Raw genomic sequence first — 72,089 nt, forward strand, 5'->3', positions numbered from 1 at the left:
ATTTTTGGCAGAAGCAATGGTTACAGAAGGATGAAGAAAACTAGTAATTTTATTTTGTGTAGGTTAGATTTGAATAACCTAATCATGTTTAAATCATCATCATATAGATGCGATCACCTGGAGAGATTCTGCATCTTGAGAGGAGCGATGTGTCCTAGAATATTTCAACATTAAAGGGTAGAACAGGGGCAGAAGAGCCAGAAAACGATGAGAAGGGTCACCAAAGGTGGTAGGCAGATAACCAAATAAGTACGGTTCCATTTACTTACTAAGATAAAGCAGGTTTAGGGAAGAAGATTTGGATCTTGGGTGTGGATATGTACAATTTGTAAAGCCCATTAGACACCCAGGTAGATATGTAAAGTATGTAGTTAGACTTACGAGCCTGGAATTCATGGGAGAAATTTGGCCTAGAGATAATAATTTGAGAGCCATCAATATTTAAGTCGGTGGTTCTCAATCATGGCTATACATTAAAATCACATAGTGATTTATAAAATTTATGTGTGTGCAGGCCTTACCCTAGACCATTAAATTAGAACCTCTGAAAGTGGTCCCGGGCATTAGCAGAGTTTTAACTTGCCTCCGGATTCCAGTTTCAAGTCAGAGCTGAGGACCACTCTTATAGATCTTTGCCTTTCAAACGTTAATGCACTTGGGAATCTAGCTAAAATGCAGATTATGATTCAGTGGGTCTGGGGTGAAAACCAAGATTCTAAATTTCTAATGAACTCCTATGTTTTTGAACTATGCCTCACACTTTGAGTAGCAAGGATAGGGATAATATGTAAAGCCATGAGATTACACTAGTATCCAAAATCTATAAAAAGCTCACCAAACTCCACACCCAAAAAACAAATAATCCAGTGAAGAAATGGGCAGAAAACATGAATAGACACTTCTCTAAAGAAGACATCCGGATGGCCAACAGGCACATGAAAAGATGCTCAACATCGCTCCTCATCAGGGAAATACAAATCAAAACCACACTCAGATATCACCTCGTGCCAGTCAGAGTGGCCAAAATGAACAAATCAGGAGACTATAGATGCTGGAGAGGATGTGGAGAAACGGGAACCCTCTTGCACTGTTGGTGGGAATGCAAATTGGTGCAGCCGCTCTGGAAAACAGTGTGGAGGTTCCTCACAAAATTAAAAATAGACCTACCCTATGACCCAGCAATAGCACTGCTAGGAATTTACCCAAGGGATACAGGAGTACTGATGCATAAGGGCACTTGTACCCCAATGTTTATAGCATCACTTTCAACAATAGCCAAATTGTGGAAAGAGCCTAAATGTCCATCAACTGATGAATGGATAAAGAAATTGTGGTTTATATACACAATGGAGTACTACGTGGCAATGAGAAAGAAGGAAATATGGCCCTTTGTAGCAACGTGGATGGAACTGGAGAGTGTGATGCTAAGTGAAATAAGCCATACAGAGAAAGACAGATACCATATGGTTTCACTCTTAAGTGGATCCTGAGAAACTTAACAGAAACCCATGGGGGAGGGGAAGGAAAAAAAAAAAGAGGTTAGAGTGGGAGAGAGCCAAAGCATAAGAGACTCTTAAAAACTGAGAACAAACTGAGGGTTGATGGGGGGATGGGAGGGAGGGGAGGGTAGGTGATGGGTATTGAAGAGGGCATCTTTTGGGATGAGCACTGGGTGTTGTATGGAAACCAATTTGACAATAAATTTCATTAAAAAATAAAAATAATAAAAATAAAAAAATTAAATTAAATTAAAAAAATAAAAATAAATAAATAAAATTAAAAAAAATAAAGCCATGAGATTAGATTAACTCATCAGGGGAGTGGGTGTAGACAGAGAAAAGGTACAAGAATAGTTATTGGTTTTTTTCCTCAAAGGTTGGGAAATTGATCCATGCACAGACCAGGCAGATTATTAAATTTAAATAGGATTAAAGCTTTGTGTGACAAATATATAACAGGTTGAGTGAGGGGCAAAAGAGAGGAACGTTTATTCAAGAGGTGATTAAATTGATGAACTATGGGACTCTAGATTGGGTAAGTAGGATGAGACCAAAGAGTTGGTAGACCAAAGGAGCCTGGGTGGCTCAGTTGCTTGAGCCTCCAGCTTCGGCTCAGATCATGATCTCACAGTTCATGGGTTTGAGCTCCGTGTCCAGCTCTGTGTTGAAAGCTCACAACACAGAGCCTGGAGGTGTGTTGAAGCCTGGAGCCTTCTTCAGATTCTGTGTCTGCCTCTCTCTCTGCCCCTCCCCCGCTCATGCTCTGTCTCTCTCTCTCTCAAAACTAAATAAACATTAAAAATTAAAAAAGAAAAGAATTGGTAGACTGGAGATATTAAGACCACAAACTGAAAGGATAAGAGGTGTTGGTCAGGAATAGAAGGCTTAAAATCAAGATTTTGGTGATGGAGCATTTATTGTTGATTTCAAGAGTGGGAGTGGCTGAGATTAAGTGAAAGAAAATATAATTGGAGGTAAGGAAGCCAAAGAACTTGGAGAGCAAGAAGTCGGCACAGAAGTTCACATGGATGTTGAAATTTACAAAAGTATGGCAGTCAAGAAGCAAGCCATGTGCTGAAGTCCTCAATGAATGACAGATGAGTAAGAGGCCAGCAGATGATATCAACAATGAAAATGGAATGGTATGGTCTACTGGCCCCCCGAGATTCTGACTCAGTTAAACTGGGGTGGAACATAGGCATCCAACATTGTTCAAAGCTTCTCAGAGGATTCTAATATGACCCAGAAATACAAATCACTGTGTTAGAATAATTATTGTGAAGTGAAAGGTATGGAGCTGCTGAATGGTAAATACCTACCATAGCTCCTGGGGAATGTGAAGGCCAACAGCAAATAGGAGATGCTGTCTTAGCAAGTTTAGTAAACAAAGAGAAGTTAAGTAACTTGCCCAGGGAGACACAGCTTGGAAATGTTTGGGCTTGGATTCAAAACTTGATCAGCCTGATTCCACAGCCTAGAGGCCTTCACTTTACCATGTTGTCTAGGGGGTCAATATTTTAGCTCACAAGACACAAAGAGATGTCTTGGAAAGCAGTCCAAAATTCCACAAATGAGACTCTAATAGGCCACAGTGGGAAGAGACAACGTGTCTCTGGAATGATTCAAGTATTTATGTCTTTACCCCTTTTTATCCTGCTTGACCTTTCTACCAGCTTTGTTTCCTTTCCGGATTTGCAACCATCTTCCCAGGAGGTAGAGGGAAAGGGAGCCAGCTTTGTGGGCTGCCCTCATGGATGCCAGCTGGCCTCAATGCCCCCTTTCCCCAAGTACTGTTCTCTAGGGCCTCCTTTCTACACAGGGAGGAAGAAATAGGATGCAGCGCTGCAGCCAAAACCAAGCATTTTGTCTCCCCCTACTTCTGCCTCCTGACATGTCAGCAGCTCTGTATAATGAAAATCTAAATCATTTGTGTGCATACATAGCAACTGTTTATTTTGCTGTTAGCTTTGAGGACTCAGTGGGGGTTCGATGCATTTAGAGAAGAGATCAACACTGGGAAAGCCTAATCTCATAAGTAGACAAAATGAAAATTCAAGCTGAAAATACATTATCTCTACATCTGAAAGGGAGGCCAGTAAAAATATCTTTCAACTTCAGCCCTCTCTCCAGCTCAGGAAATGCTTTTCGACCAAGGACATGGAGGGGAGATGACTCCTTGAAAGGGTCCCGCCTCCTGCCTGCTAGGAAAGTTTTCCTGGGCCTGGTGAGAGATCGTTGTCAGTTCTAGAAATAGCATACCTTTCCCCTCAAGCCACCAAGTGGGATGCCTTCCATATTTTACAAAATGCGTTCACTATTAGTTTTCTTGAAACTTCCTTTTTTACCCCCAACCCCCGCCCCCCACCACCACCACCAACAGGCTGCCTTGGGACCAGATACAATCCTGAAGTTTCTCCACATTAGTACTTCTATCAAGAGTGACTGCCAGACTGGAGAGCTTCTCTTATCACATTTTGAAGGGGCCAGGCCCTCCCTCTTAGTGCAAGTTGTTTAACAGTTTATAAAGCATGTGCGTCTCAGTAGCTTCCTCATCCCCACATCTTCCCAGGGTTTCCCCTCATCCAGCAAAAACCTTTTATTGCCACCTATTCTTGCAGAAGCCAGAAACCCCTTTCCCAGAGGCCAGAGCCTTTCCATCTTCGTTTCCTTTCCATCTTGGCAAGGCAGGATCCCAGTGCCTGGAAGCGAACAGAGGCAGCTATTCCTCTGGGAACAGGGATAACGAGGAACAACATTCGGGAGAGGACATTGCCTAAGACACACCTGGGTGACTAAACACTTGCAGGAAACCAAAGACCACTCCAGGTGTAGAAACTATAACCCTACAGACATGAAGGCATGTTCATGGGGCAGTTACTCCCAATCTGGCATTCTCTCCTGAAAGAATGTCCTGCTAAATGGGCTCTTATGAAACAGTCAGTGGATTGCGAGCTTGTCCAGGTGAATACCCTCCCACCTGTCACCCCCCCCCCCCAGAAGATCTAAGTGTTTCCAGGATTCATAAAGGACCCATGGTTTCCCACTCCATCTGTGTACACAGGTGGGGAGCATGACAGCCAGCCAGGCACGGAACAAACCATAGTCTCTAAGGTCCTCACCTGACTCATTTGGCCCTCCTCCTGACAGAATGGCTCTCCTTCCTCTCTGCTCAACAGCAGCCAGAGAAGGCAGGCTTAGCTTTCAAGAGCCTGCTCCAGGCCACAGGGGAAAAAAAAAACCCAGGCTACTCAGACATCTCTGCAAAAACAAGGCTTGGCAGCAAAGAAACCAGACACAGGCAGAAAGGAATTTAAATTCAAATTGAACAAGGGGCTGGATCCTTTATTCAGTATAAGCCCCCTGAAGGCCTGATTTCCTCAAAGAACAAAAAAAAAAAATCCCTTTTAAATCCTATCCCCTTTCCCTGGAAAAGGAGAGGAAACATTCCAACTAACTAGTACCTTATACAAGGCGACAGTCATGTAAAACAGTTCTTTCGAATTAACTCCTTCCTGCTCAGTCTCCTGTTTAGGGTGTGACTGCTTCCCAGTGTCTTTGGGTGTCTGGGCCATGTAGGGCAGCAAAGCGTAGGCTTCCTGGAGAGCCATGTGTAAGAAGATGACAGTGTCAGGTCTAAGTATACTCACCACTGAGCTGTGATTTTCCATTTGCCCCTTGCTCCCCCAAGGTCCATTCTCTGCCCTTCTCTGCCACGTTCTGTGCCAAAGCTGACCTCAGTGGACTGTAGCAATAGGCTTCCTTGCCAGCTGGCATCTGGCTGGGTCTGGCTAATGGTGGGCACTGGCAGGAGATCAGAGTGGTAAGAGAGTGAGATATATAGATTTCATGCCCCTGTATCCCTCCCAGCTGTGTGGCATTTAAGCAGAGCCCACATCGTGCAACCTAAAGCCACAGCTGTTACACAGCAGCCCCCAGTGTGCACTTGTGTAGCTCTCGATGGGTTCCAATAGCACAGTTTCTTCCCTTTGCCCTTTCAGTCGTAGGGGTGTTGATGGCTCCCCACTGTTCATAGTGTCTGTATGCCTCACCAGTATTGTAGGTCCCTTTAATCCTACCCACACCACCATAAATGGTCCCTGCATTAAGCTCATCTCAGCTAAGTATACCTTACTGAGTATGCCATCTGTTTCCTGCCAAGACCTTGACTTAAAGACTTCTGCCCCTTCCGTAAATTCCATGCTACAGAATTCATGAATGTTCCCTATCCTGAGAAGAGAGATCCCCTGATCTTTTTTAAGGGGAGTGGCCTGCCTTTTCTCAAATGCCTGACATACTCTCCATATCTTGGAGTTTCCTAAATTAAAGTTGCATTATTTTGTCTATATAATAAAACGGAGGTTTGAGCTGGTTCCACTTTGTTTTGCCTCTTGTTAGTCATCTTTCCTGTAATTGCAAACTCAGTTACACTGCTTCCCTCCCATTGAGCTATTTTCAGCTTGCCTTACCTTAAACACTTAATCCAGCTCCATGAGGAAGATAGTCCTTGACACGGATTCAATCACCAGTTCCTCACTATGTTATTCCTCCAGTAACCCCATCTCGGTGATAGAGACCACTCATATCTCAAAGTGGTCATCCCCAAATTCTCACTTGCCCTCACCTATACATTATCCATTAGGCTAAGTGCTGTGGGATCTAATTCCTAAATATCTTCTTTCAGATTCACCCATCTGCTCAAGCCCCACAGTTAACTACCTTAGTCAGGACTGGATCCTTTTACACCTAGATTATGGAAATATTTCTAGTTTCTCCCGATTGTCCTCACTTTTGTCAAACTGACCTTTGAAAAAAACACAAACAGGTTTATGTCACTTCCCTTTCAATGGTGCTCCTTTAGGATAAAATCCAAACTACTTATCTTGGTGTAGAAAGCCCCATGGAATCTGGGTAGTATTTCCCTTGTCAGCTTCATTTTTTTTTTTTTTTGCCACCTCCATTTTTACAAACCTATTCATTGCTTTCATGATGGTGCCATATTCTTTTCATGTCTCCATGCTCTTGGTTCCCCGCTCTTTTGTCTCATTCACTCTTGCCTTTGCTGACTAACTCTTCCTATTCATCTCTCAGATTTATCTTAGTCATCATCTTCCCTACGAAGTTTTCTTATGAACCTCTTTACCCCAAGTTGTTTTAATAGGTTCTCTGCATGATCCTTTAGCCCCCTCTTGTTCACTTACTAGCACTCAACACACTGGCGATTATTTACCTTCATGTCTGTCAGAGCCCACAACTAACTCTTAAGATGTGAAACTGTTTCTTCTTCCTTTTATCCTCAGCACTTAGCACAGAATGTGGCATGTAGTAAGATGCTCAAGAGATGTGTCCTGAATGAGTGAATAAATGAGTGAATGAGCCCATGAGGAAGTATATGCTTGAATTCACTCACCTCCGTAAGATCAATATCAGGACCTAACCTTCTTGAAATGGCATATAACTAATCAGCCAATCTTTGCCATTTCTCTCCTTCCAGGTAAGGCTGTACCCAAACCACTCTGGAGTGATTAACAACAGAAACAGATGAGCTGGCCTTTTAGGTCACGGGCTCTCCCTAATCCCTAAAGCTACAGTTATGGAACAATAGAGCTGGCCTGAATTAATGGCCGTTGGTGGGGGTGGGGGGAGCGGTAGACAAATTCTGTCCTTGGGAGACACCAAGTTCTTCTACACCGTCCATCAACCTTGAGCACAGATGGGATGGAGGTCAACCCTAAAAATACATCAGCCCTAGGTGACAGCAGAGCTATATTCTTTCATGTCTAATTCATCCCAGATGGAGAGGAAGCATTTGATGAGCAGTCTTTGAAACAGGCAGAGAAACTTATATCATGTTCCGAATGACTATAGGGGCAAAAGGCCACTGTGGATTTCCTGGTTGATAAAAATGAACTCTAATAGAAGTTTCAATAAGGAGCCAGCAGAAACATCCTTGTCATCATCATTGTGAATCCATGTTTATTGAGGGTACAACAAATGCTATAGTCTCTGCTCAGAACATTGGATGGACCACAATTTCTGAACTTTTAAGGGACTAGAGAATTCGTGACACTATTTTGATGCCAGTCACCCAGGCAAAACACAAAATGAAATGTTATGAATATTGTAAAGCATAATAAGGAAGGGGCCTTAGACCATATGCAAACATACTTGATTCGTGTTTTCCCCACTGGGAGTCACCCGCCCCGTAAGCTTCCCCGCAACTGGAAAGGAAGAGAGGAAGGAGAAAATAGGAAGAGTCAAGGTATAGTCCTGAGAAGGTGACAAAAATTTGAGCAGTGGCACTCCATAGATGTTCGGAGATAGCAATAAGTCCCAGGGGGAGGGCCGTATGCGTGGAGTGGTGGGAACCAGCCCTGTCTGTCTCCTAGTCCTTCCCTGCACACAGGTTCTTACACAGCCTTTAAGTGATAGAGAGGAGCTGTAGGACTCTGAAGAGCTGCTGGATTGTGAAGTTACTTTTCAGGTGAGGATCTTCTCCTTATTTTGCATAAAGGAGCACTTTGGGACTTGAGGGCTAGTGGGTACTCACCAGCTAGGTAAACATTTGAGAGAATCATAGTTCTTGACGAATTCTGTAAATAGCCGCTGACCCGCTGGCTTAAACAAAAGAGAAAATGAATGACTGGTAAGTTAAAAAGCATGCAAACACTAGGCTATACTCCTAGCAGGTGGGTAGCAAGTGGCCTTGTCTTAGTGTCTCTCTTTTTTTTTTAAGTTTTTGGACGTTTATCATTTATTCCTTTTTTGAGAAACAGTACGAGTGGGGAGAGGACAGAGAGAGAGAGGGAGACACAGAATCCGAAGCAGGCTCCAGGCTCTGAGCTGTCAGCACAGAGCCTGACGCGGGGCTCGAACTCATGAACTGCGGGATCATGACCTGAGCTGAAGTCGGACGCCTCACCGACTGAGCCACCCAGGCGCCCCTTAGTGTCTCTTTTCAAGGCTCCCTTCCCTTCTCTTTCCCACCCTTTCCAATCTTCTGCCAAAACTCAAGGTTTGAGGCAGTGGTCAAGCTCCATGGCATAAGAATTGGTGTTCCTCATGATGCTCTCCGCCAACATGACAGGCTTGGGGTTTCTTCCAGCAAAACAAGAGAGCCAGGTGCAGATCAACATGGCTGCAGCTGCTGCACCTCCAGCACAGTAATAGGCCCAGCCAAGCCGACAGGTACCTGTAGAAATAGGGACAGAGATATAAAGGTTGGGTTGTCTTCTCATACATTCTCTTTGGGGTGTTAGGGTTAATGTGATAATACGAAATAGCAAATACAACTTGGCTTCCTGTTTCCTCCATTTCCTCTTGGGCTTATGGCTGGTATTTGCTTTAGAAAGAAGTTACAGAATTTTATTCTGTTACAGTAGGAACCTGGGGGTGGTGTGGGTGGTAATGGTGGTGGTGATGCTAATGAGAATGATGACAAGAGCCACTTAATCACGTGTCAAGAACTATGCTAAACTCCTTGGACATATATCTCATTGACCATTACAGTAACTATATGAGATAGACACTCTTATTGTCCCCGTTTTATATTAGATGAGGTAACTGAGGCACAGGTTCAGTTAATTGTGAAAAATCACACAGATGAACAGCGATAGAGTCAGGGTATAAACACTGGCTAATCTTGACTCTAAAGCTCCGCGTTTTTCACCACACTGATGTGCATAGACTATTTCCAAAGAATCATATTCTGCATCATCAGGAGATTTGACAGGCAAAACATCAATAAAAATCCCGTGCTGTTTACGACATGTCTTTGTCTTAACCTACCCTTGCATCATTGAGGGAAGAAACATGCGTTGGAATCAAGGCCAAGCTTGTGAGGCAGCAGTTTAAGTTTGAAGGGTAATAGGAGAGGTCACCTGTTCAAAAACATCCACTCTACCACCTGCCATCCTATCAGAAGTAGATACTGTCCTTTGAAGTATTTGTGCTTTCTCTGAGAATTTTCCCTCAGAAAATGTCAGTGCCCAAAGAAAAGAGAGCGATTAATTTATAAGGGAACAGACTAACAACTAATTACTAAAAATCAAGTGCCTAAGCAAACAAGACTCCAGCAATTGGAATGGATGCCAGTGATAGGAAACTGCAGAGGGATCCTGAGAAAAGACATAGGTAGTGACCTTCACCTACCTCACAGTCTTGCAGAAAGCTAGGTCTAACTACAGTCAGTTGGAGATGTCAAGACTGATCTTCATGACAATTTACTTTTTAATAACCAATTTCTTCTGTTCACCTGGTGCCCAGTGAATGTTAATTTTACTTCTTCTAATTGACTAGTTGGCATGTCATATAAAGAGTCTAAGATGGTCCCAAGTTAGGCTGCTTTGCTCCTCTATTCGGGACAGCCTTATATATCCCGAAATTCTCACCTCAGAAATAGTGTTCCTTCTACCACCAAATTATCACTCATGCTGTCTCTCCTGCCAGAAACAGCTTCTTTCCTCTTATTCACCAACTCATATCTACCTTGGAACTCTATCCAGGACTTCCAAGAAACTTTCCTAGATTAACCCCAGTCGGCTCAAGTCACCTCAACAAGTATCCTACCAGGAGTTTGTCCCTACATCCCTTACATGGGTGTACCTGTTGGTCAAAATTTTGGGAGGAAAATTTGCATATCAAATATTTTTCATCTACCCTTTACCCCCTTCTAGATTGGCTCAACAGTGCAGATGCATTAGCTTCTTTCTTGATAATAGCTCCCATATTGTGTCAACAGTGGGTGCTCAGTGTGCATGATTTAGCCTGACAATACTCCAAAGGTGGGTACACTTACATTTTTTAACCCTCAACATCCAAGCTTATGACTTAATTTTTTTATTAAAGTTACAAAACCGGCCATAGTATTGTTCTGTTTGTTTCTGGAATGTGCTACGATCCTTGTCACCATAAGGCCTATGCATAGTCTACTCCCTAAAATGCTTACTGCATGTAGGCATGTGCACATATACTTCTCACCACTCTTTTTGCCTAGTGAATTTTCAATCATTCTTCAAATCTCAGCCCAATCATTGATTCCTTAGTGAAGCCCTCCCTGACCTCCCTAAGTCAAATTCCTTCATCAGAGGCCCTCATGAGTACTGTGTATATTGCCTTCTATACTTGAATGAATGCATGGATCCCTTATCCCTTCCCATGGCAAATGTCAAACTTCAGTTCTTCAGCAGAGATACTGCTTTACCATAGATGGAGGCAGTCATATAACTCCCTGAAGTCACATGGCCCCACTGAAAATTATAGCGAAAGCCAGACTACAGTAGATAATGGAAACAATGCAATCCTTAGATAGATGGAGTGAATTTGAAAGAGAACCATTCTTAGGGAAAATAATCTAGCTATCTACAGACTGGCCTCAACATGAACAATGATGGGTGGGACTCTGGGAAGAGTAAACTGAAGAATACCACATTGAGGCAAGCAAACAATAAATTTGTTCCTTAACCACCTTGTCACGCCTCCCCTTAGACATACATACATACTTCCTCTCTTACTAAAAGTAGGAGGTTTTATATAATGCTTTGGGTTTCACAAGGTGAAAACTGTAGAGACGGGCAAACCTTCAACTTCTGCCATCCCTAGGAAGAAGGCTGCAGGTTTTATTGTGCCCAGTTCACAGACAGGAATCGTGAGGCTCAGTTGATAGCCTTAGGAACTCTGTCCAAAACAGAGAGGTAGAGGCAAGGATCCAGACCAAGTTTCTCTACTCTCAATCTGGTACTCTGTCTGCTACTGTTGTTTTTTTTTTTTTTTTTTTTTTCATCTTCTCAAAAGCCATTTTCCTCTTATAGGACCCTTGACCTACAAGCCCTAAAGAGGGGTCCCTAAATTAATTTGTAATAGATCCACCTGAGCTTCCCCTGTGACCCCTCTAACCGAAATCTCCTGTGCTCACATGGTAGAGTAGACAGGCGCCAGCTCTGAGGTGGACTAACTGTCAGGCAACTTCCTCCTCTCTGGAATGCTCCCAATCTAGTCCAGACAAGGCATCCGAAGTCTCATTCTGTTTCTTCAGTTGCTTGTCAGCTCATCCTCCCATTAGAGTAGCGGGGACATTTTTATTAGATATATGCACCCAGGGACCAGGGAAAGACTTGTTTCTGTAAATGAAAGGAATAGATGCATAGCATGCCATTACCTCTAAGCTCTAGGCAGGAAGAAAGTTGACAGAGCGGGCAACTCCGGAGTGAAGACCTGGCTAGAAGGACTTCAATAAACCTTATTGAAGTCAGTCAGAACCGGGTACCACCGGGCGAGGATTCAGCACCAAAGCGCTCCCATTGCCACACCAAATGCACTCAGAGTGTCCATTCAGAGTCAGAGTCATGGAGTCACAGCATCACAGAGGCGCAGACACTCCTATTAGGTAACTGAACAGCGCCTAAGCTACAGGCTGCGGCCACACAGGGAGCCAAGGAGAAATAGAGGAAATACACCTTCTATCCAAACCTCTCCCCACAACCCTCCTTGTTATCTGCTTGAGGAAATAAAGAGGTTACATCACTAGCATTGCAAAGGGGAGGCAGGGGAAGCAAACCTTTAAAGAAGCACAGCTTCAGGTTGAGAGCTGATGTCAATATTCACCTACTCCACAGAAACCTTGGACACTGGTCTGATGCCCTATGGAGGAACTTGTGCTTTCTATGAAAGGGTGCAAAATAGGGAGCAGTGACGATGAGCTACCGCCTTTTTCCTCCAATCGCCTTTTAGTGAAGTCCCATGAACCATCACCAATCCTTAAATCCTACTCCTTGAAGCACTGTTGATTCTTCTATTCATCTGACAAATACATATTAAGTTCCTACTATGTGCCATACATTTTGAATACACCATCTCATTTGACTCTCACAACAGCCATGATTATTTTCCTTAACAGCTGAGAAAATAGAGTCTCAGAAAGATAAATTACTTTACCAACTTACAAGTGTTCAGATGTGAGTGCCAGCACGGAACGTCCATGGTCATCTATTTCCATGCCAGAAGAATGGAGCCAAGGATACAAGTTACTATAATCCAAAGTATAATGCCTTCAACTAATCACTTCAACTTTCTGGATCTCAATTTCCTTTTTTTTTTTTTTTTTTATGTGAAGGGAATTTTTGCTGGAGAGATTTTAAAAATCCCCTTCCAAATCAGAATGTCCATTCTACTCTGAATGTAATCAATGTTTTAAGAGACATGCAAGAAATTCTACAGGAAAACCTAGGGAAAAAAGAATTATTTCTATCTGGGAGAATTCAGGCTCAGGAAATGTTTGTGTGTGTATGGTGTGTGTGTGTGTGTGTGTGTGTGTGTGTGTTACTTAAATTTTAGTTAGTTAATAATACAGTGCAATATTGGTTTCAGGAGTAGAATTCAAAATTCAGTGATTCATCACTTACAAATGACACCCAGTGCTCATCGCAACAAGTGCTCAGGTAATGCTTTATAAAGAACATAGCATTGCAACTTGACTTCAGTAGCGGGAAGTGGGCATTCTAGGAAGTGGGAATGGTTGGTGTGAGCAAAGTACGTAAGAGAGAAGGTTGACCACACGCTCCAGAAACAGTACTCTATTCAGAATTGCTTCGGGAAAGAAGATGTAGTTGGCAAATAATAAGCTGAATCGAGACCAGGAGGAACCATGGAATGTGGCATCTTTCCCACAAGCAATGGGGAGCAATGGAAATTTTCTGACCAGAGGATGGCAGGATAGAAAACAGTGTCTCAGCTTTGGCACTATTGATATTTTGGGCCAAACAAATCTTTGTTGTACGGGGGTGAAGTGGGGTGGGGTGGGGAGGGTTGTCTTGTGTATTGTTGCACCCTGGCCTCTACCGACTAGATGTCTGCAACTTATCCCTCCCCCCTGAGTGGTGGAAACCAAAAATATCCACAAACATTGTCAAACATCCTTGGGAGTGGGGGTGTGGTGGATTGCTTTCCGTTAAGAACGACTGAGTTAGAGGTATAGTTTGGGAAGATTAACCTAAAATCTCTGTATAAAAGAGACTGGAGGCAGTTGTACACTGTAGGAAGAGACCGGTTAACCAGAGGACAGGGATGCTGGTACACATCCAACAATACATAAAGCAGCCTCCCACAACAAAAAATGATCTGGCCAAAAATGCCAATATTTTTGATGTTAAGCAACCCTTATCTAGGCAAAACAGCAGATATTTACACTTTGAATGACCTCCCAAATGAATCTTGATGACCGAACAATTAGCCCAACAGAAGGGAAGCTTTTCCCTTAAGAACATCTGTGCATGGTTCCCTATTGACCTGGGGAGCTGGCTGGAACTGCAGCATGGTCAGCTTTGAGTATTCTAGTATGCTAGCTCAAGGAAGCTGGGGAAGGCCAAGGAGAGAGATCTCACAAGGTATTTGGGAGGAATACCCTGGGAGTCAGGAGACTGGAGTCTTTGAAGGAACCTCCTAACCCCACTGGAATTCAGCTATCTCACTCCTAAAATGGGAGAAAGCAATTAAGTACCTGTCTAAAGACAGAGCAATAAAGACCAGATGAGTTCGTGAGGTCTTTTTCAGAAGTAGCCAGGATCACTGCTTTCTCACCTCTCAGATTGCACCAATTCTGAGCCTCCATGCTACAATTGTTCAGGGACCTGTGTGCTCAGAAAATAATGCGGTAAGCTGGCATCACACTGGGGGATTGTGTCTACACACGTGCATATGTATCTGTGAAAAGAAAGATTAGGTGGCAGGAGAGAGGGAGAAAAGAGGTCCTAACTGCAAATGTGCTGCATGCAAAGTTTCTAGAGGGGCCCTGAGATAAGCCTGTTCCTTTCTGTGCTCTTCTGTACAATTTCTAACACTCTATCTGTGAGTCATTCTATTCCAATGTTGAATTTGCTATGACAAGATCCCTCATAAAAGTTATTAAATCATCACTCAGCAGTGGGCCTGACATTTAAATCAAGACACGTTGCTTTTATTCCAAGTTGCAAATCAAATTGGTTTGGAGTTTGACACTATTTTCTTTGATTCAGCATTAAGTTATATTATTACATCTCTGCTGTTTAGAGAACAAACTGTCACTGGCTGCTACTTAAACTGACTGCCCTCCATAGAACCCCAGTCCTATGTACTTAAGGGACATGGTGTCTGGCCAATTACAAATGGGTCATTATGAACTACTGGGAGGTGTTAGCCACACGCTGATGCTTTTGGTAGGGCCTAGCATTGGTGTGGGCGTCAGGATTGGGAATCAGAGTAGGAAAGAGTAACAGAGAGGCTCTCTCTGCAGCTAACAGGCTCAGAATGCCAGCTTAGAAGCCAAGGATGCTAGAGAACTAATCCGAAGAAAAGAGTCCTGCTTGGAGAAAGAGGGAAAAGGCATAAAAGACAGTGAACCCACTTTGGAAGACAGTTTGACAATTTCTTGTAAAACTAAAGATACTTATACCATATGATTAAGAAATCATGCTCCTTTGTATTTACCCAAAGAAGTTTAAAACTTATGTCCACACAAAAACCTGCACAAGGATTTTTATAGCAACTTTATTCATAATTGCCCATTCTTGGAAGCAAGAAGTCCTTCAGTAGGTGAATGGATAGAGTAACTGCGGTCCATCCAGACAATGGAATATGATTCAACACTAAAAAGAAGTGAGCTACCAAGCTATGAAAAACATGGAGTAAACTTAAATATATATTACTAAGTGAAAGGTCAATCTGAAAAGGCTACTTACTCTAGTATTCCAACTATGGAGATGGTAAAATGATCAAAGGTTGCCATGAGTTGGTAGGCTTGGGGAGGGATGAATAGGCAGGTCATGGAGTGTTGGTAGAGCAGTGAAAATACTCGGTTTGATAGTATAATGGTGGATACACATCTATATACATTTGTGCAAATGCATAGAATGTATACCACCAAGAGTGAACCATAATGTAAACTATGGACTTCAGGTGACTATGGTGTGTCTATGTAGGCTTATCAGTTGTAATAAGTATACCACTCTGGGTGGGGGGGGGGTGTTGATAATGGTAGAGGCTATGCATGCATGGGGGAATATAGGAAAATCTTTGCACATTCCCTTCAATTTTGCTGTGAATCTTAAACTGCTTTATCGAAGTCTTCATTTAAAAAGAGTGAGCTAAGTCTGTCTTTTGGGTTTCTCAAGCCTTCTCTTTTACAAAATCATCTGATGGAAGTCTTGGCCCCTGAAAGTTTGGAGGAAGTGACAGGGAAGCAAGAATATAGCAAGTACCTAATGACCACTGACACTTCCAACACTGATGAAGGGCTAGACGAAATGAAATGGAACTTTCAGATATATGAAGTTTTGATTTGATGCAAGTGTTGCCAAAAGCTTAGTTCTGGGAGCTAACACTCCAGAAAAAGGCATGCTTATGACCCAGGATCAGAGGTAAGGTGCCCCAGATATGTGGTGAGGAAGGGACTAATGGAAGGGATAAGATCTATGAAGTAGCTTGGAGCTTTGGGGTAGGGCAAGAAGGTATAGAGCTGTTTACCAATGTAAGCAGCTTAGGGGTATGGACGGGGGACTATAGTCCTATACAAAGATGACATCCAAATTCTAGGAACTCATGAAGTCAGGATTCAGGGAGGGGGTTCAGGTAGAATGCAATGAGAACAATAGTGACATCTTTTTTATCATCAAATCTACTCCCATAATCAGGGAGAGACTGATCACTTGAGAGACACTGCTTGAGCCTTATAGGCAAAATGATGGAGGAAGTGACCCCAAGGTAGAGGGGGACCTGCAATGGGAACAAGCATATTGCCCTCAACCTCACCACCCAGAGCAGAAAGACAGAGCAGATATGCAGGATGTCTGTCTAGGAGCCACCTGTGGGGCCATCGCAGCCTTCATAGCAAACCAGGCTGCCTGCACTGGCCCTGAGAACAATCACCTCAGCTACAGAGAGATATTTAAGATTCCGTTGGCATTCTGGGGCGCCTGGGTGGCTCAGTCGGTTACACGTCTGACTTCAGTTCAGGTCATGATCTCACGGTTCATGAGTTCAGAGCCCCACATCGGGCCCTGTGCTGATAGCTCAGAGCCTAGAGCCTGCTTCGGATTCCGTGTCTCCCTCTGTCTCTGCCCCTCCCCCAGTCGTGCTCTGTCTCTGTCTCTCAAAATATGCACAAATGTTAAAAAAATTAAAAAAAAAGAGATTCCTTTGGAAGTCTGTGGAGGGAAAGGGAAAGAATTAGAGAGAGATTAAAGAAAGGAAAGAGTCTAAAGGAGAGTCAATGGGATAGATAGGTAGAAGAGGAAGAAAAGAAAGATGGGGGGAGTTTAGAAAACATTAGTATAAAATTAGAACACTAGAGAACATAGGGACCGAGTGGAGAGGTTGAGCTCTTCAACAGACCTCTTCCTAATAAAAGTGGAGTTTTCCCCAAAGCATACCCAGCTCAGGAAAATCAGCTGCTCCTCCCTTCACCCACCATCTCAACTTATGAAACGAGGGCTGCAACCCACCTGGTTGGGTTCATGGTTGGGGGTGGGGAGGGCTAGGGTTGCTATTTGCTTATTCAACATATTTTTTGCCATAGGAACTTGCATTTTGTGTTAAGCAGGCAGCAAGGGTTTGGAAGAAGTTGGTGGTCCCATCTGTTCAGAGAGACACTGCTAACTATAGGGTCTCCATAGGTAGCAGCATAAAAATATTTTCAATGCAGCCAAGCTAGATGAGGAGAGAACTTTCTCTGCTAGGTTCAGCATAGATGAATAATTGTAAAATATAAAGCAAATCCAATGAATTCAAGGGCAATTGCCAAACACCCTATCCCCCAACACCCTACCACAGCCCCCAGTAAAAAGATAGCCAAAGCCATGAGGACAGCTTTCTTCTTACTCTCCAGGCTGGGCATAACTATCAACCAGACTCTAGATTGGAGGCCAAGAACCTACTAAAGATTCCAGAAGTCTATCAGGCTCTCTTGCCAGAGACAAAGGCAAAAAAAAAATCCTTTGAAAAAACTTCAGTAGTTCAGGAAAACATGTTTTTGTTAGTAGTCACTATTTCTAACCACTTCCAGAAAGTCAGGGTAGCACTCAGTAAAGACTCAAATCCTCATGGTGACAGAGATGCCCTGATATGGTTGATTTTCTTTCCCTTATAGTTCTGCCAAAAAAAAAAAAAAAAAAAAGAGTCCTTCCATTGAAATCTTCCACAGCACCCTTAAACATCTGCTTCTGACCCATCCACATATGTTGCCAACCAGTCTTTCCTATTTATATTATTTCCTGCATAGCTATCTCAAGTTTTAGCTAATCTGCTCATCTTTTTCTTCATTAGGGGATAAATGAGAGGAATCATGTCTTAGGCCAACTTAAATTGTGCTTCTGGATCTTTCTTAAGATTGACCCCCACCCACCCCTGAAGAAACCTTCGTGTCACTCTGTTATTCTTTATATAGACCATCAAACGACACTTGAAGCAGCTTTTCAGAAGAGCTTTGGGAATTGCCGTAGACTGAATGTTTGTGAACCCCCAAATTTATATGTTAAATCTTAATGCCCAACGTGATGGTATTTGGAGGTGGAGCCTTTGGGAATTGACTAGGTCATGAGGGTGGAGCTTTAATAAATGGGATTAGTGCCCTTATGAAAGAGACCCCCCAATGAGCTCCCATGCCCCCTCCTGCCATGTGAGGACACAGCGAGAAGATTGCCACATGTGAAGCAGAAAGAAAGAATTCACCAGACACTAAATCTGCTGGCACCGTGATCTTGGACTTCTTAGCCTCCAGAACTGTGAGAAAAACATTTCTGTTGTTTATAAGCCACCTAGTTTTTGGCATCTCTCACAGCAGTCCAAATGGACTAAGACAGGTACTTTCCCCCCAAAGAGACTGGTCAAAAACCAGCCAACCAAGTGTTTGTACCTGTTCGATTCAGCATGAGCTCTCTAAGAAATTGGCCTCTCTCATCTAGCATCTGCTCAATAGATTTCTCATTGTATCCACTTGAACTTTTTCAGCTCATAGTCACTGTGGTGAGCTCTTTAAATATGTTGTTCTCACATAGGTAAGATCAACAAACTAGATTGAGGGAAAGGGAGCCAGAGAGAGAAGTGGAACAAGTGAAGAGAATATTAGTGTGACGAGTGCTATTATATAGATGAAACAAAGATATAGATGTAGGGCATCAAATCCAGCTCAAAGAGGGCAAGGAGTTTTCAAGAAAAAGTAGGAAGTTAACTAGCTGAGGAAGGGGGAGAAGGGTGTTCCTAACAATGGACACAGCACATGCAAGGTTGCAAAGGTTTGAAAGAACATGGTATTTTGAGGGTGGCCGTGCAAGAGGAAGATCTTGAGTGTTAATGGACGTGATGGCCAAGGCCCATATAGGCCATTCTTAAGGAGTCTTTATCCTGTAGACAATGGGGACCATTGCTAAAGAATGGGAGTGACATCAGATTTGCATTTTTCAAAATCACTTTGGCCACAGGAGGTGAGACTGATCAAGGGAGTAGTGTGAGAAATATGGAGAGAGAGTCAAGAGTTGTTTTCTGTAATATAGATGGCAACTTACACTAAAAGAAGATAGATTCTAAAGTTCTCATGAGCCTTAGCAGTATTTATCCCTTTTGATGATTCATGTCATTATGGTTTGTAATTGATATTATTATGGTTGTATTTGTTAGATGTCTATATATGTATATATATAGACATAATAGATGCATGTTTATATAATATATATATAAAATGGCTATATGGATGATATATATATAGATATATGTCATATATCATATATTATATATATATAACATCTCCTCAAAGCTTCTTGAAGACTATATTCTTGAATTCTTAAAATTATGTACAGTGTCTCATTCAGTATTTTATGTACAGTAAGTGTCCATAATATGCTCATTGAGTGACTGTTACATACTTTTTTTTTTCTCATTGGACTAAATGGCTTTATTGGGGAAATCCAGGATCACAACAGACTTAAGAGTTGCAACTGGGTCCCTTCTTCCTGCCAAAGGTGGGCACAGCATTGACAAATGGCTGGTTGTACTGCAACCAGTACAACCATATGACTTGGCCTTTCTTCTTCCATTTATCCTGTTTGGCCACCTTGGGAGTCCGCCCTCTTATGTTCCTGGCACAGGCCAGGGAACCACGGACTTTTCTTCCAAGCATGGGGCCAGCTGCTTCCAGGGTGATCAGAGCCTCAACTCCACACTGACCAGGAATGGCCTCATCCTCTAGGTGAGTGCCTGCCAGGAGGAACACTTGGCCTTCTTGAGTGATCCCCTCCCGTGAGACTGAACCACGGCCACCGCAGCCTCTACTGCAAAGATAGAGTCAAGAAAGAGGAAGGAGCAAGGGTGCACACGTGCTCACCACCTACTATGTGCCATGTCACTGCTCTTCTGGCAAGCTGACATACCTCACGACTCAGGAGCAAGTGCACCCTCATTCCAGCCATTGATTTAGCCCCATACCTGTGAGGCCAGCTTTGAGCATTCAGCTATTTCCATCCATGCTCCATTGGCCAATAGACATAGGACCCTGAAGGCTCTCATCGGGCCCGGAACCTCTAGGTAACAACCAATGCCACAAATATGTTAAATAATGTGTGGCAATACCACCCAATATGTGTATAGAGCTTTACAATTTACGAGGCGCTTTTTCTATCCATTATTTCATTTAATCCTCTTTTATTTGTTGTATTCATTCATCAAGCCCCAGCTAGAGGCAGGAGTGTTGTTATAGAGAAAGCCATTCAGTAGACAGGTAAGTATTTGACCAAGAGTGACACTTAGCCAGAGGGTAGAGACTGGGCCAGGACCATATGTGCTCGGAAGTCAAGTGGTGCACGAACAAGATCCTGGATGAGAATTACAGAGAACGGTGTCTGCAGCCATGACCTGTCATTTACAAACTGAACCAGTAGGCAAGTGATTTAACACTTCGGAGTTTCAGCCCTCCTGTGAGTAAAATGGAAGTGACACCACCCACCTCACAGAGCAGCTGTGAAGGTCAAATGATATGACACATATAAAGCACTCAGCACAACACCTAGAATGATCAACGCATCTTGGCTCCTTTTTCTTCCCGCTAAACACTTTTCAACTAGTCTATTCCTTCCCACAAATGTCTGGAGAGAGCTTTAAAATACAGATTTCTAGGGGCGCCTGGGTGGCGCAGTCGGTTAAGCGTCCGACTTCAGCCAGGTCACGATCTCGCGGTCCGTGAGTTCGAGCCCCGCGTCGGGCTCTGGGCTGATGGCTCGGAGCCTGGAGCCTGTTTCCGATTCTGTGTCTCCCTCTCTCTCTGCCCCTCCCCCGTGCATGCTCTGTCTCTCTCTGTCCCAAAAATAAATAAATGTTGAAAAAAAAATTAAAAAAAAAATACAGATTTCTAGGCCCGGCTCCAGATATATAGAATTATTATCTCTGGGAAGAGGGCCCAGATGATTGCAACACACAGTCCAGTGGGGATCCACCTGAATGAGACCATATCATTAGCTCAAACTGGTCTAGCTTTCAGATGAAAAGTCCGACTTTTACTGAGAACCTACAGCGCTCGATGCAATGCTAGGGGCTTTCTCTTGCAAGGTGTATTTGTGTGCAATTTCTCCCAAAATTCACCCGGGTGGGGGGGGGGGGGGCTTGGTGAAGACGGTTTGAAAAAGTCACACAACACAGCAGAAAGACATATATTTCCACCCCTGTAACTCTAACCTTGCCAGAGAACTGCCCCGTTTTCCTTCTGGTTCCTACCTTTGAAATCTGTTTCACTTATCAAATAACCTGGGTCAGTCTAAGCCATAAGAATAACAATACTAATAATGGCAGTCATTGTTCACATTTATTGAGTTCGGGCCCTATACGAAATTTTAGGTACATCAGTTCATTTCATCTCTGCGAGAGCCCTGTGAAAATGGGCGTTACGGTACTAACACCCCTATTTACAAATGGTTTCTGTTTCTAAACAAAGGCTTACAATACTGTATCATTCCCCAGTAGCCAGGGAAAGACACAGACTAAAACTGAGGGGGACAAAAAACTATGATATTGAGGTTTGTAGAAGGATATTTGAATGGAGGAAACGGAAGCAAGGAAATTAAACGTGAATCATATTCTTTGACCTGAGGACCAGAGGCTGAACGAAGAAGCAGAGAACAGAATGAATTCGCCTGACTTTACTGCCATCTCGTGGTGGTCTGATGTACAGACAAGCAGTTCACAAGTCTGCCTTCACTGTTTCAGTCAATGAGCCCGCTAGACCCTCTGCGAAGCGCTAAGTGGGGAAATAAGGCCAAGTAAATTGAGAACCTGCCCTCTGGGGTCTTTTTAGAGTCTTGTCTCCCTCTGGAGTCGTCAAGCTGGAAGTCACCTTAGGGATCGATTCTTCCCGGGGTAAGCACACTTTTCTCATGCTGGCTATTTCAGGAAAGGCAGAAATGTTTATAAGCACCGTCATTTTTTTTTTCCTATTCAAACTGAAAATAGCTTAGCATCCCATGGGGTGTATAGAATCTCATTAAAGTTCTTCACTATTTTTAAGAGATGACGGTCAGTGAGAAACCTGGCACTGGAGTTTAGTCACTAAAATGATACGTTCTGGGGGGAGGAATCTAACAGTAGATAAGCTTTCTCATCTTCGACGCCCGACGCCTGTAGGGCATTGTTTTCATAAAGTACATTTATGTGCACTTTGTCATTTCATGGCCAAAACAATCCCTGAAAGTAGATAAAAAATCATCCTCACTTTAGTCATGGGGAGCTAGGGTTAAAGAAGTGAAATACAGGGGCGCCTGGGTGGCTCAGTTAAGCATCCAGCTTCGGCTCAGGTCATGATCTCACGGTTCGTGGGTTTGAGCCCTGTGTCCGGCTGTGTGCTGACAGCTTAGAGCCTGGAGCCTGCCTCGGATTCTGTGTCTCCCTCTCTCTCTGTCCCCCCTACCCCCCGGCTCTCTCTATCTCTCTCTCTGTGTCTCTCAAAAGCAAATAAACATTAAAACAATTTTTTAAAATGATGACAAAGAAAGAAGTGAAATGTATATGAGGAATCTAAAAAAGCCAAAGTCGGGGCGCCTGGGTGGCTCGGTCGGTTAAGCGTCCGACTTCGGCTCAGGTCATGATCTCATGGTCTGTGAGTTCAAGCCCCGCGTCGGGCTCTGTGCTGACAGCTCAGAGCCTGGAGCCTGTTTCAGATTCTGTGTCTCCCTCTCTCTCTGCCCTTCCCCTGTTCATGCTCTGTCTCTCTGTCTCAAAAATAAATAAACGTTGAAAAAAAAATTAAAAACAAACAAATAAAAAAGCCAAAGTCATCCAAAGCAGAGAGTAAAATGGGGCTGGGGGTGGGGAGATAGGACAGATGTCGTTTAAGGGTACAAATTTGCAACAAGGAGTAAATAAACCCTAGGGGTCTAATGCACAGTATAGTGAATATAAACAATAATAATGTATTATAATCATCAAACTTGCTAAGAGACTAGACCTTAATTATTCCAGCCACTAAAAAGAAATAATTATGAAATATGATAGGGGTGCTAATTATCACTACAATGGCAGTCATTTTACAGTTTATTAAATGTATCATATTAACCAGTTGTACACCTTAAATTTATACAATGTTATAGGCCAAATATATTTCAATAAAAAAACACAAAAAATAAGGAGCTGAGATGACTCAGCTATGGTTCCATAGTAAGATGACAACAGAGCCACCTTACAATCGGTTCATTCCACTCAGTGCAACATTTAGAGAGTGCCAAGCATGATCCAGGCACCAGGGATATACGGCTGAATGAAGTTGCTCCCTGACTCACCCGTTTCCTCCTGTCTGTTCCAGCTTAGCCCAGCTCTTCTGGATGGAGACTCCTCTTTCTGTGAGTTAGGAGGGCAACTGGAAAACCTTAAGCAACACCTGAGCCAGGAGTTTTCCAGAAGGACAGGCTGCCCAGGGCATTCTAGCCGATGCTGCCCCATAGACGAGTTGCTTTTCTCAATCCCCTGGGCCAATCCCTGGCCCTCACTCCCCTGGGGGAGTGATAATAAAAGGCTCCTCTCCTCTAGGAAGGCTGCCTTAAGTAGACTGGTTTATCCTTCTGGTTTTTTTAAGAACACAATAGATAAACATGAAATTGGATCAAAGGCTTCACCACTAACGTAGGTGGGTCACGGCAGAGGTCTAGGTAGGTATCTGGGGCCTCTGGTTGCTCCTCAGTCTAATTCAATGCTCTCTCTATAAAAACAGAGAAACTGAGGCTCAGGGTGGGGGCGTAACGTGCTGGAGCAAATTTAGGAAAATCAAAACACAGCTGTCCTGATACCCAGGCCAGGACTGTTTCTACCACACTCTGCTGCCCCTCTGTGGACATGAGAATGTATTAAGCTGCCTCATTGTGCTGCGGTGAGCACAAGAAAACAGACTGTCCATAAAGAAGGAAACTGATAAAGAGGAAAGGTAACAGGAAATGCCTGGAAACTGAACCCATAAAGTCTAAACCCCGAGTCGCCGTAAAAGGCTTTGAACTGGCAAGAATGAGAGGAAATGATGAGAGAACAAAGGAAATGGGCCTCAGAGAGAGGAAACACGGGGAGCACACATGAGGCCTTTGGGTAGCCTCTGTTGCAGGCCTTTGTCAAGTTGAATGGGTCTCTCCCTCCCTCCCAGAAGTCAAGCCTGGGGCGTCCTCCCTAAAGAGGCTCTGGAGAACTGTGCCGACTACCTACAAACACGAGTTACATTTAGTGCAGCCTGTTGTGTGAGATGCTTTGTATGTGTGTATCACTTCACTTAATCTTGTCAATATCCTTATGGAGAAAAATATTTTTATTGATCCCCATTAATGGAGACACAGTGAGGTTAACCAGCATGCCCCCAAATTCACAACTAGGAAGCGGCAAGGCTCAAATTTGAATGCAGGTCTTTCTACTATTAACCTGTTGTGTTTTAAAAAAAATTTCTTTTTAAACTTTATTTTTGAGAGAGAGAGAGAGCGCGAGCACGTGTGAGCAGTAGAGAGAGGGAGACACAGAAGCCGAAGCAGGCTCCAGGCTCTGAGCTGTCAGCACAGAGCCCGACGTGGGGCTCGAACCTATGAGCCATGAGATCATAGGTTCTTCACTGAGCTGAAGTCGGACGCTTAACCGACTGAACCACCCAGGCGCTCAACAACTGCACTGTGTGTTTTGCCTGTGTGAGCTCATTTAATCCTCACAACAACCCCACCAGGTAGCAATAAGCTCCCGAATGCTGAAAACCTGGCCCCAGGTCACAGAGCTCAGGATGTAGCTGTGCTAAAGCCCACTCTTACCACTAGTCAATCTTCCCTTGGGTTCCTCCCTGACTCACGCTGTTGTTGATGCCAATTAGAGACTCGGTGAAGGACAAATAGGTGGTAGAGTTAAATGCATCAACTTAACGTTGGACTGAGGATTCACTTGTGTGGGATCAAGTTGTTGAAATCTCTATTTGATGGCCAGAGTTTAATTAAGAACCATCCAAACACCTTTCTCAGCTTAAATCTCTCATTTAGTTAATCAAATTAAAGTGTGGGAAAGTTTGCCCTTAACAGGCTGTTGCTGGGAGCCTTTGTCTGACTTTCCCCTTCGTACTGAATGAGTGATTCATTCAACAAACAGGTATTGATTGGATTGCTATTGGGCAGCACGGGTAGTAGGCCTGAGAGTCAGGAAGCTAGTCCCAGGTCTCTAGTTGTGGGGCTTTGAGAAACTCACCTGCCCCCATTGGGTCTCACTAGATATAAATAAACCCGCTGATTGATCTGTAAGGTCCCTCCCACTGTAGGTTCAGTGCAAGCTCCTGATCAGTGTTTGTTTTGTTTTCCTGTATTAAATATTTGATTGTTAACTTCTTATTTATTTTTATTGAGCTATAATTGACGTATGACATTATATTCATTTCAGATGTACAAATGATTCAATATTTGTAAATGTTATGAAATTAACATCACGTAAGTCTACTTAACATCCATCACTATACATGATTACAATATTTTTCTTGTGATAACTTATAAAATCTACTCTCTTAGCAACTTTCAAATATACGATAAGTATTACTAACTATAGTCACCATGCTGTACATTACGGCCCCCAAGACTTACTTATTTTATAATTGGGAATTTGAACCTTTTGACCCCCTTCACCTATTTCACCTACCTCCTACCGTCTGCCTCTGGCAATAACCAATCATTTCACTATATCCATGAGTTTGGTTTGTTGGTTAGTTGTTGGATTGGTTGGTTTTATAGATCATACAGTATTTACCTTTCACTGTCTTATTTCACAAAGCATAATGCCCTCGAGTTTAATCCATGTTGTTGCAAATGTCAAGATTTCCTTTTTTATGCTTGAATAATATTCCACTGTATACATATCCCATATTTTCTTTATCCATTCATCCATCAATGGATATGTAGTTTGCTTCCATATTTTGGTTATTGTAAATAATGCTGCAATGAACAGGGGAGTGCCTATATCTTTTTGAGATAGTGTTTTCATTTCCTTCAGATAAATATCAAGAAATGAAACTCCTGATTCATATGGTAGTTCTATTTTTTTAATTTTTTGAGGAATTTCCACAGTTTTCCACAGTCGCTGCACCAATTTACACACCCACCAACAATGCACGAGGGTTCCCTTTTTTCCACATCCTCACCAACACTTGTTTTTTTTTTGTCTTTTTGATAATAGCCACTGTAACAAGTGTGAGGTGATATCTCATTGTGATTTGGATCTGCATTTCATGATAATTAGGGGTGTTGAGAACTTTTTCATGTACCTGTTGGCCATCTGTATGCCTTCTTTGAAAAAAAAATGTCTATTCAGATCCTCTGCCCATTTTTTAAATTGGATTGTTTGAGGTTTTTCTGCTATTGAGTTGTATGTGTTCTTTATATAGTTTGGACATTAACCCCTTATCATCAGATATATGATTTGCATATACTTTCTCCCATTTGATAGGTTGCCTTTGCATTTTGTCGATGGTTTCCTTTGCTGTGCAGAAGCTTCTTAGTTTAATATAGACCCACTAGTTTATTTTTGCTTTTGTTGCCTTTGCTTTTTGTGTCAAATCCAAAAAAAAAAACATCGGCAAGACTGATGTCAAGGAGCTTACTTCCTATGTTTTCTTCTAGGAGTTTTTTGGTTTCAGGTCTTATGTCTAAGTCTTTAATCCATTTTGAGTTAATTTTTGTGTACAGTATAAGATAGTGGTCCAGCTTCATTCTTTTGCATATAGTGGTTCAGTTTTCTGAATACCATTTGTTAAAGACACTTCCCTTTTCTCATTGTATACTCTTGGTTCCTTTGTTGCAAATTAATTTGTGTGGGTTTATTTCTGAGCTCTCTAGTCTGTTCCGTTAATCTATACGTCTGTTCTTATGTCAATACCATACTGTTTTGACTAGTATAGATTTGTAATATAGTTTGAAATCAGGGAACATGATCCCTCCAACTTTGTTCTCCTTTCTCAAGACTCTCTTGGCTATTTGGGGGGGGGTTATCTTGTGATTTTATGATAAGAAAAGATAGGATTCAGCAGTCAGAGAGTGAAAGGTTAGGACCTGAGGTCCCTGGGTGGGGAAAAACACATATTTTGGAACAATGCTGGGAGTGTCTGAACACAGCAAAGCCCCTCAGGCGTAAGGTTCCTCTTAAGAATGTAACAGACACCACCTACTCCCCCTCAGGTTCCCTTCAGGAATTTGACAAAAGACCTAATTAAAAATAAGTAGTAGAGCATAAAACACATGACCCACAAGGAATGGTATGGCCATAGACCACCCCTCATGCAATGGAGTCGAGCCAATCAGGAATGTTCAACCCAGCACTCAGAGTTATCCAGCCAATAAGGGTAGAACATGAGAAGGAACGAGGGGGAAGGGAAGAGGGGTGGTGACCAGAACCTTATAAAATAAGGACCCTCCCCTATAGTCCTTGGGCATTCACTTTCAAATGTCCCCTCTCTGTAAGGAGAGCTTTCCTACTATTCTTCCTTTCTGATCTTATATGCTAATAAAATTCTGCCTGCTGCTCATTTTGTGTCCACATCTTCGTTCTTGGAAGTGGCAAGACAATGAACCCTGGGTATTGAGGTAAAAAAAATCCTACAACAGTTTCATACATGTTAATTTCCTCTTTGAAGGGAGAAAAAGAAGAAAAGGAGTCAATCACTTACACTGCTCAACTGATGACCCTGGTGGGTGAGAGCCAGATAAGGTATGTTCCAGGGGGTTAGAGCAGGCACTGAGGGAGGATTGGGACAGCAGGGGACCTGGAAGATAGGTTTGGAGACATGAGAGAAGATCCTAGAAATAAAGGAGGCAATGGAAGGGAGGTGGTCATGTAATGGAATCAATGTGAGTTAGCTCCTTGGTGAGTCAGAAACTGGACCAGGTTGAGTTGTCTCACAAAGTAAACTTTATTTGCAGCAAATAAGGAGATCACGAAGGAATAGCTTCCAAAGCCATGACTCCCCCTTTTATTTAGGTTTAGGATAAATATTTAGATAGGGAAGCCTTGTCATTGTATGTAGAGGCAGGCATAAGGTCACACATGCACCTTAAGGAAACATGCCCATACGTACACTGTGTGTTATGTAATGAGGCTGAGGGTCCACCTTGGGTGGAGATTTTAGTATTATAATAAAGGTAGTCATGAGTCATTCTAGAGGTCACTCCAAGGTCCATCTGTGCAGGTGCGGGTCAGGGGTTAAGTTAAAATTAGTCTGGATGGTCTGGGCTGGCTGGAGGTCTTGTCAGGACAGTCACTTGCTCCAGGGGCAGTTTCACTTTCCCTTTGCCTAAATTCATAGATAAGCTGGAAAAAAAGAGCTTAAGAAAAAATGTGGGACAAGGGTCGGTGAGCACAAGCTGGAGGACAGTAAAGGTCAGGTCTTGGGGGTCTAACTGGTGATAACCAAACTTTTGGGGTGAAAGAGTTTGGGAATTCCTTATACAACCGTGTTTTTGTCTTAGGAGCTGTGTCTTCTCCAAACCCTCTGATGTTTTATTTTCCCTTCCCTGCTCTACTCAATCTCTTCCTTTCAAGAAGAGAGACCAAGGGGCGCCTGGGTGGCTCAGTCGGTTGAGCGGCCGACTTCGGCTCAGGTCACCATCTCGCGGTCCGTGAGTTCGAGCCCCGCGTCGGGCTCTGTGCTGACAGCTCAGAGCCCGGAACCCGTTTCCGATTCTGTGTCTCCCTCTCTCTCTGCCCCTCCCCTGTTCATGCTCTGTCTCTCTCCGTCTCAAAAATAAATAAACATTAAAAAAATTAAAAAAAAAAAAAAGAAGAGAGACCAAGATGGGTAGTACCTAAAGAGTAGATATGCTAGAAGACCAGAGAGAGGCCCTAGGTAGACTGTATGTGATCTTAGAACATATGAAACAAAAAGTTTTGTATATCTTTCTTCTATGATCAAGTTTAGCAAGACAACTTAGGTGTCTGTATTAATGCAAGTCAAATCGAGAGGCACTTTAAAATCTCCCACACATATCCATTCCACTTACAACCTCTTCCAGAATCCTGTCAGGTGCCGCTGCTGCCTGATGTATTTGTACCCTGACTACACTAAAAGATCGACAGGGGACTCAGACTGAGGGTGGAAGTGAGAGAGACAAGATGTAAAACTAGGTACTTTCCATGATGTTTCAGACATTTGTTTCTGGAAACAATAGAGCTAAAGCAGACCTTAAGGAAAAATTCTCAAATGACTCAAGACACACCCTCACCAGTGGAGAGGGGAAAAGTCATTGCGCGCACATAGGAAGGTGAATCTGGAGATAAGCTCCATTCACAGTTGTGCCTTTAACTTGCTGTATGACCTTACACAAATCACTTTACCTATTCCTACCTCAGGCTTTCCTCATTATAAAATGGGCATATTACCATCCGTTGTCCATGCACTTTTGAAAATCAGATTAGATAATGTTCATGAGAACATGTTGCAAATGTGATCTATTGATAGACCTTACCTTGCATTTAAGTGCTGTTGGTAACACAGTGGTTTTATAAGCTAGCTTGAAAACTGCTCTGTCCCATTAGAAGTATTCAGCTTCTCAAAATTCTCAGTGGGGCTCAGTTGGGTGTCCACTGTCTGTATAGGCCATTGGGTATGAAGGAATTCCCTAGTAGTTTTGTGGATCTAAGAGGATTTTGAAAACCACATGGGGCGCCTGGGTGGCTCAGTCGGTTAAGCGTCCGACTTCAGCTCAGGTCACGATCTTGCGGTCCGTGAGTTCGAGCCCCGCGTCGGGCTCTGGGCTGATGGCTCAGAGTCTGGAGCCTGCTTCCAATTCCGTGTCTCCCTCTCTCTCTGCCCCTCCCCCGTTCATGCTCTGTCTCTCTCTGTCTCAAAAATAAATAAACATTAAAAAAAATTAAAAAAAGAAAACCACAGTGAAGCTGAAATATGTGAAACCCACTGAAATGAAGTCTCTGTACAAGGGTCTTCTTGTACCTTCACATTCTCAAGGACCTTGCTTTTCTGCATCAATCTGTCTCCACTACAGGATGGTTATCATCATTACTCAAGTATTTGGCCATCTTAGAAAAAGCCTCTCTTAATCCTATATCCTCCTCTCCTCCAGCTACTGCTCAGTTTCTCTGCTTTCCCTCATAGCAAAACTTTTTGAAAGAATTGTTTACACATGCTGCTTTCATTGTCCTCATCTCACAACTACTCCAATATCTGTAATTGCAAAACTTCTCTAGGTCAACTTTGGCTGGCTGATGCCAATGGTCACTTCTCTGTCCTCATCTAGCAACTTGAATCAGTATTACACACAATTGACTACACCCCCTTCTTTGATGGATTCTCTTTCTCTTGGTTTTTGTGACCCTGCATTCTTTTTTTGTTTTTAAGATTTTATTTTTAGGGGCACCTGGGTGGCTCAGTTGGTTAAGCATCCGACTCTTGATTTCAGTTCAGGTCATGATCTCACGGTCATGAGATCACACCCCAAGTTGGGCTCTGCACTTGGTGTGGAGCCAGCTTAAGATTCTCTTTCCTTCTCCCTCTGCTCCTCCCCCACTTGCACACATGCACTCTCTTTCTCTATTAAAACAATAAAAAAATAAAATAAAATAAAATAAAATAAAATAAAATAAAATAAAGATTTTATTTTTAAGTACTCTCAAACACCCAACATGGGACTTGAACTTACAACCCCAAGATCAAGAGTCACATGCTCTACCAACTGAGCCAGCCAGGCGCCTCCCTATTTTTCTTTATATGTCTCTCTAGCTATTCTTTCTGGGTCTCCTTAGTAGGCTCTTCCTTCTCTACAGAGGAGCATAGAGGTTAAAAACATAGACCCTCAAGCCCTGCTTTCCAATATGGTAGCCACTAGTCACACTGTGGCTATTGCATTTAAATTAATAAAATTAAAGAAATAAAATTAATAAAATTAAATAAAATAATAAGATTAAATATTTATTAGGTTAAATTAAAAATTGAGTCCCACCAACCTACTCTTTCAATTGCTCAACAATAACATACGGCTAAAGGCTAAACACATTGGACAGAAAGACACAGAACATTTCCACCATTGCAGGAACTTCCTTTGGATGGTGCTAGCTAGAACCAGACCTCTAGAATTCGAATCCCAGCTCTGCCAGTTTATCAGCTGAGTGACCCTGAGCAAGTTACTTAATCTCAAAGAAAAAAATCCCTGCCTTCACAGAGTTTATGCTACCCCTACAATGGAAAAATATGGCATGCTGGAAATGTAGAAAGGAGATCTATGAACATTGATAGCTCTCTAAAAGATTTTGGTAAGTAAAAAAATGCAAGGTGCAGAATGATACAGTTAGCTACTAGATATCTAATATGACCTTGGATGAACAAAATAAAGATGGTTTTTTAATATTTTTATATTTTATATTATATATATATTTTATATATTTATTTATATTTATATTTAAATATATATATTTATATATAATATATATTATAAATATATATAAAATATATATAATATATTATATATATTTATTTATATAATATATATTTTATATATTATATATATATTTTTATATTCATATTTTTATATTTATTAAAATTCTGGAGAGATATAAAAAATTTAGTGGTCCCTTTGGGGAATGGAGTCAGGGTTAGGAAAAAGACTTTGGCTTTGCATTTTATATGTTTATGTACTGTTTAATCACATGCATAAATTGCTTTTGATTAAAAATCAAAATCTTAAATTTATATGTATATGATTTGGAATTTTTCTTATTATCCATTGCTGTATAACAAACTGTCCCCAGAGAGTCGCCTGGATGACTCAGTCAGTTAAGCATCCAACTTCGGCTCAGGTCATGATCTCACAGTCCATCAGGTCAAGCCCCTGGTTGGGCTCTGTGCTGACAGATCAGAGCCTGGAGACTGCTTTGGATTCTCTGAGAGTGCCTCTTTCTCTTTCTGTCCCACCCCCGCTCGTACTCTGTCTCTCTCAAAAATAAATAAACATTAAAAAAACAAAAATAAAAAACTACCTCTAGAACATAGTAGATTAAAACAACATCCATTTGGGGGTGCCTGGGTGGCTCAGTCGTTTAAGCATCCAACTCCTGGTTTTGGCTCAGGTCATGATCTCACGGTTCATGAGATCAAGCCTTGCATCAGGTCTCAGCGTGCAGCCTGCTTGGGATTCTTTCTCTCCCCCTCCCTCTGCGCTGCCCCCCACCTCAAAAATAAATAAATAAACTTTAAAAATCCATTTTATTATATCTCATGAATCTATAGGTAATAATTCGGTCAGAGCTCAGCTGAGCAATTTTTCTACTGCAACTGGCTTTAACTAGAGTCATTCAGTGGTATTCAGATGGCTTGAATGGAGGGCCTAGGACTGCTTTGCACACATGTCTGGTGCTTTGCAGGAATGGCTGGAAGTTTGGACTCAGCTGGGCCTCTCTCTGTTTCCAAGTATCTGTGGGACTTTCCATTTGGTCACTCCCGCAGAGTGGTCAAAGTTTTTATATGATGGCTTAGAGATCCCAGAAACCAACATGGAAACTGAACGTTCTTTAGAGGCTAGGCCTAGAATAAGCTTTATGTCACTTATGCCATACTCTATTGGTTAAAGCAGTTATAGGCCAGCCCAGATTTATAACATAAGCAGTAGAGACAGACCTAGCCTCTCTATGGGAAGGGCATCAAAGAATTTGTGCTCATCTTTAATCCAACACATACCCCAAGAGTGCTGCCTTAATACAAGTTATATCTTTGATAATTCAGGTTAGGACTAAAAATTGTAACAGTGAATGGTTCAGGATAACTGGAATGGAAACCCAGGGAAAGAGGAGCTGAAAACACGAGTGTGACCTCTTCATACTGGAAGATGAAGGAGGCTATCCAGAGTCTCAAAGTAGAATTCTATTTTACTCATTCTCACAATCGCCTTGGCAGACTAACAATGCCTGCTTCCACTGTCCTCCTCATTCCCTTCATCTCTCTCAAGCAAGTCAAGGTAAGAAGCTTTGTTCCTCGGGTAGGGCTCATGTCTTTCTTGACTCTGTGAAGCTTCCTTTCCGAAATACAGAGTGCGTAAAATAGAGCCTACAGCAGAATCAAACTAATGCCACCAATCGATAGTCTCCCCTCCAGCACATTCTGCTCTGCTATCTTTTAAAGAAGGCCCCTATCTACTTCAAGTCAAATGTTGTGCTAGGTACTTTAATATATATTTTATTATGTCATTGTGACAACGTTGGAATAGGTATTATTTTTATCCCCCATTTTACAGAGAAGGAAAGTGAGACACAGACACTTAAGTGACTGTACCCCCATACAAATACATAGGGGGCAGAGCCTGGATAGCAACTGAGATCTTTGACTCCAAAGCTTATGATCTTTCAGTATACCAGGCTGCCTTTCAAGAAAAAAGAAACGAAAGTCTGTACACTGGATACTGAGTGTACTTTTCTTGTATTTCATTCATCTATCCACACAGTATTTAAGGTATGCCGAAGGGGCTTCCCCACTACCAGAATGTCCAGAGTATTAATGCACTTTTATTTTTTTTTAATGTTTATTTCCTTTTTGAGAGAGAGACAGAGACAGAGTGTGAGAGGGGGGAGTGGCAGAGAGAGAGAGGGAGACACAGAATCTGAGGCAGGCTCCAGGCTCTGAGCTGTCAGCACAGAGCCCGACGCGGGGCTCGAACCCATGAGCCGTGAGATCATGACCTGAGCCGAAGTCGGATGCTCAACCGACTGAGCCACCAAGGCACCCCAGAATCTCCAGAGTCTTAAACAAAAGTCTAAGGGGAAAAGCTGTACTTCTAGCATTGGCTTTTCCAAACCTTGGTATCCACAAGCTCAGTATTCCCAACATATCATAAAATATATTTTTTTTAAATTCTACTACATGTTTTGCTGCTGCTCCTGGCACCTCTGTATTACAAGGGAACAGCTGATAATACAGCTGGCACCGTCATGTATGTTTTGGCAGCTGACCAGAAAAGGGTCAAGAGTGGCACATATGGTCTCTCCTTGTCAGCATTAACCAGTTTTTTTTTCAACCAGAAAAGTGCTAATATGGAGGCCTGTAATTGAAGAATATGGGCAGGAAATGTGGCTCATGGATGAGAGACACTTTGGCGTTTGGAAGAATTAGAAAGGGTGATTCGAAAAAGGAACTGGGAGGGCTTGACTCAAGCAGGATTCAGCAATCCCTTTATCCCTAAGCATTTACAGAACTACACTATCCAGTGCACTGTGGACAGGGGAGCTAGAGTCCTTGGGGAGATATATGGTGCAGGAGAGAAGGGTAATAAAGGAGGAGAATGTAATGGAGAGAGAAACAATAATAAAATATTGAGTAAAAATTAAGAGAAAAATAATGATCCTGTGGTAAACACGATTGATGGCCGTCAACTTGAAACAAAGGCAGCCACACATGAAATTGCCCATTTGTGAACTAGCCCCTTGGGGTGGTGATTAGTGCAGAAAACTGCCAGATGACTATATGCAAATCATGTCTGCAATCTTTTACTTTGGCATTTTACATTAATCAAAGTAGCAACTCATTCTATGAAGCCAATGTTACCTCCATACCCAAATCCAACAAACACATCACAGGAAAGAAATCCATAGACCAATATTCCTAATGAACATAGATGCAAAAATCCTCAATAAAATACTAACAAACAAACCCAACAACATATAAAATGGATTATATACACCATGACCAACTGTGATTTATCCCTGAAATGCGAGGTTGGCTTAACATATGAAAATCAATCAGTAAAAAAAGTGATCATGTCAGTAAGTGAAGAAAAAGTATTTGACAAAATCCATCACACTTTCATGATTAATCCACTTAACATACTAGGAATAGATAAAAGAGAACTTTCTCAACCTAATAAAAGCCTTATGAAAAAAACCAATAGTTAACATCAATATTTAGTGGTGGAAAACTGGACCCTTTACCCCTAAGGTGAGGGGTAAGCCAATAATGTTTGCTGTCACCAGTTCTATTCAACATTGTTGTGGAGGTTCTAGGCAAGACAATTAGATAATGAAAAGAAATAAAAGACACCCAGATTGGAAAAGAAGAAGTAAAACTATCTCTATTCTCAGATGACAGGATCGTATATGTAGAAAATCCTAAGAACTCTACCAAAAAAAATCATTAAAATTAATAAAAGAGTTCAGCAAGCTTGATGGATGCAAGGTCAATATAGAAAAACCATCTGTATTTCTATACACTTTAACAATGAACAATCCAAATATAAAATTAAGAAGACAATTCTATGTATAATATTATCAAAAACAATAAAATACTTCAGAACATATTTAATAAAAGAAGTGAGACTTGTATATTGAAAACTACAAAATCTCACTGAAAAAAATTAAAGATGATCTAACTCAGCGGAACATCATCTTGTGTTCTTGGGTTGGAAAACTTAACATTGTGGAAGTAGCAATACTCTCCGAACTGATGTACAGATTCAACAAAATCTCTATCAAAATCCCAGCTGGCGGTTGTGCAGAAACTGACAAGCTGAATCTAAAATTTACATAGAAATGCAAGAGATCCAGAATAGCCCAAACAGTCTTCATGACCTTGGGTTTGGCAATATATTCTTAGATATGACGCCAAAAGCACAAGAAACAAAAGAAAAATAGATAAATGTGGATTTCATCAAAATTAAATAACTTTATACTTCAAAGGACATCATCAGTAAAATAAAATATAACGCACAGAATGGGAAACTTGCAAATCATATATCTGAAAAGGGTCTAGTGTCCAGAATACATAAAGAACTCTCACAACTCAACAACAATAACAAAAAAGGCAAATGACCCAGTCAAAAATAGGCAAATAATTTGAATAGACATTTTGCCAAGGAAGATATAGGAAGGATATGTCCAATCAGTAAATGAAAAGAAGCTCATCATCATCAGTTATCAGGGAAATGCAAATTCAAATCACATTGAGATACCACTTCACACCCCCCGGGATAGCTATGACTTTTAAAAATGGAAAACAGGGGCACCTGGTTGTCTCAGTTGGTGAATCGTTGGACTTTGTCTCAGGTCATGATCTTGCAGTTCAAGAGTTTTAGCCCTGTGTCGATCTCTGTGCTGACAGCTCGGGATCTTGTGTCTCCCTCTCTCTCTCTGCCCCTCCCCTGCTCATGCTCTGTCTCTCTCTGTCTCTCTCTCTCAAAAATAAATAAACATTAAAAAATTAATGGAAAACAAGTAAACAAGTATTGGTGAAGATGCTGGGAAATTGGAACTCTTTCATACTGAAAAACAGAAGTACTGATACATGCTACAACATGGAAGGACATGCTAAGTAAAAGAAGCTAGACGTAAAAACCACATATTATATGATTCCATTTATATGAAATTTCCAGAATAGGCAAATCTGTATTGAAAGTGGTTGCGGGGGGGGGTGCTCAATGCAGGGAGGAATGGGGAGTGACTACTTATGGGTAAGGGGTTTCTTTGGGGGGTTATGAAAATATTCTGGAATTAGATAGTGGTGATGATTGCACAAATTTGTGAATGTACTTAAAACCACTAATCGTACACTTTAAAATGGCAGACTTTATGGCATGTGGGTTGTATATCAATAAAGCCATTATTTTAAAAAGTAGAATTATATATCCAACAACCAAATAGGAGAAATGTAGTAAATCTTTAACTGTCTCTATCCCAGCTAGCTGGAATAGTGGCTTGCTTCGTTTTTCTTCAGAACCCACCCCCAAATATGTATTCATTCCTTCACCTATGGCAAAATTATTATATTTGCCAGTCAGCTCAGCCCTGAGCCAGTAACACTAGACATTCCAGGGCCCACATTTGTCACATCTTCTATATAGCCCTTCCCTCATGCTATGCTTGTATAGTGAACAACTCCTTTCTCCGAAAATGAATCAGAGGAGACTCAAAAAAATAGGCTGAGGCAACAGACAGAAAGGGAAGTATTGGAACGTAAGCTGTAGGGAATAGGTGACCTCATTATTCCAAAATCCTCTCCTACAATTGAGAATACTCAAAGAACCCTAGACATTTCCCCTTCTACTCTCTTCCACGATAGTATATTGGGAAAATACTTTGACGTCTTTCAATTAGAGTCTAATCTAGTCCCAATTCACATTAGTGAACTTGTCATTCTCAGTGAGAATTGGCAGCCATAAAAGAGTCCAGAATTACTCTGCCACCCATCCTAATATTTGACAGCTCTTGCCATTAACGTACCACTAACAATGTAACAATGTGAGTAACAATTCCCAATATTTAATCTAGGCTCCTAATGCTTGATGTAAACCAGATTACCTCTTGTTATATCCTTCATAGAGAGTGAGAAGAGATAGTGTTGATTTATATTTGGAAATCAGTGCCTGGAAAGGAAAGAGTAATAGAAACTGGGATTTTTTTCAGAGAATGACAGATCATCAGTTTCTAAACATTTGAAATCCCCCTGTAGATAGGGCTTCCCCAAACTGGTCACAGGACTCTGGGTAAAAGCGCATAAAGGATGTAGAGAGACATAACCGAAAAAGAGAAATTTATGTCCCACCTTTGTGAGTTATCAAGGCCAAATGAATCTAGCCAAGCCACCACTCCCCACAAGCTAACATGATGACAGAGACTCAGGCAAGCACCATTAGCAAGAAGACTCCCCTCCAAGAAGTAAAGCGCTTGGAAAACCAGGTTCCCAAAAGAACCATGAACTGCCATCCTGCCCAGACCACCTTACCTAACTGAAATTGATTGGAGACATTCCCACATGTTTGCATTATCTCCGGGCTATTCCATCCTAAGGGGTATAATGCACAGCCTGAGCTTATCAGCAACCCTGGAAAGAAAAGCATACACATAGGTAGAAAAAAATGTAACAAGTCTTCTGTCACCCCAAATTTCTCTCTGGATTAGCTCAGCTCCAACTCTGCCTCTTGTTCCCAGAGTTTATCTTTCCCCTTTAACCTTAAATGTCTGTGACACTACCAACTCAACAGGATTTCTTGGCCATGTCATAAGTAGTGAGCTGCAGTAGATAGTAGAGGGAACAACTTCTAAAGAAAAGGTAGTATTAGGAATTAAGACAGGCCGGAGTACTTTTTACAGGCAAAATGTTTTTGACGATGACCCACAAAGCTAACTTGGCCTCTCCAGTCGGACTCTTCTTCTATCTAGGTCTGATTTTCAAAAGACAACAATGTAGAGAATGTTACTCTTTCCTAAAACTCAGCCTTTTCTAAGAGTCAAATGGGTCCTTAATGGTTAAACGTAGGTCATGGTTTCTATCACTTAGACTCAGCTGCCAGACCGATATCTACAGAAAGCATACACATTGGGTAGGCTTCTCCTGGTGAGGAGGGCACCACACTCCTTCTTCCAGAAATACTGTCTCATTCTGAGAAATCGTTCCAGCCTTAAGCTAAGCATCTCTCCTTTATTTGGCTTCCGATACCTTCCGCTGTGCCCCCCATCTTCGCATCCATTTTGTTTAGGTTATTTGGTCACTACAGAGAAACTATGGGATCTTAGCAATAACCTTACTCTTCTGACCAGAGATACAAATCTGGGTCTGCTTGCTGATACTTCCTTCTAAGGAAACTACATGATCCTCAGCTCTTCCTTACTGCCCAGGTTACATTTTATAACCTATGACCTCTTCCTCCCTCATGTCTTTGGTGACAGTGCGGTGGACTACACATGACAGCTAACACAAAAACAACCAAATTCATTGGCTGCTCAATGATGGGTGACCTCATATCCTGGCATGAAGACATCAGCTGGGCCTGATTCTTCCTTCTGGACATTTTAATCCAGAAACAGAGACGCTGAGGGAGTTAGCAGATGGGGCAAAGGTTAGGGAAGAAACACCAAGAGGTAGAACCAAGTGTGTATCAAGCTGAAGCCAAGTTCAATCCAGAGTTATGAACAGACATCAACTCTGGGTAGGCTGAGCAAACTGATTCCTAGAGAGAGAGAGAATACAGCGGCGTGAAGCAGACACGCCATGGCGAAGAACTCCACACTTCCCCTGAAAGAGCTAGAGAAAAATCCAGTCCTTCCCAATGGCTTTCCAGTTCCACTTTCCTTGTGTTATAATCAACTCCCTTTTTAGTGAGAGAGCTCAAGTGAGGCTCTTCTACTTGCGACCAAGAGAGCCTAATTACAAGAACACTATACCTGGGTGCCACACCAAAGGTTATGGGAAGGTCATGTGCCAGAAATATAAATGCAGAAACTAATAACACAGAACCTCCACGGAGCAGGGCTTTGATCAATGATGAATGAATGGCATATTTATAGGTTCCAGAGCTCTAGGGCTCGGCTGGACAGTGAAAGGCAGGCTACTCCAGGGACTGCTGGCCTCCCCTGCACCTCCCTTTCCCCACGGAGGAAGATTCCACGTACACGCTGAGAAGCTAATAAGTCCACTCTGCCTTAAAATGAATCCTTTCGGAAGAAGACCACAAAGTACTCTAAGCTTGTCTGCAACATGGCAGCCAGCTTTTCTTAATATTCAATGAGTCCAGAGAAAAAGATGAAGTAGCAAGAAGAGTTTAAATAGGAAAACTGAGATAACTTTCTAACAGTAAGAGAGGGTTTAGAAACTAAAAGAATGACCAATTAAGGTTAGAAATTCTTTTCAGTGGAATGCTTAAAATTAGAAGGCATTCTTATCTGTCTCGTAGTCTTAAAGGAAACGAAACTGGTCACTCAAAGGTCTTCCTAAGCTCTGGAATTTATCCAGTAGCAATGGAACAACACTCCTATTTGTTTAGGGATTCCTTCGTCGTGTTCGTTTGTTTTTACCACAGATGAACTGAAATCCTGTGATATGAAGAGGTATCAGCCAGAATATGGAGCTCAGAGTGTGCACAATGGGTTAAAGACAAAATGGGAAACGAATCCTAAGCCTTTTCCTGCCCCTGGTACTTATCCTTTGAGAGAAGAGTTACTAAAAAGTGAGCTTTTCCACATAAACTAGGAAGAAAAGAACACACGTTTATGAAAGAACAGCAGTTCAGCTTTCTAACCTCCACCTTCAAAGCCCTGGGACTGGCATGAGCTCTGAGTGCTCAAGCAGGAACAAGTGCTGGCCGAGTGTCTGTCTTGCCATGGCTGAAGAGGGTGGAACTTCTTCAGCCCTCTCTTGTTCCTCAGACCTTTCCGTGGTGAGAAGCTTAGGTCAGGAACTATCTTCTCCAGGAAGCCTTTCTCACAATCCCCCAGGTGCCCCGCCCCCAGCCTAAGTTAACATTTTCCTCCCCTCTGTTCCCACAGCACCTTGTGCTTACTCCCGTGACTGAAATATCCTGTGATATATATCTTTTACAACTGATTGTGGTCTGCTTCCCTCACTAAAGTGTGTGTTCCTTCTGGAGGGTATGATGCTAAGTGAAATAAGTCAGTCAGAGAAAGACAGATATCATATGTTCTCGCTCATAGGTGGAATTTGAGAAACTTAACAGGAGACCATGAGGGAAGGGAAGGAAAGGAAAAATAGTTACAAACTGAGAGGGAATCAGACCATAAGAGACTCTTAAATACAGAAAACAAACTGGGGGTTGCTGGGGGTGCAGGGGACGGCGAAAATGGGTGATGGGCACTGAGGAGGGCACTTGTTGGGATGAGCACTGGGTGTTGTATGTAAGTGATGAACCATGGGAATCTACTCCCAATGAATGCATTCTTAATAAAATGTTTTGAGAAAAAAAAAAGTGTGTGTTCCTTGAAGGGAGGGGCCTTATTTATCTTCGACTATGTACGCTTGGTACCTGGTACGTAATAAGTGCCCACTAAATGCATCTGTTTCAGAGTATGCTCTGGGTACCTAACAGACAGCTTAATTTGCCCACACTACCCAAGGGGGAGGCCTTCTGAAGGGATCTTCTTAGCATGGATGGGAGATCATCCTAGACACCTGGTACATCTATAGAATCCTAAAGAGGGAAAGGCCTCTGGAGATTACCTACTCTAATCCGTCCCCATTACAGATGTGGATATTGAGACTCAGAGAGGGACAGTGATTTACCTATAGTCACATAGCCAGTTACTGGAAACACTTTTTCTCACTAGTCAGAGAGATCATCAACCCTTAGAAGCTCTGTCCTTCTATCCAGAAATGACTGCCTTTTGACAACAATATCTCTAGCAAGCACTAGGAATCTTATAGGCGTTAGATCCAGAGAGATGGTACAACACAATGGCTTCAGAGAACAATACTGGATTATATATACTTGAAAGTTATTAAGAGAGTAGATCTTAGATGTTTTCACCACACACACACACACACACACGAGGAATGAAATGAGGTGATAGATTGTTATCTAACCTTATTGTGGTAATCATTTCACAATATGTATGTGTATGAAATCACATTTTACACCTCAAACTTACAGTGTCCTATGTCCGTTATATTTTAAGAAGCTGGAAAAAAAAGAGAGAGAGAGAATGGATTCTATAGTCAGTCTAGATCTACGTTCAAATTTCAGCTCTGCCACCTAGAGGCTGTGTGACTTTCGGCAAATTAGTTAATCTCTCTGTGCAGTTATCTCATCTTTAAAATGAGAATAGTACTCTATCCTATAGGGCTGCTTCGAAAAGTAATACTCGTAAAGTATCTAGCATATAGAAAGTGCTCAATAAAAAATATTATTATTAAACAGCAGCCTCCCCCTATGACTCCTCTCTCAACTTCTCACATATAATATTCTCTGTGCTAATTTCTTTCTCACCTCTTTGTCCTCATAAGAAAAACCAGTTGAAAAGTCAAAAACTGAATAGGGCTCGATTAAAAAGCTGCCTGGTTGGAGTTGTTATCTTGCAATTTTTTGCAGGCACCAAGCCAGAGACTAGAAATCTCGGCCAGGCATGTGTTCTGCCCCAGTGCATGTAGCCCCATACTCTGCCCAACCAGCCTTCCTACTCTTCCTATCCTCTGTCCTCCCTCCTGCCTTTTAAATGATGAACACAGCATATTCAGCATATTCCTGGGCTGCTCTGATGGCAGAAAAAACTAGTTTAATGTTTAATTATTTTTGAGAGAGAGAGAGAGAGAGTGGGGTAGAGTCAGAGAGGGAGGGAGACACAGAATCCAGAGCAGGCTCCAGGCTCTGAGCTGTCAACACAGAGCCCAACACGGGGCTCGAACTCACAAACTGTGAGATCATAACCTGGGCTGAAGTCAGATGCTTAACCGACTGAGCCACCCAGGCGCCCCAGAAAAAACTAGTTTAAATCCCAACTCCAGCCCTGTGTGAGATCTAGCCCCGGCTCCCACTTCTGTATGTGTTATTGCTAACTCCTGGTTTTGTCTAACCAAATACGTCCCTTGGAAAAGTCTGCCCCAACTGCTTCTGTTCAGCTGGGTACTTTCTTATTCTCACCTGTCTCTAGAAAAGATCTTATACTTTTTCCTGCCAAGAAGGAAGTTCCTTATATTTCCTTCTCAACTATTTCTTCTTTGTTTAGCTCTCACTGAAAATAGAGAACAATTCACAAGCATCTTGCATATGTACACACAGGGGAATGTGAGAGTATGTTCTCGTCCTTACTTCCCTACTATACAGTGACCAGTGGGCTGCCATCTTGTTTCCCTTCTTTGACTGTTCTTTCCACAAGAATCCCCTATCCCAAAATATACCAAATATCCTCCCCTAACTTTGTTGCTATAGTCTGAATTCCCTTCTCTGACCAAGCAGAGGCCTGGAGTTGAACACTTTATTCAGCCCTTGTGGCAGGCAACCTCAACACCAGTACAAACCCTCAGACTCACTCACCTTCTCGGACAGAACGTGGAACCCTTCTTGCAGCTACATCCCAGCTAAACTCAACCTTCCCCTGATGACAGAATGACTACTTTCCCATACCCCAACAGTCATATAACCTCCTTCTAACTGCACATTCTCCATTAGGCAGATGCCTAACCTTCGTCTCTGGGCAGAGAAAGTCCCATCCCTGGGTGTTACCAATCCCCTTTGCTACCCCTTCCGCCATCCACAAGCGCAAATATTGAGGATGCAACCATTTGGTTGCACTCTCCACCCATCTCCAAATATCTACCCAAATATGGTTATTAGGTAGTTTGAATTTACCACCTGAGCAGAAGTCCAGTGTGGGTTAATTTGTTATTAATTTGCTCAATTTATTGCTCTTGTAGCAACTTTAACTCAAACATACTAGAAAATGTATAAATCTGCCCTCTAGCTATATAATCTTAGCTTTCCCTTCCCAGGGAGCTCCTCACTCAACTCTCTAATTCATTTGACCTCATATTCTCTCTTGGAGTTATAAGAAAGTTTACTTCTGCAAGAAATATTTAAAGTAGATCAGGGGAGACTTCACATAGAGGCTACATTTGACCTGAACTTGGAGAAAGAGGCAGATGTTTACAGGCAGAGATGGAAGAAAAGGGAGTTCTAGGAAAAAGCAACATTATGAACAACCCTGAGCAGAGGTTCTCAAATTTTGGTGTGTACAAATGAAAGATCATAGCTATCTCTGCTGTAGGAACAAGGGAATATGATCAGGATATGAAAGAGACTATAATTGTATCGGTAACATATTTCTTAAGGTGACCGGTGCATACATCTCAACTATTTTATACTATATTGTCAAGAATAGATCAGCCTAAGGAGACTGTGTAAAATACAGGGTATAAGGCATCAGTTCTGATTCAGTAGGCTTAGAATGGCACTAACAAGCACCCCAGGTAATTCTTATACAAACGGTTCATGGGCCACTCTAAAAAAACACTGTGATAGCGTTTCATCTTCAAGAGGAAAAGGAGAAATCAGTAGCACCAGTGCATAAGGCCCAGGGCTGAGAGTCAGGAGCCCTGACCCATATTCTCTGCTCTGCTCCAATTGGGTACCTAAGTATTTGCTAGTAGGTTAACTTCTTTAAATACTATTTTCCCAAGCAGAAAGCCACTTTTATCCTCGTTCATCATGGTAAGGATAAATTAAATGATGCCTGGTAAAACTTGAGGGATTTTTCCAGGAAATGCATGGTTTACAGGGAAGATAATGGGGTTTTTTTTGTTTTTGTTTTGTTTTTGACTTTGTTTTTGTTTTGTTTTATTTTTAGAAAAATAGCCCCCTTTCCTTGATTCAAGTTCTCAGTGATCTGTCTCTAGTGGCGGTTTTCACTGAGCTTGAGGCATGTAACATTAGGACCTTACGTGGAAAGAAACACTGGTGCCTATCTGGGTACGTTGAATTATATCTCCTTAACCAAAAAAAAAAAAAAAAAAAAAAAAAAAGTCCAGATTGGTGGTTCTCACTTGCGTTGGGAAAAAGGAACACAGCATACACATCAGAGTCACTGGGGAGATTTTTCAAAACACGCAGACGTCCACCTGTTGCTATGTAAATCAGAATGGGAAAAAGGTTGAGAGAGTTGGGGAGTCCACATATTTTTAAGCCCTCCAGGTGATCTTGATACATTCCCTGCTCTAGAAAGATTCTTGGCCTCCCTCATGTAACCCGATCCAAGATCTTATACTTTTTCCTGCCAAGAAGTTCCTTATATTTACTTCTCAACTATTTCTTCTTTGTTTAGCTCGCACTGAAGATAGAGAACAATTCACAAGCATCTTGCATATGTATACACAGGGGAATGTGAATAATGACCTTGTTCTCAGGGACTGGGGGCCAGCTGTTTGGAAAGCCCAGCATCCCCAGGGTTGAAATAATCTCCTGGCCAGATGTTTCCTTCACCGGTTGGAGCAGGGCATGAAGGTCCCAGTGGAAGGCTCCCTGGACCCTAGGCTTGTCCAGCTGGATCAGCTGCAGGTGGAGCAAATGGGACCCAAGGGCCCCATCAGGTCACCTTGCTAAGTCTGACTCAGGCCAGCAGCTCTTTATTTCTTCCTGTCTCTCCCACTTCCCACTGTTCATCTCTGTGGGCAGCTGCCAAACTGGGGAACAAGAGTCAGGCAGGGGGAGGGAGTAGTTCTTAATGGATACTCCATCTCTTCAGTGGTTTGGGGTCTGGCAGAGATCAACCAGACCTAAAACAAATTGGCTCCACCCCCATGCTGTATTTCGGTTAATGCACTAGCTGCCGAGAAGCAGGCAGGCCTGGAACAACAGAATCAATTCCCCTCAGCTGAACAGCAAGCTTAAACTTAACCCCCACAGCTCTTTCTCTTGTGTCTTTTATCCGTGGTGCTAAACATGCTGTTCAGGCTTGGCTTCCTGACACTGACAGAGCATATCTCCGAGGGGTCAGATACAAGATCTCTGGAGACCCTTGGGTGATGGTCATGTGCCAAGGGGCTCCTAGGAAATATGATGCATCCAAGCAGTCTTCACCATTCCCTCACATCTGATGTAACCTTGACAGGTGCCGGTTTCTAAAAAGGAGGTACAAATGACCCTTATTTGGCTGGTGTTACAGATGGGAGAGCTGTGGAAATTTAGCCATCTGTCCAGTATCATTCACTTATCCAGGGATAAACCTTGAACCACCATGCCTTGGGTCTTGACTCCTATGACTACTGTCAAATGGCATTTTATTTTTGAACTTTAAAGACCCTCACCCAGGTATAAATACTGTGACCATATGCCTATGAGCAAGGGTCAATGGGGAATCATTCTATATGAGGAACCACATAAGAGGAAAATAGTACTAATGTTTTGCTTCTTATGTATGACACCTGCCACTCAGCCAAAGTTCTTCCCCACTCAGTCCATGAGTGTATTGTAAAATTCTATTACCTACCCACATACCTCCTCAAGAATTTCCTCTGAGTTTCTAAACCTCGGAAGTGGGATCAACTAAAATGTATCATATGGAGAAACATAAGCGTTTTTGTAAAAGTCTCAGTCAAGCCCAAGTAAGTTGGGAGTAGGAGCCACTGTTAATAATGCTTGGACTCTGGTGGAAGCTGTTGTTACTTGCCTTCTGATTCCTACCAATTAGCCCCTCTCACCCTCTGCTGGCAACTCTTAGAAATTCAAGTGAGGCTAAGCTGTCACTCTCAACTCAGAATAGAAAAGGACTCAGGGTGCTAAGGTCCCCTCGGGGAAACAAAAAGCATAGCATGTGAAGGAACCCAGCTCTCACGTGTTCAACTTATCCTAAGATATGCTAGACACTGCCATAGCTGTGTATTCATTCTTCTACAGTTACTGAAGACCTGGTCTGTGCCAGGCACCGAACTGGGCCCTGAGAATATAAATATAAGTTGTAAAGACCGTCCCTTTCTCCCGCCAGCTAAGTGTTATTTTCTGAAATAACGTGTCCATAAAAGTGCTGAGCTATCTATAGCATGCCCAAGAATTCAGGTGAAAAGTGAGCCTATTTAAGGTTTATTTGTGATACCCACAGAGCCCCCAAAGGGAGACAAAGTCATTGGCTTAGACCAGCCTTAGTAACTGGTTCTGTACCATGGTTTTCAAGGGGGAAGAAAGGAGCTAGTCTAATGACTTTCAATGTGGCCAGAAAACCATTAGTAGCTAAAGAATGGAAAATTTCAGGAACAAGGGAGACTAGAATGTGAATTCACATTTAAAACTTTTACAGTGAGCCTGAAGAAAGAGGGAACCAGAAAATATCACCTTAACTGGAACAACACAAAGAAACTGGCAATTTTCATAAGCAGGTCAGGAAACCATGATGCGTTAGTTCAGGGTTTCTCGACCTTGGCATGATTGTCATTTTGTGCTGGATACTTCTTTGTTGTTGGAAATTGGAAGCTGTCATGTTTTTGTGCCTTGTGGGATATTTAACATCATCCCACATCTTTATCCACTGGATGTCAATAGCACACTCCCCAAGTTGTGATAATCAAAAGTGTCTCAAAGAGATTACCAAACGTCCAGGGCAGGGCGGGAATAGCTCCTGTTGACAAACAATGTCTTTGTTCACCACTATTCTCTTACTCCAAGGCCATCTCAATACAGTCATTAGAGAGAATAAAGAAATTTAGCATCTGCGCCATCTTGCCAATGAACAAATTCAAGGAAGGAAGGGAGGTGAGCATACTAGAGGTCACTGTCACTTGCCCAGCCACTGGGCAACTTAGAGCCAGAAGTGGGAACCAAGTTTCTTGGCTCCATTCACACACATTGTGCTGCTAATGGAGATGATAATGATGATGACTTGAATAATGATTCTAAAACTTCATGAACAACAACCACAAACTTCAGCAAGATATTCTACCAGCACTTTTTCCCAGTGCCCCATTTAGGTATAAAATATAACACATACATTTGCCTGTCTACACTTTCCTTTTCTTCTCGCAAAGTTCAAATTAAACTGCCCCCATTGCCTTCCCGCAGTCTGCCATATTTGCATTTTGCTCTTTCCTGGCCCATCTGCGCGCTACCAGCACCCCAGGTCTTCTGCACTAAATTTAGAGGGAGACTGAATGAGGGGAAAAATGAGTAGGGTGGGTCAGGGCCATAGGAAATTGGGATAGACTGTTAACAGCTACCAGATAGGGCTAGCCTTAGATATAGGGCAAATAAGCAGGGACCTACAGTCTGTCTGGTACCTAGCATTTCACTTTTAGAGATATATTCCTTTGGTGAAGGCTGTACATTAAACTTGTCAGTAATTAGCACTTGCGTGTACATGTTTATCAGATCATTGCCCTTTGAGATCACTACCAGAGATCAAGGCTCTTGGAGATCAAGTGTATTTAGAGTATATGTTGCTGCCCCTGGAAAGCGGACCTGGATAAAAGCCTTCAATGGGCACTGCTCAGGCGGAAGAAGGTGATGAAAATGGAGGCTAAAAAAAAAACGAAAAACAAAAAACCCAGATACCAGGTTTGCTACTAGCCCGTTTTGCTGTGAGTAAAACCCTGCTATAGATTGCACTCTGGGGAGTCCTGGGCTGGGTGTTTCAAAGGAGTCCACATTCATAGCATTCGGGTTGGATAAACAGGAGGGGCTGAGAGTGGATTTCCCGGTAAGGCAACATGTCCCACCCCCACCCCCACCCCCACCGCCAAGCTCCACAACCTGCCCAGCCCCGGTGACACAGTCTTACCTCCCACGAACTGTGCTGCTCCCATGCAACGTCCCATCATTCTGGAGATGAGCCCCTCCATGCAGCAGCCCAGGACAGCAGCCAGTGCCACGAGGAGCAGCAGAGCACAGCCGGCACCTGTCACCACTGTGCACATCTGCCAGGCCAGGCTTGGGATGGCACTGAAGCTGGCATAGCGCCCACACTCTTCCACCATGATCAGACTGTGCCCCTCTCCCCGCACGGGGTAGTTGCACCTCCGGAATGTGCTGAATGACACTGGCTTCCCCAGCTGGGATCCAAAGAGCCAGTAAGGCAGGAAGTAACTGGTAGAACTGGCCACAGCAGTAGCAAGGGACAGGAAGGCCCAGAGGGTCCCCACCAGGGTCAGGCTGCTCCTCATGGTCCCAGGTTTCTCTGCAGGGATGGGGAGATGAGTTGGGTCATAGCACCAAATGCAGAAAGTTAGCAAGTAGGCCAGTTTCATCTGGCTGGCCAGTCCTAGGGCTCGTTTATGTACCACTTGGCCTTTGCTTCTGGATAACATTATTGTCCTCAGGACCGTTTAGGTCCTTCTGGGATTCTGCTTTCCAGCATTTTCCCCATCTTCCCTTCCCTCCACCTGATTCAGATTTCTATGGTCTCTAGGCTGCAATGGAAGAGCCATAGAAATGAACTGGTGGCTGCTCCAGCAGCTCGAATGCAGCCTGATCAGACAGCTTTCAACTCTTGACGTCTAGCATGAAGCAAGTGGCAGGAGGGAAGGCTGAATGAAACCAAGTCTGCCCAGAGAATCCTCAGCTTCCGGTGGAATGGCTTTACTGGCCTGGAGGCCTGGAAGGAGATGGTATCTCAAGAGGGTCAGGAAGCAAGTTGTTTTCAGAGAGTGAGGGAGAAGGAAGACACCTCAGGGGGCTGCCCCTCCTACAAGGGAGAAGAAGGAAAGAGAGCTCACTGTGGGGGGGGGTCACAGGATGTGCCCCTACGACCTATGTAGGATGTCTAATAGGGCATCAATATGAGCCATTCCCAGGGTTGACAAATGTGCAGAATAAAACATGGGGTTCCTCTCTCACACCCCATTCTTATCACTGAGTGAGCACTGATCAGTCACTTTTTCCCCAAAAGCAATACGAGGCAACTTTCCAACCAGTAAGTGTTGTTTGACTCTAGACCGGCTATTAAGAAAACCTGCCTCATCCTTTGCTCCAAAGCTTCTCTTCTCTCTCTGACATGGATCAGGTGCCCCCTGCCTGGCAGCAGGAACATATATATAGCTGTAAGGACCTTTCAAGGTGCTTCCGGAACAAGCAATCTCAGATTCAAGACCCCGAGAGCCTTTCAGATCTCATCTCCTCGGCCCAGCTCACAAATGGCTTTCACAGACCCCTCTGTTGAAAATCGACCACTTCCCTCCCAACTCCATTAATCTGCCATTGCTTTCTGGACGCAATTAGGGCAGCCAGAGACCACACTGCAGCTTGATGACAGCACTGTGAATGTCTCCAGCAGGCAGATGGTGGAGGATGTTTCAGAAACGTCTCCATGATTCATCACCATTGCTTAAGGCTACAGGTGGTGGGAGAGGGTTTCAGGGGTGGGGACCCAAGGTAAGGGGGACTTGCACAGGCACTGGCTGTATGGGCTACCATACTGCTAATTGGAGACATTGTCAGGAGCTAGCAGCAGCTGTTTTCAGGGTCTCGGGGACCATGCCCAGCCACGGGCCCTTTCACAAGCACCATTACAGAGTGCCCGGCACAGAGTAGGCGCTCCAACTCATGTTTGTTTCATGAAACCCATTTCACAGAAGCAGCCAATTTCCAGGCTGGCAGGGACCTTAATGAATCTCCTAATTCGACCTTCTTGTTTTATGTATGGGGGGGGGGGCACGGCCCAGTAAGGGGAGAAATGATTTCCCTTAAGTCATAGAGTAAATTAGCAAGCGGCAACACCAGAATAAGAAAATAAGAAACCCGATCTGCCTATTCCTGGGCCATTACTTTTCTACCACACAGTCCTAACATCCCTTCCCCCCACCATCACTTTACGGACGGGAATCCGGAGAGGAAGTGATTTACCCAAGGGAAAAGGGCTAGTGAGGTACACTGGCCAGACCAGAGCCCAATTATTTGATTCTTAGCATAATGCTCTGTTTTCAGTCCACCGCAATTCCCCTCCTGAAACATATGTATTGTGTGCTATGTGTTTTGTGCAGGAAGGGAGAGGAGATCATAAATTGTAGGTGCTTACGTTGGAATGTTAGGGCTTGGGAAGAAAGTGCCCTGAGCTGAGCCCCTGGGAAGGAGGCTTTGTGCCTGATTGGGGGGCGGGGGGGTGGGCAGTGAGAAGAAGATGTGATGAGGGATTGAAAGCCAACAGAAGTGGAACTAGTTTTAAGTAATTGCTGTTAGAAAATAGGTATGCTTGGCCGCAATGAGGTAATGCCTCTGCTTGTTATATTAGCGTTTGTAAGATTATGAGAAGTACAAGCAGAGCTCTGTTACGGGCTCACTTCCTGGTGAAGAAGCCCAGGCGGGAGGATGAAAGGAAACAAACTGACCAACGCAGACTGCCGACTGCTTCATCGTATTCCCTTCCAAAGCCTTCACTTCACGTCCTCTGCCCAACGATCTGTGTTCCGTAAGAAAGGCGTCACTCCCGATTTACAAATTAGCCCACTAGTATCAGGAAGCGAAGTGGCTTGCCCAAGGTGACACAGTGATGTAATGCACAGCCATCATTTCCCACTGCTCATTCACCCACAACCTTCCCCCATTGTTCTCCTTTATCGCCCCAGTAGTATTACACTTAAAAGCCTCCATGGTTTCCCATCCAGGATTTCAACAAAATGTTTAAGAATGGGGAAAGAATTAGAGGCGCAGACTGGGAAGGTGGGAGAAAGGCCACTTCCTCTAAGCGGCGTGTAAACCAGCAGAACAAAAGCATTAGCTCTTCCAAGCTCAGCAATTGTAGTCAGAACCAACCCCTTAGGTTGCCCCAAAACATGATCACCTGGAGATCCAAGGTTCCAGTATGACAACCAGTAGAAGGGCAGAGAATCGAAGGCAGAGAAAGAAACTATATCAGTGAGTGGTACCTAGACTATACTCGAAATAAGAGGTGGGGCTCTGACATAAGAGTATCATCATCTGTGACAAATCCAGCAGTTTAAAAAACTACAATACTAACAACCACTGTCGCCACAATTTTATTTTTTAAGTGGAATTTTGAACCCGAGATGTAAGATGGCAGAATCACAAAAGTCAGTTTAAATTACACATGGTTAGCTTTAGGGAAACTCATCAGCTTTCAGAACTTAAATTAAATACTTCTAACTTCAGAAAAGACTCGTTGTCCTTACTTCATTCAGGACTGGGATGACAAATTATGCTGGTTCTCCTGGGACTGAGGCATTTCCTGGGACTCTCAGTGATAAGACTAGGAGAGTTAGTCATTCTATTTAGTACTAGAGGTGTGGTGGGCCAGCACCGTCCGTGGACAGCAAGTTCAGAATCACTGCCACAGATAACTCTCTAATGTTCTCTCTCCAGAGAGAACAATACAAAGTCAGAAGTGACCATGAAATTACACAGGGGAGAGATGAAGCCTATGTGTTTTGAATGTAAGCCTTTCTGAATCATAGATGAGACCTCATGCAGTCAAGGAAGAGGTCTCACAGATCCAATTGCCCCATATTTTCTGAGCATAGAATAAGCCCCAACCCAGCTCAGGAATTAGAACGATTTCTCCTGTGGCTGGACAGAGAGGTCATGGGCCATGTGGACTCTAGGCAGGCACACTGCTACATGGTCACATGCGCCAGGCGGGGAAGCGCATTCAAGCAAGTGCTCTCAGTTCCTGTATTGCCTGCAGTGGAGTAACTTCCCTTCGTGACACTCCTCCAAAGCAATCCAAGTTCATTCCCAGGAACTAGCTAAGTCTCTTTGCAATGACATAAATAAAAGTCACACACACAGTGCTATACTTCATTCTATCTTTATTCTTCTTGTATATGTCATGTACACAATGGCTTTGTTTCCCTGCCCTAGAATTCTAGCCACATAGCTACACTGGATTTCAGAAACCAAGAACTCACCCTGGTGCTCCTGATAACTGGCCCGGTAACCAGGCATTGATAGGATTGTTAATGACCCTCTCTCTTTAGGTGTCCTATGGTCCCTCATCCCTTAGTTTCTTCATCTCCTAAATAGGTCACATGCCTGTTTCTGAGAGTGGTCGTGGTCATATAAGATGCAGTGAGTGTAGCCAGAAAGTTATAACAACCAGAGTGGAAGCGTGAAGTGTCTTCTGCATTTACCGTTCTTTACGGAAGGCTGATGTTCACTAATCTTTAGAGACATGGTGGTCATTCTAATGCAGACTCGTGGGTAGGAATCACTTCAACCTTTTGAGGCAGGAAACCCACCTAAGCCGTACATGTCCAATGGTCATGCGCAGTGCTTTTAAAGAACTCTATAGAAGGAGAATCCACAACTTTCTCAGTAGTTTAACAACTCTCCCTGTCAATAAATCATTTATTATGTCTCATTTTAAACCTTTTCTGCTGCAACGTAAGGGCAATTCCTTTGGTCGCGTGTCCTCAGAGGGAATGGAGAAGAGCTTGGCTGGTCTTCCAGATGACAGTCCTTAATCAACTCAGATTGCTGGTAGCTTACTTTTAGCCCTCCCCCGCCCCAAGTGAGCATTCTACCTCTGTCTTTTGGTGTCTTATTGCCAAGTCTCTAATCATTCGTTCTCACCTTTTCATTCTCATGTGTTCTACTCATATGTGGGCACTTGGTATCACTGGAACTGGACAAACCACTCTTATTTCTTCCGGGTGGAAGAAAAGAAACCAAATCCTTCCTTTACTTCACTTTCTCTCCAGTCCCCACAGAAAAAAGACTCAAATACTTTTGTTCCCGGTTAAGCTTGTCATACATCTTCTGAGTTAAGGAAAGCACTGCATTACAAATGTGACAGGGTCCAGGAAAAGCAGCCATTGAGTTAATGACCAGAATACAAAGTGGTCAGAGAGTCCCTGATCTGCAGCTGCGAAGGAAAACATGGCCGCAAGACTACTGGTCTGTGAGGAGCAGCTTTGTTGGCACTGGTGTTGGCAAAGGAATATGAACAGGCCTTTCTCCTCATGCCCCCCAGATGGTGTGCATCGCCTACCTGCCAACCCTGTTACAAATATATCATGCCCAGTGCTGAGACTTCTGTAGAAAGTGACACAGGCATAGGTTTCCAGTGGTAAATAGAGCCATGCTCCAGAAATATCTTTGCCCAATGGGATGCCTTGGATCAAGTTAGGTATATAAGCGGCCTGAACCTGAACATTCTAGATCTTTCTGCTTTGGACACAGCCTCAAAAAGGATCTACTACCCCTTCCCAAACATTTCTCTCATTTTCTACCACCTTAGTCCTTCAGACATTATTCCTCTTCTGTATATCGCCACAATGGGAGTTACTCCTAGTTCTGTGCCTGAAATCATCTCATGATGTAGCTATTCCAAGGGCTTTGCTTCCCATTTGTGTCTAGGTGACTCAAAGACGACCTCACATTTTTAAGCTTTATGTGTACACATCTCAGTGAGTTTTGACATCTCCTTATATCTGTTTTACCATCACCACCATCAAGGTACTAGGACATATTTGTAACCTTCAAAAAGTTCCTTGTATTGGTTTCGTGTGTGTGTGTGTATGTGTATGTTAAGAATACAATGTAAGATCTATCCTCTTAATGTATTTTAAAGTGCACGGCACTGTCCCATTATCTATAGGCACAAAATTGTATGGAAGATCTCTAGAATTTACTCATCTAGCACGACTGAAACCGTATACCCATTGAGTAACAAGTCGCCATTTCCCCCTCCCCTCCAGCCCCTAGCACCACCATTCTTGTCTCTGCTTAATATCTCACTTTTGACCTAAGCTGTATCTTTCAAATTCCTGAGCTGATGTTTGCTGACCCTCTTTCTAAGCCTTGTCCCTCCTTCACTCCTCTTTTATTCTGGAGTAGAAAGATTAGCAAAAACTAGCTGTGTTGGCTTTGTTTATTCATTCATTTGCATCTGAGATGCTCACAAGCAGGTAAGGCAGTTCAAGGCAGGAAGTCAGAGGGTAAGTGGAGACAGAAGACCACCTGAGTCACTGACAGCCTGGAAGACCAATTCTAAATAATCAAGTTGGCCATGCAGAGGCAGAGAGAGCCCTTACAAAGACTCCCCACGGAAGGTCCTGGGCTATTCCCTTTCTCCAGAGTTTGAGGTTGGAAAGGTAAGAATTGGAATGATTTCCCTAAATTTCATATGAACTTCTCCCTTCCCTAAAAAAAATTCTGCTCACTGAGCTCCCCATTTGTCTTCTGCTTTGGAAAGTGAGGTATCAATTGGAGCTCTTCATCTCAGTTCTTATTCCAGCTGGACAGATGCCACCACCTTCAGTGATCAGTTGGTCAGCTATGAGTCCTATCTCACACCTTCCACCAGTTAGAAATGATTCCTACCAGCCTGCTCTGGAAAGACACTGTTAAGCTCTATCAAAATGGACTAACTGGTACTGCCTCCCCCCAAACCCTTAGGTTCAAGGTCCCAGCCTTGCTGCTGTTGCCCAGTAGACCCTCTACCTGTGGCCTCAATGGGGAATAGAATGCCACCACAGCTGATCACCTCTACTCAGTGAAACTAGCCAGTATAGGAAGAAGGTGGGCTGGATACTTCTCCAATCACTGCAGCAGACACAAGAGGCAGTGTGGCATATTAAGAGTTTCTCAGAATGGGGGCCCCAACGCCTCTGCATTAGAATCACCCTCCATGCTTGTTTTTCAATGCAGACTATGACACTCCTTCTCAGAGTCACTGAATTACAATTTATGCCATTTGCATTTTTTAAAACTTCTGAATTGATTCTGATGGGAGCTAATGATTGAGAAATACCATTTTAGTGGAAAAGGGTCTGGATTTTGGCATCAGATCCGAGATAGGGCCCCAAGGTCTTCCCCTTACAGGTTATATGAACTTCAGAGGATCACTTAAGACCTCACAGTTTCAGTTTTATCTATAAAATGGAGATGATTAGGGGCACCTGGGTGGCTCAGTCAGTTGAGTGTCTCACTTTGGCTCAGGTCATGATCTCACAGTCTATGGGTTTGAGCCCCCCGCATCAAGCTCTGTGCTGACAGCTCAGAACCTGGAGCCTGCTTCAAATTCTGTGTCTCCCTCTCTCTGCCTCTCCCCAGCTTGTGCTCTCTCTCTCTCTCTCTCACTCTCTCTCAATAATAAATAAATAAACTTAAAAATATATAAAATGGAGGTGATTAAACATAGTTCAAGAGAAATAACATTTGTGGTATACCCAACAGGACAGGTCTCAATTATTCTCTCTTCTACTGGAAGAGATTCCATTCCCCTATAAGTAAGAGAGAAGACTTGAAGTCTCCCAAGAAGTAGAACATCCCTCCTTTCCCCACTCTTTCTCCTCCAGCCCCTCTCCCAGTGACTTCTTACCCTTCGGCTTCTTTCTGCATTCAGTTTCCCATCACAAAATGGAACCACTGGGCCCAGTGTTCTTTTCAAGAATGGATTTATAGTTTAAACTATTGCAGGTTTTCCTGCAAATCATCATGCTTGGCACATAGTAGGAACTCATAAATATTTACTGAGTGAATGCAATCTTTTGTTTCCAGCCTGACTTCAACATCTGCACTTCAGTTTAACCCCATCACCCCATTTCAGTCCCGTAATCCCAATTTAGGCAAGTCTAGGAGATCAACCCAGCACACGAGCAAAGCGGATCCACTCTCCCTTCTATAGACAGGTCAGAACAAAATCCCTCCCTCCACTCCCAGAGACATGCACTTCCTCTCCTCAAGTTACCAACTCTCCTGGGGAATCCAGCTAGCAGTTAACCCTTAGGTCCTCAAACCATGTCAATATGAAATAGGAATCCAGCCCCAGATTCCTCTTACCCTCTGTGCAAACAACAGGCTCTGAGGAAGTAAAAATGCACCAGGCCCTCTTTGGGAAGAAAACAGCTTCTCTGAGCTGTGAGATGAAAGTACAGGAAGCCTGAGAAAGAAAAGGGAGAAGAGGGGCTGAGCAAGGGGGAGAGCGAGGCAGTTTCTTATCCAGCTGTTTCAATTGCATTTGGCCCAAGTTGCAAATTTACCTTCTGACCACGAAAGCTGATTGACTTGTTCCCTCTCTTCAGACTCAAATCTGAGAAACAACTTCTCCTCACAGCTTGTCAGAAGGGGATGGGAATCCCAGCTGCTCTTTGCAGTGATGCCTGAAAATCTTGCTTTACCTTTGGGAGAGAGGGGCGGAGTCCAACCTAATGGGAATTAACTCCACACACGCTGGAGGTTTCAGATCCAGCCTCAGACATGCAGGCACTTGAAGTAGCTTAGCTGGCACAGACTCCCCCACCTCCATCCTCACAGCTGCCAAGTCAGCTGTGTGTGTGTGTGCGCGCGCGTGCGCGTGTGTGTGCGTGTGTGTGTGTGTGTGTGTGTGCGCGTGAGTGTGTGTGTCTGCCGAGGAATAAAGGTTCTCCTCAACTTTCCTCAAAAGCCCGAAATAGTCCCCACCATGTATGTCAGGTAGTAGACCTAAATGTCTAGAAACGCCAGAAAACACACGCCTGAATGGAGTAAGACACAATAATCTTCTTTTCCCAAACCAATTTCCACTGTCTGATGTTCCAACAGAGCAATCTATGACTCCAAGATGTAACGAGTTTACGTTTAAGAAACTTAAAATCACACATTGAAAAAGCTAAATAATGCTTCCTAAAAATAACAGCACCAGCAAAAGTCAGGGTCTAAATAATCGCTTTTGTGCTTGGGAAGGTAGCTGAGAGGTCTGGAGATTGTTGGAGTTCTGCCTGATGGTCTGATCCAACCTGATGTCATCTCTCCCACCTGTGAATGTCCCTGGCGCTCCATATTATTTTGGGAAACTTATCACCTTCTACCTTGCGTTAGTTTTTTTGCATATGTGTCTCATTTCCCCTCCCAGATGCTGTGTGAATAGGGAAATTTGTTAAACAAAATGAGTTGTAAGGAGGAATGCTAACCAGTTTAACTTAATAGAGCATACTAGACTAGTCCAAAGTATCTTTACTTCTATAATGTCCTACTTGCCTTCCTAGAATGCTATCAAGGTTTTCAGGCCTGTTTTCTAGCACTCCGTGGCAATCATTCAAAAGAGGAGAGTAAATTAACCAACAGTTCAACACACTTGTACCACAATTATTTAATGAAGGTAAAAGTTTTTCCTGCCTGCTGTGGATACAGGTGGGCATTCTGTCTTTTATCGGTGACAAAGCACATTCCCATCTGTAATAATGGCTTACTAAGGCAGTTTCTGGGGGAGGGACAGATGACCTCTTAGGTAGAATGTCAGATGTTTGGCAGCGTGAGCTCCTGAGATAAGTTTTATCATCTCCCAGTTGTTGTCTCTTTAAGAATCACTGCTTCAGATGTAGGGCTGCATAAAAAGAAATGTTACACCCTCTATCACTAAAAATAACTCAATATTAACATCCACATCATAACTATGTATAAGATATGGCTGGAAATTTTGACAAAGGAAAAATAATTGATTCCACCAATAAATATGGCCCTTTGCTTAGTGGCTACACCTGTCATTTGTAGAACTGATGACCATTCGCAACTCTATGTAGAGATCGTTTTTACTTATCACTTTTTATCCTCTCTTTCCCTATTCTTCCAGTTCCTTTAAGTGGAATGATATGAAAACTGAAACGTTTACTAAACAATTATCTAATTTATTGGGCAAAGTTTTGTTTCCTGTTCTTAGTTTAACAGTTGATAATTGTCTTAGGAAAAAAAAAATTGCTCGCATCTTGTGGCTGTAGGTAATTTTTCATTGAAAATGCTCTTCAGCCCTACATGAATAGACACTTCTCCAAGGAAGACATCCAGATGGCCAACCGACACAGGAAAAAATGCTCCACATCACTCATCAGGGAAATACAAATCAAAACCACAATGAGATATCACCTCACACCTGTCAGAATGGCTAACATTAACAACTCAGGCATCAACAGATGTTGGCGAGGACGCGGAGAAAGAGGATCTCTTTTGCACTGGTGGTGGGAATGCAAACTGGTGCAGCCGCTCTGGAAAACAGTATGGAGGTTCCTCAAACAATTAAAAATAGAACTACCTTATGACCCAGCAATTGCACTAGTAGGTATTTATCCAAGGGATACAGGAGTGCTGTTTCGAAGGGGCACATGCACACCCATGTTTATAGCAGCACTATAAACAACAGCCAAAGTATGGAAAGAGCCCAAATGTCCATCGATGGATGAATGGATAAAGAGAATGTGGTATATATATACAATGGAGTATTACTCAGCAATCAAAAAGATTGAAATCTTGCCATTTGCAACTACATGGATGGAACTAGAGGGTATTATGCTAAGCGAACTTAGAGAAAGACAATATCATATGACTTGACTCATATGAGGACTTTAAGATACAAAACAGATGAACATAAGGGAAGGGAAACAAAAACAATATAAAAACAGGAAGGGGGACATAACGGAAGAGACTCTTAAATATGGAGAACAAACAGAGGTTTACTGGAAGAGTTGTGGGAGGGGGAATGGGCTAAATGGGTAAGGGGCTTTAATAGGAATCTACTCCTGAAATCATTGTTGCACTAAATGCTAACTAACTTGGATGTAAATTTAAACATAAATTAAATAAAAATAAATAAAATAAAATAAGATAAAATAAAACAAAATAAAATAAAATGCTCTTCAGCCCTACTTTCATAAGATCACATGGGTAGGATTGAGAAGGGAACACTTCTTGCATTTATTTAGGGGATAAGATGATATATAGTATTTTTAATAATGCTAAAATGGGTATTGGTCAGGGACCCGGGGAATACCTAAAATTTGTCTTTGGTCAGTCTGGAATAAGAGATCCTGCAAAGACAAGATATGGTGATGGATGATTCTGATATCTATTCCACCCCCATCCCTAGTTTGCAAAACGTCACTCTATGCAATAGAATTTCCCAAGCAAAATCAACACTCCCACAACATTTTGCAGTCTAGACAAAGGGTCAGCAAGCCAGGGACTGTGTTATGTGCCAACTCTAATAGGCTGCCTGTTTTTGTAGTTTTATTGGCATGCAGCCACAACTTATTCATTTATGTATCATCTATGGCTGTTTTCATGCTACAATTGCAGATTTGAGTAGTTGTGACAAAGATCTTATGGTCCACAAAGCCTAAAATATTTACTATCTGGCGCTTTACAGAAACAAACAAACAAACAAAAAGATGCTGACCCCTGATTTAAACCCACACCAATAGACACATTATGTTAATTATTAGGAGAAAGGGATTGATCGAAAAGCAAGGGCAGCGGAATGAAATAAAAAGAAATGCTGCTTGCTTTCATCTTTCTTAATGTGCGAGTCAACCCTCACCAGATTTTAGAATCTGTGAAGTTAACAACACACTAGAGATCAGTATACGTCAAATATTCAGTAAGTTCATTAAAATGTATTTCTCTGTTAACTATCCTTTGAACCTGTGTTTATGTTGTTTGTCAATATACCTTAGCTTTTTTTTTTTTACTGACAACTTCATTGAGATTTAAGTCACATACCATAAGATTCACCCTTTTAAAATGCAGAATTCAGGGTTGTTGTTTTTTTTTTTTTGGTGTATTCCCCAAACTGTGCAACCCATCGCCACTATCTAATTCTAGAACATTTTCATTAACCCAAGACTAAACCTCATACACATTAGCATATACTTTAAGTTATTTTTTGTTCTTTTGTCAGAGCTGCTTCTTAATTGGGGGCTACTTGTTTTTATTTTAAATAAAGTTTTTTGTTACTATGGGTGCATGTTCTTTTCTAGTCTACAAGAAAAGGCCATTTAACCACTTACACCATACACAAAAATAAACTCAAACTGGATGAAAGATCTAAACATAAGACTGGAGACCATCAAAATCCTAGAGGAGAAAACAGGCAACAACCTCTTTGATCTCAGCCACAGCAACTTCTTACTTGACAGATCTCTAGAAGCAAGGGAAACAAAAGCAAAAAATGAACTATTGGGACCTCATCAAGGTAAAAAGCTTCTGCACAGTGAAGGAAACAATCAGCAAAGCTAAAAATCAACCGACAGAATGGGAGAAGATATTGGCAAATGACACATCAGATAAAGAGTTAGTATCCAAAATCTATAAAGAACTTATCAAACACAACACCCAAAAAACAAATAATCCAGTGAAGAAATGGGCAAAAGACATGAATAGACACTTTTCCGAAGAAGACACCCAGATGGCCAACAGACATGAAAAAATGATCAACATCATTCATCAACAGGGAAATACAAATCAAATCAGGATGAGATACCACCTCATACCTGCGCAAATAGCTAAAATTAACAATTCAGGCAAAAACAGAAGTTGACAAGGATGCAGAGAAAGAGGAATGCTTTTGTATTGCTCATGGGAATGCAAATTGGTGCAGCCACTCTGGAAAACAGTATGGAGGTTCCTCAAAAAATTAAAAATAGAACTACCCTATGACCCAGCAATTGCACTGCTTGATATTTATCCCAAGGATACAGTAGTGCTGATTTGAAGGGGTACATGCACCCCAATGTTTATAGCAACACCATTGACAATAGCCAAAGTATGGAAAGAGCCCAAATGTTATCAACTGGTGAATGGATAGAGAAGATGTGATATATGTATACAATGGAATATTACTCAGTGATCAAAAAGAATAAAATCTTGCCCTTTGCAACAATGTGAATGGAACTAGTATATCATGCTAAGCAAAATAGTCAGTGAAAGACAAATATCATATGATTTCACTCATGTGTAATTTAAGATACAAAACAGATGAACATAAGGGAAGGGAAGCAAAAATAATATAAAAACAGAGAAGGAGACAAACCGTAAGAGAGTCTTAAATACAGAGAACAAACCGAGGGTTGATGGCCTAGTGTTGGGTGGGGGGATGGGCTAAATGGGTGACAGGCACTAAGGAGGACATTTGTTGGGATGAGTTCTGGGTGTTGTATGTAAGTGACGAATCAATAAGTTCTATTCCTGAAATCATTATTACACTATATGTTAACTTACTTAGATTTAAATTTTAAAAAAAGAAAGAAAGAACTCTTGGCTCTGGAATTTTAAGTGTATTATGGAAATAAATCCCCAGCTGAGTTGATCATTAAAATTAAAAATATATCTAGATTAAAAAAAAAAAAGGAGCCATTTATTTCTAGAGGCATTTCTAGACCACCATTGCTCTTGAACTTTGGAGAGTTCGCATCTAAGTGCTTGCAAATTTAAAGCCACATAGACTCCATGACCTGTCAACCATGCAGGTTGAACATAAAAGGTACACCTTGCCTATGCCATAGTTTCAGTTCTAGACTGAAAACCTGGAGTTGAAACCTATAGTTACTTTTCTATAAAACTCAGAACTGACAACTATTTTGTGGATTTTTTTTTTTTTTGGGTCCTCAGAGGATGAACCGATAGTGTTAACTAATGATGTGATGTGCTCTTAAGTATTTAATAACTAGATTTGGGTGGCAGGGGAGCAAGAGAGCCCTGATTTGTGGCATTTGCTTATTCCTATGGTGTAAGTACTCCCACCATAGCCAACTGCAAGCTACCAACTTGAAGTCAATAAAAGTAGAGTTGGGAAGATACATACACAATCTACTGTCACAAGCTGGAACAAGCCAGTTCCAGCACACCACTGGAACTCCGATCTAAGGAATTATTTCAGTCTTAGTTTGTGTTGATTTATAAACTATATACAACATAAACCAAAATAGGATAATTTTTATATGTTACACATAGATGGCTGTCCACTGCACACAGTCAGCTGCCACTAAAACATTTAACAAATATGCTCCTGTATCAATTTGTAAGCTTTTAGAGTGCAATGTGTGTATTATACAGAAGCAAACCAAAGATAAATTGTTCGTGAATATAGAAGGAATAGAATTTCCTTCCTAAGGCAGTGTCCTAAAAGATTCGTTGCTGCCAGCTTTAACAACTTTTGAGAGAGGCTCTTTATTATATTTGTAACAGATGAAAAATAAACCAGGTTGTAAATGCCCCCCCCCCATTTTTAACTTAAATTATATACCGTGTTTTCAGTCCAAATTGTATGGTGTAAGTTAAGGTAAATTGCATTATATTAGCAACTATGAGTATCTTTCTGTAAGTGTTTGTTGAGTGTTCTGTGAGTGTATATTGAATATGAATAAACTTTTAAAAAGAAAAATAGAGAAAGTTTTCATTCAGATATTTAATGAAACTCTTAAGAAGTCTGATATACCAGATGAAGAGAATGCATCACCCATGCTGATTCTTGCCCCTCTTGGAGAAAGGCAACCTACCAACAATTTCCTATCACCAACATGCACCGGGCACTGTGTTCAGTACTGGAAGCACAAGGGTTAAGAAGATAGACAAGGTCCCTACCCTTATGAAGTATAAATTCTATTCAAGGAAATGGAAAAGATTAAACAAGCAAGCAAACATGATAATAATGGACAGTGATGAATACTGAGTGATTAAAAATTAGTGATATTAATGGAGCAATGGCCGGGGTGGGGGAGTGAGGGAGGCTTACCTTAAATAGAAGAAACAGGGAAGGCTTCTCTGATACAGCATGGAGCTAGAAACCTGAAGGATGAGAAGCAGGAGAGGAGCTGGAAAAGTTGGGAGATGGTAAATTCAAAGGCTTTCAGGAGGGGAAGACCATGGCATGGTAAGAAACTGAAAGGCCAGCAGGGCTGGTGAACCAAGCAAAGAGAAGTGCCCTATAAGGCTGGAGAAGTAAGCAGAGGGTAGATCATGTAGGGATTTGTAGGATTTCCTTCTAAGTAGAGCAACAGACGATGGGTAGACCTTCCATGAACTCAGTGTGGCATGCACATGCAAAAATAGGTTGTAAACGTTGGTAACTGTGAAAAGATGGGGTAAACCCTAGGCTGTTGATGTGGCTGATCTCTAGGCCTCTAGGCCTCTAATACCACATAATTTTTGATGTACCTCTATGAAAGCAGGAGCAGCTACAGGAGAAAGTGGCCTCCAACTCCTGTTTTTATCTGAGGGCTTCCAAGGTACTACCGTTCACACATTTGTTAGTAGTAAACCGAGGTTTACTACTTAGGCCTGAAGTTTACTACTTTATTTCTTAGGCTACCATGACCTATTCTGAGTCATTATCCTCACCAGTCTTTGGCCCTTGACCAGGCTTGAGGTCTGGTCTGGCCTAAGTCAGAGCAACGGGAAGCCACCATGCGGGTTAAAGCATTATCTGATTCATATGTGAAAAACGTCTTCTTGTCAAATATAGAAATTTTTAACATTTCTAGGTCATTCTCAAGGTTCTCTTCTTCTCTTGGTAATGAGCTTGCATTTACAACTTCCAAACTTCACTTTTCACTTCCCTTTTGACCCCTGCATTCAAGGTACCTGATGCTGAACTAATTATGAGATTGATTTGCCTAGGAACAGAAAATCCGCTCTCTCACACTCCAGTTATTCGAGGTTTGACTAGAATTCTATTCCTACGGCAGTGTCCTAAATGATGGTCCAGATAGCTGAAAGAACAAATGGTCTCCTCCCAGGTCTCTTAACAGTATTTCCTCTGCCATGCTTCCCCATTTCACCTCTTCCACCACAAAGCCATCGGTGTCTTTTGAGGCCTTTCTAGCACTAACACCCCTGTCTTCATAGCCAGCCAAACAATTTGGAGGAGTGACCACTGGTGGCCTGTTTTTCTAAACTACCCTGATTCATTTTCCAGAGGATAATCTAACTGGCTTATAAGAGTTTCCATGAAACAAGAGAAGCAGCATTCCAGAACCAAGAAATCCTTACTATACTTGCCTCTGCTTCCTGAAGCAAGTCACGGAGCTTTGTCAATTTGGAGACCTCATTAACAAAGACTGGTTTCTAGGCATCCAGTTGGTTATTATAGCGTTACTACACTTTACTAGCTTTGCTTAATGGTGTAACCAGTCCAGCTGCTTCAAAAGACCTGGGCAACCACACTACAGAAGGACATTAAAAGAGCTGAAAGGATGAATGTGTTCTCCTACCATTTTGGTATTGGCTAAGAAGCTGAAGGAAAAGTGAGGGTTACTGGGTAACCAAAATATGCTCAGGAAATGAGATGCAGAGCTCAGGAAACATACAACAGCATTTTCCACAGGAGCAATCTGATAGGGCTATGGCTGGCCAGTAGAGACGGCACTATGAGCCAGACTACTTGCCAATGAAATCGCATGAAGCAACAGCTGCAGGGAGCAAGGAGCACACAATGGGAAAGTCTCTGCTCTATGAACCTCCGCTTTGTTCTCTAGGCATTTGGGTGCTGGGGTAAGACCACCTAATGGCACCTTTGGGCACATTTGCCTAATGACCTATAGTATGCACCGTGTTTTCTTGACAGCTGTGAGTAAAATACAATTGGCAGCTAAAGAACTGTGTTCTATCTCTCTCCGGGATGTAATTCTCCTTTCTGGGGAGTCATCATAGGCCCATCCGTGATTCTAAAATGCCTTCTGTCTGGAAGACTTGCCCAGGAGGCTGTCATCACGGATATTTGCTGGGAACTGTGAGCAGAGCAAAGAGAGCCTCATCTTTGCTAGCGGGACCTGCTTTTTCCCACGTAACCGTCCCTTAAATTTGAATAGTAAATTTGATCCTCACGACAGCCTTATGAAGAAGGCATTACCTCCATTTCCAGGGCAGGAAACTGAGACTTAGAAAAGTTACATGGCGTCCGCGAAGCCAGAGAGTTCTTAGGTCTACTAAGTGATGGATTCAGAAAAGGACTTGAAGACAGAAGACAGGCTGGGTGGGCACAGAGGGAAGGCGCCAAAAGGAGTAGGAGGGAAAGGGAGAGATGACAGGTGACTCCTACATTTCTGCTTTGAGACCCTGGGTGCACAGAGAGATCCTTCTTTAAGATAAGAATAAAGGCAGATTACGGTCTGATCTCCCCACACTCTTTCTCTTTGGTGAAGGATAGTGAAGAGCAGTAGGTAATTGTGTTCAGCTTGGCTATTAGGTCAGAAGCATCTCTGGAACATCCCTAGCATATAGTACACAGGTGGCTTTATGGGTCTGGAGCTCAGGGGAAATCCTGGCTGAAAGTTCAAGTGTAAAAGACATAAGCCCGAAGAGTACAGGTTCTTATCAAATATGTGGACCAAGGACAGAAACAATCCTGATAAATATCCACAAAGATCTGTGAAGGAGACAAAGATTGCTCAATCCTCCTCTTACCATCCTGTTTCCCACACACCACAGCCTCTCAAGAATAAGAGCTGGCTCAGGAAGAACTGTCTCAGGAAGGATGTGGGGACAATGGAGGTTGAAGGGGGCAGAGTGGTTAAAAATCCTTCAGTGTTAAGTGCTTTATCGACCAACTGTCGTCCGGAGGTAACCAAGGATGAGCTGTGAGAAACCAGTCTCACTCAAACATGCAATTGTGCTTCCAGCTTGTCTAACAAGTTGCTTTTGATTTTAATGCCTTTTAAGGGTCCACTCAGTAACTGACATTTGCAGTACTTGGCAAAGTACCATCAACACTAGTACCACCTGATTTTCTTCATGGAATTCAAAGAAATTCTGCGGAATGGCAGGGAGGCGGAAAGCAAGTCCGAGCACCTTGGATTTGGCCTTGAACCATCTCCTGTGTCTTTCATCTTTACCCTTGTGGGATGCCACAAGCTGAATTAACGCTGTGGGAATCACTCCACAAATCAAAGATTCTCTGTTTGACCTTGGGGGAGTTACTTTTACCCTTCCCAGAACTTAATTTTCCTATCAAGGGGAAAATGTGAGAAAATTAAAAACCGTTCTCATATCCGGCAGAGACATATCGTACGTTAAGTTGAAAAATGATCTGGAGGACATTTTGTCAGCGTTGCACTACTGATGGGACCACTGTGTTTATTCCACAATGTCCATTGACTGCCTATTATGTGTCAGGCACTCGAGATACAGTGATAAAACAGGATAGACAAGGCCCCTGCTCTCCTACAACTCACATCCTAGTAAGGAATAAAGCCAATAAAACAAGTGAACAATGAATAAAATAGAGTGGTAAGTTCGAAAGCAAAATAAAATTTGGTCATAAGATAAGAAGTTAGGGTAGGAATAAAGGCAACTCTAGATTAGATGCAGGAGTTGGGAGAGGCTCTGAGATGATATCTGACAAGAGATATAAAAGATCAGAAGCCAGGCATACAAAGCGCCAAGATAAGAAACTTCCAGACAGAAGAAACAAAATTAAGAGCCCTCAAGTCATAAAAATGCATGAAGTGGTTAAGAAACTAAAAGCTGACTGAGGGCAACTGGGTGTCCACGTGCAAAAGAGAGAAGCTACTTCATCTCACACCATATACAAAAATGAACCCCCACATGGATCAAATGCCTAAATATAAGAGCTAAAATGATAAAACTCATGGGAAAATCTCCAAGCATAAATCTTCATGACCTTGGATTAGGCCAGATATTTTAGATAGAACACCAAAAGCACAAGCAACAAAATGAAAGTCGATAAATTGGACGTTTTAGAATTCAAACCACTTGTGCATCAATACTATCAGGAGAGTGAAAAACAACCTACAGAATAGGCAGAAATGTTCACAAGTCATATATGTAATATGGACCTAGGATCCAGAATATGCAAAGAACGCTTACAACTCAACGACAAAAAGACAAGCAACCCAATTTTAAAATGGGCAAAGGACTTGAGTAGTATTTCCCCAAAGAACATACGTAAATGGCCAATAAGCACATGAAAAGATGCTCAAACTCATTAGTAGTTAAAAAAATGCTAATCGGAACCATAATGCAATACCACTTTACATTCAGTAGAATGGCTACAATATTAATAATGATAATAGTAACCATGGAAAATATCAAGTGTTGGAGAGGAAGTGGAAAATTTTGAACCCTTGTACTTAGCCCCTATTAACTATCAATCTACTTCCTTTTACTATGAATTTGACTAGTTTAAATACCTTGTGTAAGTGGAATCATACAGTATTTGTCTTCCTTTGTGACTGGCTTGTTTCACATGACATAATGTCTTCGAGGTTCATCCATGTTTTAGCATGTGACAGGATTTCCTTATTTTTTATGGCTGAATAATATTCCACTTGCATGTATGTCTAAGTTTGTTAAGGCTGCTATAACAAAAGAGCATAGACTGGGTGGCTGAAACAATAGAAATTTATTTCTCACAGTATTGGAGGCTAGAATGTCCAAGATCAGTGTGCCAACAGATTCAGTCTCTGGTGAGGGCCTTCTTCCTTATTCACAGATGGCCATCTTCTTGCTGTGTCCTCACACAGAAAAAAGAGCAAGGAAGTTCTTTAAGATCTCTTTTATAAAGGCACTAATCCCATTTATAATGGTTCCACCCTCATGACTTAATCACCTCCCAAAGTTCTACCTCCAAATACCATCACATTGGGAGTTAGTATTCAATATATGAATTTTGAGGGGACAGAAACATTCGGTCTATAGCAATGTATACACCACATTTGTTTATCCACTTATCTTTCTATAGATATTTGGGTTGCTTATACCTCCTGGCTATGAATTGTGGTATGAACTTGGGTGTGAAAATCTCCCTTCAAGACTGCTTTCAATTCTTTTGTATATATACCCAAAAATGAGATTGTTAAATCATGTGCAGTTCTATTTTGCTTAAGTTTCTTTATTTTGAGAGAGAAATATAGAGAAAGTGAGTGGGGGAAGGGGCAGAGAGAGAGGGAGAGAATCCCAAGCAGGCTTCACAATGTCAGCACAGAGCCTGATATGGGGCTCCGACTCACAAACCATGAGATCATGACCTCATCCAAAATCAAGAGTCGGAGGCTTAACCAACTGAGCCACACAGGGACCCCGTGTAGTTCTATTTTTAATGTTTTTAGGAAACTCCATAAAGTTTTTTCAGCGAATTGTACCATTTTATGATCCCAGCAAGGGTTTAGATTTCTCCACATCTTCACCAGCACTTGTTATTTCATGTTTGTTTTTATTTTTATGGTAGCCATCCTAGTAAGTGTGAGGTAATATCTCATCGTGCTTTAATTTTCATTTCTCTGAAAATTAGAGATGTTGAGTTTCTTTTTATACACTTGTTGGCCATTTGCATATCATCATTAGAGGGATATGTATTCAAGTCCTTTGCCCATTTTTAAAATTGGATTATTTGATGTTTTGCTGCTGAGTTGTCAGAGTTCATTACATATTATGGCTATGAACCCCTTGTGGATATATGGTTGTTTGCAAATACTTTCCCCCATTCCACAGATTGCCTTGTTGATTGTGTAATTTGATGTAGGAAAATTATTAAGTTTGAGGTAGGCCCCTTTCTTCTATTTTTGTTTTTGTTGCCAGTACTCTTAGTGCCATATCCAAACTATCACTGCCAAGTCCAATGTCATGAAGATTTTTCCCTCACGGTTTATTCTAGGAGTTTTACAGTTTAGGGCCTTATGTTAGGTCTTTAATCCATTTTGAATGAATTTTTGTATATAGTGTAAGATGAGGGTCCAATTTCATTCTTCTGCACGTGGATATCCAGTTTTCCTAACACAATTTGTTGAGGAGTTTGTCCTTTCCCCATTGAATGGTCTTGGCACCCTTCTCAAAAATCATTTCACCATACACATGATGGTTTATTTCTAGGTTCTCTATTCTATTCCATTGTCTATATGCCTTTCTTTAGGGCAGTAATACGTTGTTTTGATGGGTGAAATCCCATATGAGTTTAGGATAATTTGTATGTAAAGATAGAAAACTGGGACAACATCAAACTTAACAACTTTTATATATCAAAGGACACATCAACAGAGTGAAAAGGCCACCTACAGAATGGGAGAAAATATTTGTAGGTCATATATCTAAGAAAAGGTGAATATCCATAATATAGAATGAACTCCTGTTCTGCAAAAAAAAAAAAAAATGCTGTTGGGATTTTAATAGAGATTGCATCGAATCTGTAGGTTTCTTTGAGTAGTATGGACATCTTAACAATGTTAAGTCTTCCATTCCATGAACACAGGTATCTTTCCATTTATTTTTGCCACTTTAAATTTCTTTTAGCAATGTTTTATAGCTTCCAGTCCACAAGTCTTCACCTCCACAGTTAGGTTTATTCTTGAGTATTTTGTTCATTCTTATGCTAATGCAAATGGAATTTTGTTTTTTAATTTCCTTTTCAGATTGTTAGCATATAGAAGTGCAACATATGTTTGCTTCTTGATTTTGTATGCTGCAAGTTTGTTGGATTTGTTTATTGGCTTTAACAGTTTTTATGGAATCTTCAGGGTTTTCTACGTATAAGATCATTTCATCTGCAAACAGGGATAATTTTACTTCCTTTCTGCTGAGTTAGATGTCTTTCACTGTTTTATTGCGTAATTTCTATGGCTACAATTTTCAGTACTATGTCAGCTATGAGTGGTGAGTGTGACATCCTTGCCTTGCTCCTGATCTTGGAGGAAAAACTTTTAGTTTTCACTGCGGAATATAATGTTAGCTGTATGTTTTTCTTATATGGCCTTTATTATGTGAAGGTAGTTTACTTCTATTCCCATGTTCTTGAGTGTTTTTATCACAAAAGGGTGTTGATTCTTGTCAAACGCTTTTTCTGCATCACTTGAAATGATCATGTGGGTTTTGTCCCTCATAATGCTAATGTGTTGTATTACATTTATTGATTTACCTATGTTAAACCACCCATATATTCCAGGAATATATTTCACTAGACTATGGTGGATAATCCTTTTAACGTGTTTGCTGCTATTTTGTCGAGAATTCTTGCGTCAGTATTCATCAAGGATATTCACCTGTTTTCTTTTCCTGTAGTGTCTTTTTCTGGCTTTTGTATCAGGGTATGCTTATCCCAATAGAATGAGCTTAGAGATGTTCCCTCCTCTTCAATTTTTTGGACGAGTTTTGGGAAGAGTGATGTTAATTATTTAAAAAAATATATTTGGTAGAGTTCTGCAGTAAAGCCATCTGGTCCTGGGCTTTTCTTTGTTAGAAAGTTTTCCATTACTGATTCCACATCCTTACTTGTTATTGGTATGCTAAAATTTTCTATTTCTTCATGACTCGGTCTTGATAGGTTGTGTGTCTCCAGGAATTTATCCATTTCTTCCAGGTTAGCCAAGTTTTTGGTATATAATAGTTCACATTATTCTCTTATCAGCTTTATTATTTCTTTGGCATCGTTTATAATGTCCCTTCTTTCATTTCTGATGTTAGTTTTTGAATCTTCTCTCTCTGTTTCTTAGCTACTCTAGCCAAGGGTTTGCTAATTTTGTTGATATTTTCAAACAACAATCTCTTCATTTTGTTGGGTTTTTTTCTGTTATTTTTCTATTTTCTATTTCATTTACCTTTGTTCTAATCTGTATTATTTTCTTCTTTCTACTAGCATTGGGTTTAGTTTGTTCTTCTTTTTCTAATTTCTTGATGTGTAAAATTATTTTGTTTATTTGAGGTCTTTTTTCTTTTTTTACATACACAGTTAGATCTCTAAACTTCCCTTGTAACACTGCTTTCATTGCATCACATAAGCTTTGGCGTGTTATGATTTCATTTCATTTATGTCTGGGTATTTCCTAATTTGCCTGTGACTTTTTCTTTGACTTATTGGTTGTTTAAAAGTTATTGTTTAATTTCCACATGTTTGTGGCTTTTCTCGTTTTCCTTTTGCTGTTAATTTCTAGCTTCATTCTATTGTGATCAGAAAAGATACTTTGTAGGATTTCAAGCTTCTTGGTTGTTATGACCCATTTTGTGACCTAAAATATGGTCTATCCTGGAGAATGTTTCATGTGTACTAAGAATATGTATTCTGGTATTGTTGGGTGAAATATTCTGTATGTGTCTATTAGACACGGATGCTGTATGTTGTCGTTCAAGTCACCTATTTCCTTTTTCATCTTTTGTCTGATTTTTCTATACATTTTTGAAATTGGGGTATTGAAATCTCCCACTATTATTGTGTTTGTTGCCTATTTCTACCCTCAACGTTGTCAAAATTTGCCTCATTTATGTAGGAGCTCTGAGGTTTGGTCCCTAAATATTTATAATTACTGTATCTTCTTGGTGAACTGACCCTTTTATCACTATACAATGCCCTTCTGTGTCTCTTGTAACAGTTTTTGACCTAAAGTTTATTTTTTTTCTAATAGTAGTATAGCTATCTCTTTTACTTACTGTTTGCACCACAGTCCTTACTTTTAGGTCCCAACATTTTACTGTCTCCCTTCAAGACTTTCCATGCATCCTTCCTGTGGAGTGAGAGAGGGTGATTTGGGTTCCTTTTAGAAGTTAAGTTCCTTTTAGAAGTTACTAAGATATTTTATTACTTTTCCAGTAAATTCAGTGGACTAAAGAGCAGGTTCTATAGTTATCTAGGGATATGGTTGGCCCCCTCAGAGAAAGTCCATAGAATAGCATACAGTCTTGCCTGCACATTCGTGAGGCCACTTCTTTAAAACCTCCCATTGCTCCTATGTAACCATCTCTGACCAATGAGGTGGTGATTCAGCAATTCAAATCTTTTTCTAAGGGTCTGTGATATTGTTTCCCACTGAAGCCGAATGGAGTTTAATTTTTTTTACTATTTATTCTTGAGAGAGAGAGAAAGAGAAAGGGAGAGAGAGACAGATCATGAGCAGGGTCGGAGCAGAACAAGAGAGAGACACAGAATCTGAAGCAGACTCCAGGCTCCGAGCTGTCAGCACAGAGCCCAGTGCGGGGCTTCAACTCACGAGATGTGAGATCATGACCTGAGCCAAAGTTGGACACTTAACTGACTGAGCCACCCAGGCACCCCTGAAATGGAATTGAGTTTATAGGACTCTCAACTCTTTAAGCCTCCTTCATCTCGTCTTTTGCCAAGTATATTCTGTGACCTTAAAATCTAGAGTTGGCTGTGGTCAAGCCTGACAGAGGTCTTTGAAGCCTTTTCTGTGAAGTCAGAAAAGGAAAAGAATAAAATGAGGATTCTTGCTAGGTCTGTAATCAGCTTCTTTGCAATTCAGGTCCTCTGAACTAACAT

The 72,089-nt window shown here is 42.0% G+C and overlaps 1 protein-coding gene across 1 annotated transcript; it reads right to left on the reverse strand.

Annotated features, from left to right (window-relative positions):
* Positions 1-7,465: 7,465 nt before the first annotated feature.
* On the reverse strand, positions 7,466-48,559 carry LHFPL1 (LHFPL tetraspan subfamily member 1). Its single transcript, XM_015067438.3, has 3 exons — positions 47,955-48,559; positions 37,693-37,791; positions 7,466-8,688 (listed from the first exon to the last, which is right to left on the reverse strand). The coding sequence occupies exons 1-3, from the start codon at positions 48,478-48,480 to the stop codon at positions 8,507-8,509; spliced, it is 807 nt and encodes a 268-aa protein (XP_014922924.3). The 5' UTR covers positions 48,481-48,559; the 3' UTR covers positions 7,466-8,506.
* Positions 48,560-72,089: the final 23,530 nt, after the last annotated feature.

This window comes from Acinonyx jubatus, chromosome X, assembly GCF_027475565.1.
Source record: "Acinonyx jubatus isolate Ajub_Pintada_27869175 chromosome X, VMU_Ajub_asm_v1.0, whole genome shotgun sequence".
Lineage (NCBI taxonomy): Eukaryota > Metazoa > Chordata > Mammalia > Carnivora > Felidae > Acinonyx > Acinonyx jubatus.

Bases quoted from the DNA above. Each gene is read 5' to 3' on its own strand.
- LHFPL1 (XM_015067438.3), bottom strand. From the start codon at position 48,480: ATGTTATCCAGAAGCAAAGGCCAAGTGGTACATAAACGAGCCCTAGGA. The intron at 37,792-47,954 runs GTAAGACTGTGT...TTTTCTTTCCAG, and splicing joins AGCAGCACAGTTCGTGGGAG to GGTTGCTGATAAGCTCAGGC. The intron at 8,689-37,692 runs GTAAGGTGGTCT...CTATTTCTACAG, and splicing joins CTCCAATCAATTTCAGTTAG to GTACCTGTCGGCTTGGCTGG.